The sequence below is a fragment of the Chiloscyllium punctatum genome, chromosome 12, assembly GCF_047496795.1.
Source record: "Chiloscyllium punctatum isolate Juve2018m chromosome 12, sChiPun1.3, whole genome shotgun sequence".
Taxonomy (NCBI): Eukaryota; Metazoa; Chordata; class Chondrichthyes; order Orectolobiformes; family Hemiscylliidae; genus Chiloscyllium; species Chiloscyllium punctatum.
The window spans coordinates 102,956,687-103,022,485 of NC_092750.1; the positions used below are offsets into that span (position 1 = coordinate 102,956,687).

The 65,799-nt window shown below is 43.3% G+C and overlaps 1 non-coding gene across 1 annotated transcript; it reads right to left on the bottom strand.

The window, feature by feature from the left end:
* Positions 1 to 53,748: 53,748 nt before the first annotated feature.
* Positions 53,749 to 53,830, bottom strand: trnas-gcu (transfer RNA serine (anticodon GCU)). Its single transcript has one exon. It is a non-coding gene; the product is annotated as a tRNA-Ser (tRNA).
* Positions 53,831 to 65,799: the final 11,969 nt, after the last annotated feature.

Below are 65,799 nucleotides of genomic sequence, written 5' to 3' on the forward strand. Positions count from 1 at the left end.
TGATAGGTCGGGGGTGAGGGTGGAATGGATAGGTGGAATAGATGATCGGCATGTAGGACAAGTCAGGACAAGTCATGGGGACAGTGCTAAGCTGGAAGTTTGGAAATGGGGTGTGGTGGGGAAGGGGAAATGAGGAAACTGTCGAAGTCCATATTGATGCCCTGGGGTTGAAGTGTTCCGAGGCAGAAGTTGAGGCGTTCTTCCTCCAGGTGTCTGGTAGTGAGGGAGCGGCGTTGAAGGAGGCCCAAGACCTCCATATCTTCGGCAGAGTGGGAGGGAGAGTTGAAATGTTGGGCCACAGGGCTGGGTGGTTGATTGGTGCGCGTGTCCCAGATATGTTCCCTAAAGCGCTCTGCTCGGTGGAGCCCAGTCTCCCCAATGTACAGGAGATCGCATCGGTAGCAACGGATACAATAAATGATATTGGTGGATGTGCAGGTAAGAAAAGCTGCACTGTCCCCGGAGTCTTTGATGTTTTGGAGAAATCTCTTTATCTCAGCCCTAAACACATTAATGATGAAATCAACACAGCCACTAGGGGAATCGATGTTAAACCGTCAAACCTTTCTGAGTTCCCAAATATATGCTACTGTTTCGCTTAGCACTGATATTGTGCATTTGGTGCTCTTCCTAACATTCCTTATGATACTATACGTATTGGGTGAGCTTGCTGTGTTCATCTGTGGGTTGCTGTAATTGTTTAGTGGTTAGCCTTCTGCGTTGTGGCCGCAGCCACCTCGGTTCGTATCCGAGTCACGGCAGTCATTGCTCTATGTGTCCCAGTCTTTTGTGAAACACAAAGGAATCAGTTGTTTTAAAGTTTTGATTTTCTCCAAGGTGATTTTTTTTTTCCTTGAAGTTCTTCTCGCTCACATCTCTGTGTTTCATATGTCAGAATTCAAACCCACCCGTTCTCAGAGATTTCTTCCCTCCTACGATCACTAACCGAACTTTCCATCCCATACCCCCATTTCATTAATTTGGAGATGCCGGTGTTGGACTATGGAGTACAAAGTTAAAAATGACCCAACAGCAGGTTATGGTCTTACAGGTTTAATTGAAGCACTAGCTTTCGGAGCGCTGCTCTTTCATCATGTGTTTGCGGAGTCATTTCCTATTTCACTAAGGCATTGCAGAATCTAATACAGACTCTCCCATTGATACCGATCAGTCGATGGCTGGGGTCACTGTTGCTGGGTGAATGTGCCCCAACCCCACTATCGGGACCTGTAGACCATTTGATCCATTTGGTTACCACTGTTGTGAGATCAATACTCTTGTAGTAGCTTTTACTGATATGGACCAGATATTATTGGAGGTGGGCGGGGGTGGGGGGGGGGGGGTCAGGGTCAGGAAAATGGCACAGGACAGTATCGGGGAAAAGCGACTTCATTGGATAAGATCAGATTCACTGCTTTTCTGCAATGCCCGAACACGATTCCCACTGAACACTGGTCTGTTTATTCAGACACCACGGACTGGGGTTTGATTCTGACCATGCTCGGTCGTCGAATTGGGATTCAATAAATATCTGGAATTAAGAATCTAATAACTCCTATAAATCCACAGCCAATTGTTGAAAACAACAAAACCATCTGACGTCATTTAAGGAATGTAACTGCCATTCTGAACTGTTTGGGCCTCCATGTGACTTCAGACTCACTACAATATGGTTGAGTTTCAAATGCCCACTCTGCCATTCGGGATACCAATCAATACTGCCGAGCCAGCGACGCCCTCATAATGTAACAGAAAAGAAAAAAAGTTCATTCGGCCCTAGCTAGATTACTGTGTCCAGTTCTGCAATTCAGAGTACTGCATGGATGTGATCGCACTGGGAACGTTGCAGTAGAGATTCACTGGGATATTGTCTGGGCTGAAGAGTTTCAGTTGTGAGGAGAGATTGGACAGACTGGGGTTGTTTGTCACCGAGCAGAGGAGATTAGAGAAGACATGACTGAGATGTGCTAAATACTGAGGGATATGGATAGGATAGACTGAAAGAAGCATTTCTTATTGATGGAGAGATCGAACACTGGGCCCAGGAGATTTCGGGAAAAGGCAGAAAAGTTTGAGTAGATTTGCGGAAAGGGTCAGAGAGGCGGAAATCATTCTAACCTGAAAAAAAATTGAGATGTTAATTTGTGATGCCAAAACATGTAAGATTATGGGCTAAACGATGGAATACTTGATTCAGATCGTTAAGCAGTTGTGTTTGACAAGCGCGGCCACAACAGGCTGAAGGGCCTCCTTCGATGTTGAAAGGGGAACAAATAAGAAGAGATCGGGTGCAATAGTTTATCCAGTGGGCTTGTCAATTTTAGTGTAATACTCCACACAAAGTTCTGATCAGTATTTTAAACAGTCAATTGAATTGGAACCGCAGAAAACTTTTCCAATGAAACGAACCTTTCATTCTTTCACAAACTTTTGCTGTGTGAATCATACCATAATCCATCATCCAGCGTGATCACCAAGTTGGCAACAATATTAGATCTACCAATTTTCTTTAGCAATCACAACATCTGCACATACCCATCTGCGGTGTGCCCAGTGCCATTTGTTGTCTCCAGGCCACAGCACATTTCTTGTTTATGAACTTATGAGCCTAGTTCCTGATCTGCCTGATCAGTTTGAAAACCTTTTCTATCACTTCATCCCATCCTTTCAGAATTCTAAAGATATCAATGAAATAAGGCGTTAGACCAAATGATGTAGGATTGGAAGTCGGCCATTCAGCCCCTCGAGTCTGCTCCACCATTCAACGAACTAATGGCTGATCTGATAATCCTCAACTCCATTCTTCAGCATTGCCTCGACAAAGCTTCATCGCCTTTCTGGTAAAATATCTATCTGGCACAGTTTGAAAATACACAACAACTCAGCCTCAAGAACAATTTCGGCAAGGAGTTCTACCGATTCATTAGCCCTTGAGCAAAGAAATTACCCTGCATTTCTGAATTAAATCGGCAATATCTAATTCTGAGTTCATGTCCTCTGGTGCTCTCCTCATACCAGAGGGTGAACCACCAGCCCGTAACTACCCTATCAATGAATATTGAACGTTTATAAATGTTATTATGTGATTATAGAGCTCCCCTCCCTCTCTTTGTTTCAAGGAGAATAGTCCCAGCCGAACCAATCATTCCAAGAAGATACATTTTCTCCAGTGTTGGTAACATGTCCGTAAATCTCTGCTGTCCCCTCTAGCGTCCTTACATATTATGAAGGCAGGTGGAGACATTTATGCGAGGAAACGGTTGAAATTTCAAGCACAGACGGGAATTGGATCTTGAAATCAGACAGCGACTGGAATCAGATTGGTCCACACAAGGACGAAATAGAGTAATGATCACTCTCACAAATGATAATTTAATCATATCGCATTGACATTCAATAACTTTACTGTAAACAAATTACCCCGTGTAATTGTCCACAGAGCTATTATTTCGGGGGAAAACGTATAGAATCTGGATACATAAACACTTTGACAACAACAACATGTTCTTGAGACATTCTTTTGACTATAACCTCAACTCATTGCTCCGTGAATCCTCCATCGTTGGCAAGGCACAAATGAGACGAGGAACATAACTCTCTCCATTTGCCTATATGGGTGTAACTTCAATAACACTTTAGGAACTGGACACCGTCCAGGACAATGCAGTCAATTGAGTGTGCCCTCTTCAACACCTGCAATATTCATTCCCTTCACCGTTAAGGCGCAATTGCAGCAGAGTGCACCAACTGCAAGATGCACTGCAGTAAGTCATTCGGGCATGTTTGACAAAACCTTCAAAGCACAACAGCTGTACTGACGACAAGGACAAGTTTGGATGATGCAATTAAATGCCATCATTTGCAAGTTCCCTCCAAGGCCCATAGCACTCTGACTTGGAAAGGAATCAGTGTTAAACTCATTGGTGAAACGGTCTTGATGGGCAAAGTTGCATACTTCAGCCTTCCATCTTTTATCTTACAATTTTAAGAAAAATGTTGATTTATGCGATGACCAGACTTGTGCTCAGTCATTTAGCTGTTCCCTAAACTGGTGGTTGCTAACGTTATGCTGTCATCCACAGCCTGTGGTCAACAGTGTAAAATATCCGAAAACCCTCTCAAGCAACTGACTCCCCTCAAGATTAGAGTAGTGTTGGAGAAGCACAGCAGGTCCGGCATTTGAGGAGAAGGAAAAATGGAGGTTGTAGTTAAAAACCCTTCATCAGGAATGAGACTGGGAGCATATGGGATGGAGAGATAAATGGGAAGGGTGTGGGGCTGGGGAGAAGGTAACTGAGAGTGCTGTAAGTGGATGCAGGCTGGGGGTGAACATGAAATGTCAAAGAAGAAGGTGGAGTGGATAGGTGGGAATGAAGATGCACAGGTGGGGCAAGTCAGGCGGATAGTGTTGAGCTGGAAGGCGGGAACTGGGGTAAGGTAGGGGGAGAGCAAATGAGGCAACGGGTGAAGTCCAAATTGATGCCATAGGGTTGAAAGGTCCCCAGGCGGATGATGAGGCTTTCTTCCTCCATGCATCGGGTCATGAGGCAGTGGCGATACAGGAAGCCAGGACCTGCATGTCCTCGGGAGATTGGAAGGGGAGTTGAATTGTTTGGTCATGGGGCACTGGGGTTGAATCTTGCGGGTATCCTGTAAATATTCGCTGAAGTGCTCTGTGAGAGCACATCTCCTCTCTCCAACTAAGAGGAGACCACACCGGGAGGAACGTATACAAGAACTGACATGTGTGGAAGTGCAGGAGAAACTTTGATGGATGTGGAAGCCTCCATTAGAGCCTTGGACAGATGTGGGGAGGTAGATGTGGGTGCAGGTCTTGCAATTGCTGCAGTGACAGGGGAAGTTGCCAAGCGGGAAGGGTAGGTCATTTGCTGGCGTGGAATTGACTAGGTAGTCACAGAGCGAATCGTCTTGGCGGAAAGGGGTGGGGAGGGGAACATATGTTGTGGTTCTGTTCACCAAGCTGGGAATTTGTCTTGCAAACGTTTCGTCCTCTGTCTAGGTGGCATCCTCAGTGCTTGGGAGCCCGCTGTGAAGCGCTTCTGTGCTGTTTCTTCCTGCATTTATAGTGGTCTGTCTCTGCCGCTTCCGGTTGTCAGTTCCAGCTGTCCACTGTAGTGGCCGGTATATTGGGTCCAGGTCGATGTGTTTGTTGATAGAGTCTGTGGATGAGTGCCATGCCTCGAGGAATTCCCTGGCTGTTCTCTGTTAGGCTTGCACTATAATGGTAGTGTTGTCCCAGTCGAATTCATGTTGCTTGTCGTCTGTGTGTGTGGCTACTTCAGATAGCTGGTCGTGTCGTTCCGTGGCTAGTTGGTGTTCATGACTACGGGTCGTTAACTGTCTTCCTGTTTGTCCTATGTAGTGTTTTGTGCAGTCCTTGCATGGGATTTTGTACACAACATTAGTTTTGCTCATGTTGGGTATCGGGTCCTTCGTTCTGGTGAGTTGTTGTCTGAGTGGCTGTTGGTTTGTGTGCTGTTATGAGTCCTCGTGGTCGCAGTAGTCTGGCTGTCAGTTCAGAAATGCTCCTGATGTATGGTAGTGTGGCTAGTACTTTGGGTTGCGGCTTGTCCACGTTCCGTTGTCTTTCCCTTAGGCATCTGTTGATGAAATTGTGACGGTATCCGTTTTTGGCGAATACCTTGTATGGGTGTTCCTCTTCCACTTTTTGCAGTTCTGGTGTGCTGCAGTGTGTTGTGGCCCTTTTGAATAGTGTCCTAATGCAACTTCGTTTGTGTGTGGTGGGGTGGTTGCATTCATAGTTTAGGAATTGGTCTGTGTGTGTGACTTTCGTGTAAACCTTTGTGGTGAATTATCCTTTCGTTGTTCTCTGTACCATCACGTCTCCGACCTATCACCTTTTAGCCCATCTCCATCCACCTCTTGCACTCTCAGCTAAATTCTTCCCAGACCCATCCTCCCGTTTATCTCTCCACCCTCGAGGCTCCCAGCTTTATTCCTGATGAAGGGCTTTTTCCTGAAACTTTTTTTTTTCTGCAACTCGGATGGTGCCTGACCTGCTGTGCTTCTTCAGCACCCCTCCAATCTAGATTCTGAGTTCCAGCACCTGCAGTACGCACTTCCGTCCAACTGGTTCCCCTATTCATTGATCTTGAATAGGCCATTGAATAGGCCTTTGCTAAAGTTTCCCTGCTTTTATATTCCCACCTGCGGTCAAGAACAGAAAGTATCTCCAACCCCTTGAGACCACTTGATCCCTTGTCCAATCATCTTCAAAGATTGTTGAATGTCTACTCCAATTTCTCTTTTATTACTTTAAACCACTCAGTATTCACACATTTATCATTGTTCCTCCCCAAATTCATTATCACCCACTTCCCTGGATTGAACTCCTTTCAGCACATTTTCTTGCCAATTGTTTCCAATTTCCCTGCAGTCTATGGCTTTCTTCCTCATGGTTAACGACATGACTAATTGTTACCTGATTTACAAACTGCGAAATTATGGCCACGACAAATAAGTATAAATCATTGACCTGTATGAGAAAACAATCGAACTCATAGAAGCCATGGTTCATAAGCTTGTAGAGGACACCAGAATTGGAGACTGTAAAGAAGGTGATCTAAGTTTCCAGAAGGATCTTAATCCAATGCGTCTTTGGGCTGAAATATTTTACATGGAGTTCAATCTGGATAAATGGAAGGTATTGCGTTTTGCCTCATCAAATAAGAGAAGGGTTTATACAATTAGTGCTAGGGCGTTGCATAATGTTGTGGAAAACGGAGGCCAGGGATGCAGTTAAATATTTCTTTTTAGTTTGCTTCACATATAGACAGAATGGTTAATAAAAAATTGTCATCCTGCCTGCGTTGCACAGTCCTTTGAGCGTCGGAGTTGGTACGTCATGTTGAATGGAATAGGGCATTGTGTGAGGCCTCTTCTGGAGTACTGTGCCCAGTTCTTATCGCCCAGTAATAGCAAGGACATTATTCAGCTGGAGTAGGTTTAGAAGACGTGTATCAGCATATTGGTAGTGGGGAAGGTTTGAGTTACAATGAAAGGCTGGATAGGCTGAGAATATTTTCACACGAGAACCGGAGTTTGAAAGGCGACCTGATAGAAATTTATAAATTATTGAGAGTTCGAATAGAATTAACTTTAACTGTCTTTTCTCCAAGCAGTGACACTTCAAGACGAGAGGGTAAATGTTTCAGATGAAAAGAGGGATATTTAAAATAAGACATGTGAGGCTGTTTTTAACAGAGGATGGTTTCTGTGTGCAATTCACTTCCTGAGGCAGTGATGAATGAAAGTACATTTACAATATTTACAGGATATTTGGATCGATAAATGCATTGGAAAGTTTCCGTGTGATTAGAAAAAAGCTATTCATTTATGCCTAGTCCATTATTTATTGCCCAGAGGGGAGTTCAGGATCAACCACGATATTATGAATCTGGAGCCAGAAACCAGACCAGATAAGTATGGCAGTTTCCTTCCCTATCAGGCATTAGTGAATCAGATTTACAACAACTGGTTCAACATCATTATTAGACTCTTCAACTCGAGGTATTTATTGTAATAAAATTCCAGCATTTGCCATGCCAGGATTTGAACCGGTGTCCATAGAAGTATATCTGGACATTCATATTAACAATGCAGTAATATTATTACAAGGGCATTATTAACACTCAGCAATTATAAGAGCCGTCAGTTGCGACTCGTTTAGTTTGGCATTATGTTCAGTATGAGCTGGTAGGAGTGAAAGGCCTGTTTTCATGCTGCGTGAGTCTATGACTTTGACGCTATGAAACCGGCAGCTGGTTGGAATTAACAGCAGCGTTGACAGTTTAATTGATCTCCTTCTGGGATATGTAATCTTGCTGGTTACTCTGGAGTTTTTATTGCTCATTGAGCCCTCCCAACACACGGGACTGTTGAACAGACTGTCCCCAGTTTGACTGAGTAAATGAGTTTCTACTGCAACAGGTAATTGAATCCCGCATTGCGCTGGTTTCTCTGTGATATCGGTGTCCTTGTATCTACCCAGGATGAATGATTGGCTCAAATCATGCCCACGCAGATGTAAGTCCCTTTGTCCATTTGTGAACGTGTTTTTATTCTTCCTGATATACCAACAGCGTGTGGATGTCGCTGGTCAGGACAGCATTTGTTGTTCATTCTGATTCGCTGCTGCCTCTCTGCACGAGAGACATGGATTCGATCCCAGTCTTGTGTGACTGTGTGCAGTTTGCACATTCTCTCTTTGATTGTGTGAGTTTCCTCCCACAGTCTGAAGGTGTGCAGGTTACTTGGATCAGCCATGGGAAATGAAGGGGAACGGAATCAGTATGGAGTGTGGGTCTGATAGGATGTGCTTCGAAGGGATGGTGTCGATTGGAATGGGCCGAATGTCCAGCCTACCTACAGCGTCGACATTCTCGGATTAAGGGTCAGCTATGTTGTTCTGCACCTGGAATCACAAGTAGGCAGGATTGGGTAAAGATGGTAGCACCCCTGCATACGGGTCATGCATGGATGGGATTGCAGGAAATTAAAGGCATGTTCTCTGTTCCTGAGGTGAGTCTTTCATTTCAGGTTCCGTGTGTGAGTCCCCAAGGATGACTCATTTATTATATAACCACAACACAACCTTCTCCAGGTTGCAGTATTTACTGGGAAGAAGAAACTGATCCTGAGCTGATGCAAGCATAAGCAGCTGCTACTGCCAATGTCAAGAACACTGATCCAAATAGGAAAATGAAATTTCGAACATTGTCACCCCAAAGTTAAATGTTCAACAAGCTTTAGATACACCAGTTGGTTGCGCCAACAACATGTACTGCTTATGGCTATAATATTATAAATGGGGTATTCCCTTCCACCTCGTTTTTGACCAGGAGCAGTCCCAACCTCGGAAATACACGCGCCACTCTCCCGTCATTCCATCCCAACTTCCAATTGGATCTTCATGCCTGCTTCAGTCGAGAACTGGAATGAAGTGTGATTGCGTGCAGCAGTTGGTATTGCCTTGTGTGGGCAAAGTGATGAAGTAGGCGATGTTAAACTATAATGCTATTGAAGCGTATCCTGTACTGTCCCATGAGTTTGGAGAGTTTCATAAATCCCATTCTCCAACACTCTCATTCATGGAATCTCCACAGACTCTGGGGACGTTAAAGTTAAAGACTCAGCCCATTCTGAGTTCCCACATGCCTGTCATTAAGTCCTGATATTGTATATTCTTCCTGACATTTCCTCTGCTACCATACTGGCTGCAGTTTACAAGCGTGGTCTGTGGAGTGCTGTAACCATTTAGTATTTTGTTTTCTGCGTTGTGGTTGCCGCGACTTCGTACCAAATCCACTTCATAGCGGTCAGTTCTCTCAAAATTTTACTTTTGCGGAAATACGGTAAGAAATAACTCCTTTTTGCATGATAATGATCTCCGAGGTGATGATTTGTTTTCCATCGAATTTCGTTCTCTGATAATTCAGTGTTTCATGTATCAGCATTTCAACCCAAAAGTTCTGGAAGATGTCTCTTCCTCCCACTCGCCCTAACTCTCTTTCCTGTCCCTCGTCCCATTTGACTGAGGCATTGCACAATCTAACATACACTTACACGTTGATACCGTCCAGTCTGTGGCGTTGCACTCACTGTTACTTGGTGACCACGCCTCAATCTTTTCATTGGCACCTTCAAATCATTCGATCCGTCTGGATATCGTGGCTGTGCAATCAATTCTCTTTTAGCAGCTTTTACTGACATGGACCAGAGATCATTGGAGCGTGAGGCTCAATAAGTGGACACAGAGAATAATAGGGGATAAGAGACTCTATTGGAAAAGATCAGCCATGACGGCTTTCTGCAATAGCCTACTGGTATTATCGCTGGATTGTTCACACAAAAGGCCAGGTCACGTTCTGGGGAGACGGGTTCGATTCTCACCACACCACGAGGACGATCGAATAAAAATGCAAGAAATACTTCCAATTAAGAATACGCTAAATCCGTTGTCCGAAAATCCCATCTGTTTCACTGAAGGCCTTGATGGAAGGAATCAACCGTCCTTAACTGCTCTGGACTCCATGTGACTCCAGACCGCTTGGCAATATATGCTGCAGAGACGCACCGCATGCTGGTGTAAAATGTTTAAAAAAAAAGTTCATTTGACTCTACCGAGACAATTGTCTGCAATTCGCATAAGTCCAGGGATGTGATCACACTGGGAAAGGTGCAGGAGATATTCACTTGGATAGTGTCGAGGCTGAAGAGATTCAGTCAGGAAGAGAGACAGGTAAGACCAGAGTTGTTTGTCACCGTGCAGGGGCATTTCAGAGAAGGCATAGTTCAGATATACAAAATAATGAGGGGTGTGGATCAGGTAGACTGAACGTAACGTTTCCCATCGACGGATAGATCGATCACAGGGGGGCACAAATGTAATGAGAAAGACTGAAAGTTTTAAGTAGATGTGTGGAAAAGCGTTATAGGCCGGCAGGTTTTGGAATTTGCAGCAATGTGTCTGTAAGGGTCACAGAGGCAGGGACCCTTTTAACCTGAAGTAATATTCAGATATGAATATGTTCTGCCAATACCTATAAGGCTATGAGCTAAACGATTCGAGTCGTTAAGCAGTTGATTTTGACAAATGGAGATACAACGGGCTGAAGGGTCTCCTTTGAAACTGTTGTCCTCGGTAATATAGTTGTTAGTGTCGCCGCATGTTATGCGGGAGATAGGAGCTCAATTTCTCGCTGGGGCAGTGCAAATGTTTTAAAACTGTCGCTACATTCCGAAGTGCGGGTTATTAATGCCTGTCCTTCCATTCGCCATGGGACATGTCACAGGAAGGACAGTGCTGTCTGAATCAGGGTGGGGAAGATCTGCAGCTCCCGCTGAGACAGAGTGTCAGTGAAAGCACAAACACGTGACTTCCGCAACCTGCAGCTTATATCTGTACTGGAACCTAAACCATTTAATAGAAAGAAAAAGGAAGCTGAAAAACACCAATTCAGATGTGAGCGCAGAAACATTTTCCGCAGCATCATGAGGAAAACTGACAAACGGCTCTGAGAAAGAGTTTGTCTTTCAGAACTGTTAGTTCACAGAGATGTTTTTGTTCCACTTAAGCCCTTAAGAAATTGAATAATAATTTAACTGAAGACTTGAATGTTTACAAGCCAGATGTTTGATGACTGATGATGAAGCTGAATGGCTGAAGGGTCATTCGCCATGTTTTAAAAAACTCAATGAGTGTCATTTTTCAACTGAACCAATAAGGTAAAAATAAAGTTACCAAGAAAATTTGCAAGCATTGCATCTGTCTTCCTTGTTGCGAAAGTGTTGAAATTCAGCTGTCTCACTGCTATTTCCCAATGTTTATTTCCAGTCAGGGAAAAAATATTTTTTGTTCCTTATGAAAGTCGGAAATTGAACATGGATTCCTGACATTACAAAACAGCAAAGTTATCAGTGCTGTCAGAGTCAGTGAGAATTTCATATCGGAGATGAATGCAAATGGGAATAAACGTTAAAAGCAGTTGCCTTTGCCTGCTTTGACTCAGTGCTACAAAAATGATCATTACTGAAACATTCAGTTCTTTTCAAGGATTAAATAAGTTGAATGCACAAAGGTTGGATCTGTGACCAGAGTGCCTCGGATTGAAAGACTTGGAGATGCAGGTTTTGCACTGGGGTGTGCAAATTTGAAAATAACACAACACCAGGTTATATTCCAACAGGCTAAATTGGAAATACTAGCTTTTGGACCACTGTTCATTCATCAGGTGGTTGTGGAGTACACAATTGTAAGACACAGATTTTATAGCACAAGTTTACAGTGTGATGTAACTGAAATTATATATTGAAAATTACCTTGAATGTTTGCTAAGTCTCCGATCTGTTAGAATGACCATTTTAGCTTCACTTCTTTCATATGTAAAGCGCAAAACTTTTTATTTTAAAGTTACATTCTCAGGTGAACTTTAACAATTGGTGTCAGCCCCCGTGTGCTGCTGTCTGTTCCATAATGTTTAGAATGATTCTAATTTTATAAAATGAGTTAACAGAGACTTACATGGATTCATGCAGTTTTTGAGCAAATTACGATGTAACTCTGCAAGTGCAAATTCACTCCACAAACATATATGCGTGTGTGTGTGTGTGTGTGTGTGTGTGTGTGTGTGTGTGTGTGTGTGTGTGTAGGAGGGTCTGTTTGTGTAGATAAGTAATGGGATCACCTGTACATTGACATGAGCCCAAGGTCCCTGTCGAGGCCATCACCATTGGTACCGAACTGAGCTATCAGCCTATGCTCAGGCACATTCAGCTGCTGCTTGCTCCGAAGTCCGCCTTGGAGGATGGTCACCCGAAGGTCCGAGGACGAATGTCCTGGACCACTGAAGTGCTCCCCAACTGCGAAGGGGCATACCTGCCTTTTGATTGATGTGCAGTCGCCATTCATCCGTTCTGTAGCCTCTGCTCGGTTTCACCAATGTATCATGCCTCAAAGCATCTTTGCCTGCAGCGTGTTGTTTTTTTTTAGGATTAGCGTCAGTCTAAACATTATGGCACGGACACAGCACACAGGGACTAACACCTTCAACATATTAGCTGGGTTGACATTAATTGTTAAAGTTCACCTGAGAATGTAACTATTAAAGGAAAGTTTTGCGATTTACATAAGAAAGAAGTGAACCGAACGTAGTCATTCTAACAAATGGAAGATTTAACAAACAATCAAGTTATTTTTCAATGTAAAATTTCAGTTACGTCGCACTGTAACCTTTTGCAATAAATTCTGTATCTTACAAGTGTGTAGTCCACAACCACCTGATGAAGGAGCAGCCCTCCAAATACTAATGCTTCCGATTAAACCTGTTGGACTATGACCTGGTGTTGTGCGATTTTTAACTTCTTGACTTCCTAAATCAGGACTTCTTGTTTCTGAGGCAGAGAAAGCAGCTCTACCAGGAATCTGTTTAATATCTTAGATTAGTCAATACCCCAGCCCTTGAAAGAATGGAAAAGTGTCTTCCCTCTCCCTGCACAGTCGGAAAGTTCATCATTCTCATCTGATTCCACTTCGAAAGAGTTTCAAAAAACTGTCAAAACTGAGTCTCAGCGATTGAGTGGGTTGGTTTCTGAAAACGAAACGTACCTATGAGCAATGTGTGGGGTTTTCCAGGATTGCCTTCTCTGACAGCGCTGCGACATGACTGATGTTCTCTGCGACATGGAATTGCCAGTGTTTGAGTTGGGGAGACAAAGTTAAAAAAAATACACAACATCAGGGCATTGTCCAGCAGGTTTGTTTGGAAACACTAGCTTTAGGAGAGCCGCTCCTTCATCAGCTGGGTGTCTTTTTTCAGAAAATTGATGTGTGTGTCAACATGCGCGATCTTTTGGAAGATCATCTGGACTTTAACCAACCGTTCGTGGTGTCGATGTTACCCATGACTTGGAGGTGTTGGTATTGGACTGGGGTGGACAAATTTATTAATCACACAAAGCCAGGTTAGAGTCCCACAGTTGACAACCACCTGATGAAGAAGCAGCGTATAGAATACTGGTGTTTCCAAATACACCTATTCGATACAATCTGGTGTTGTATAATCTTTAACTCTGATTGTTCTTGGTAATGTTTAACTGATCGAAGACAGTGAAATCATTTTCGTTCGTAGAGATGAAAATTTCAAATATACACCATCTCAGTGAAGCAAGAAAGATGAGTTTGGATGTGTGATGAATCTCCACAATGCGACGGCGCCAAGTAAAAGTCGAACCTACACCAACTGATAAGTAGCCAGCTTTACGAATGGTTGTACCACTGGCCCGCTGCACAGCTGAGATTTTACACGCTGCAGAGCTGTGGTGAAAACAAGGACATGAGCCAATAGCAGTAACATTCACAAGGTGAACAAAGAACAAAGAAAATCAACATCGTTGATTCACTTCAAATTGTCCTTAAAAAAAACTACCATTCACAATCTGATCAGCCAATTAGTGAGGTCACTGCTGATCGAGGAAATTACAACTGACTTTGCTCCGTTTCCACCATAATTAGAGGTAAACGCCAGCCTAATCACAATATTTTATATTCCCATTAATTTTCAGCTTTATATTACGTTAATGACCTTTCCCTATTTGCAGAAAACTGAATAACATGAAATGAGTGAAAAAGTAATTCCGGTGATGTTATCCAATGCAGAGTCGACCAGAAAAGAAGTCAAAAACTTGAAACATCATTCCCATTTCTCTCTGTAGCAATGTATTTTTCTGAGTTGAACATTTGCAGGACTTGTCTTTAATATCTACAAAATTAATTATTATCCCGGGACAGATTCTTCATAAATCAATTAACATCTGAGGTGTTGAAACCTATTTTACTTCAGATTAAAATAGTTGAATATCCTTTCCCCAGCCTAATGTCCCAATATTCCCTCCTCTTCCATGTAAATACAAGCTGCTCCAGGTTAGGTTGGAGATCCCGACCTGACGTTCCATTGCTCTTTGCTGCTCCATGTCAATAGAAGCTGCTCTAGGTGACGTTGTAGCTCCCAGTCTGGTGTCCCAAAGCTCCCTACCCCATGTCAATAGAAGCGGTCCAGTTGAGGTTGGATCTACCAGTCTGATATCCCAATGCTCCCTGATGCTTCATGTCAATAAAAACTAGTCCAGTTGTGCTTGGAACTCCCAGACTGATGTCACAAAGCTCCCTGGTCTATGTCAGCAGACGCTGCTCCAGATGAGGTGGGAGCTCTTATCTCTGGCAGCTCACACACCTCTACATCATCGTAGAAATACTGCCCACTGACCATTTCTACTACTGGAACCATTGGTGGAATATCCACATCATGAGAACCGAATCTTATTCTTAATCACCACCGAATTTTTATTTCCAAAAGACTTTCTTTCTTAAACGTTAGTTAGCATGTGCATACTGCAGTCAATCCGAAGTAAGATAATGGTGCTAATTGACGTATGTTCAATAAAAATTGCATCCTATTTTTCATGTTGAGTAACTGCTATTTAGCAAGGACAATGTTCGTAATGAAATCACACTTTTATTCCAGGTGAGGGAATGTGATTTGTATTATTTAAATTGAACTTGTTCACTGTGTGAAATTATCAAATAGATCTCAATTTCAAGACAAAATTGCTAGTGTTGTCATCCACCTTGAAACGTGGTGTCTTCTTCTTTCCACCACACAGGTATTAGAATGAAACATCTGTTAATGACATGCGTATAAAGACATTGAAATCATTTTTAAGTTTATGTTGCATTGATCTACGGTTATTGAAACACAGTTTAGGTTCATTCCCTGCAGTTAACATGCTGACTTCTCCAGTTGTTCATAGTTCAATGTGATGCATGCAGTGTGTGCATAACGAGAGGGACCTTGCTTACCACATATTGCCTTTATCTGTATCTTATGTCCATCATTCATCAATGCCACGACCAAGGGGAAAGGGCGAGACCAATGTTTAAGTCTGTCTATGCCCATGCACGGCACCCACAACGGCAATTCTCGACTGTGCATTTGCAGCCAGTTCTCTGTGCCCCTACACACATCCCCTGCCCTTTTTGAAATATCTCCATTATTTTGTGCTGTCTCACTGTGCTCTTCTCACCAAGATGATTCACTTCCACCCAACCTGCTCCAGATTTCATCGGACAAAACACTCATTAAGAATTGCATTGCATAAACATGCAGTTCGCATCTCTCGTTATTTCGTTTTCCTAAATTTCTTTCATATGATAAAAGTTCACAGCAACTTGACTTTGAAAAGAGAAACGCGTACCTTTTCATTATCCCAATTAAATTCACATTTCAATGCACTTTCGCCAAAAGGCTCAAATTATTCTTTGAGATTTTATAATGGCGTAATGCATAGAAACTGACCATTGGAGTTCCAATTTCAAAAAGTCAGTTGTGGTCATCCAAAAATGGCAACAACAAAAACCGTCGGTAATAGGGGGATTTGAACACCCTACTGTAGAACATAATGGGTTAGTAGTGCACCACCTTTACCTCGCCGTCACATCGTCAGACATGCTTAGTGGTATGTGACCCTATGAGTAATTGAGTTGCTTATATTATGCAGCGCGGCAGATATTTCTCCGTGGTGTTGGCGAAATGATAATTAGCGCAGTGCAGTTCCAAGTGTATGGACTGACCTCTGGGTTGTAGGGAAGCGCACTCCCACTGTGATACTCTGCTCGCAATGATTTGAGCATAATTGAAGAAATGACTATGTAACAAGGTCTGTTGAATTCTGTGGCGATTTGAAGTCAACAAGATGAAGAGCCCGTGACAGCAGAAGGTGTAAAATTGTCTGAGGAATTGTTTTCCAGACTGGAGGTGAGTGCATAGTGCTCAATGTCATTATTCGGAACACCTTACTTCCGTTCAGATATTTTTGACACGAACTTGTGTACAGAACTGACAATTTCAAAATCCGAAATAAGGCTAAACTGACAATTGAACTCAACAATGCAAAAACCTTGATGTGTATCATTTTCCTGGGCCGTGCGACACCAAGTCACTGTATGATCACAGCAACACAGTGAGCAAGTGTCTGAAGGAAAATGAGTGCAGTGCCAGAGCGTATATTGGGAGCAGCACGTGACACACGGGGAAGTGCATTTCCCAAAACAGGAACACATCCCAAACAGCGGACTGCGGTGGAAGAATTCAGAGGGAGTTTACACTTTGGAATTTGATGCCAGAGACACAATGGAAACCTGTCATTGAGTGTGTTTAAGATGAAGATTTTAAGATTTCTACATTTGAAAAACAAAATAAAAAGCTCATGGGTTAGTGAAGGCAAATGTTGAAGTTGTATATTTTATCAATCTACCCATCTTTGCAATAAGAAGCTCACCACTTGCCTCACTCGGGGTCAAAACCATTGGTGAAGATGATCGTGTAATCGCAGTTACCAGCCATGGAATCAGAGAAACTCGGTTTCCCAACCGTTAAGGTACAACCAGGAATGTGGAGGTAAGCATTAATGTGTTTCTCAAAGTGCTGCAGGTGACCAGTGCATGGTATCTCTGTGCCAGTATAGTGGGGTGTGCTGTGCCGAAGATTTAGGTCAGAGCCTCACATGGAGCAGCTTCAATTTGTCGTCGGGTCGAGGGGTAAGGATGGAAGGTGATATTGAGCAAAGCCAAGTTTATGGGAAACTACCAGTTTTTGTGGATTGAATAACGACCTTTTCTGGATAATGACTCCTTGATCAACAAACATACTGCAAATATTTAAAACGTTAAGAGACATGTGTGGAGAAAGAGCCAAAGGTGATTTTTCAGCAGATGGTGACGTTTCCAATGTGCACTGCGTTAAATTCCGGGAAAGTAGATGTTGAGCTGGTTTCATGTTATGCTGTTTGTTGCAAACTCGCAAAGGTCATTGTAATAATCAACAAAAAAAAAGATTGGTACCATAGGACCGTCTGAATATTGTATTCAATTTTAGTCTGAGCATCTTTCCGATGAAGTGGTGTGCTGTTGAAAAACACAAAAAAAGACAGAGTAATGTTTTTGGTGGAGATAAGAAAGCATGAAATACACCTGACATCATGTGAATGTGGTCAAATCTTTAAAGTAGGTGTTGCGTCTCCAAGTGACGATTCAATTGCTACACATTTGGATGTCACTTCTGTCTGCAGTTATTTTAGGACATCAGCCCCATTTTCAATGCTTCACCTTGAATAATACGCTGCACCTTTCAATCCATGAACTTTTTATACTCAATCTTATTCAGCTGTGCGTGTTCGTGAAATGCCTTTGTGTCTGAAAAAAAACAAATTCGATATTAATCCACACCCACACTTTTCCTTTCTTTCAATGGTAAATTCCCTCCTTGTATGTTAGTTCGTGCGTCTTTTAAAATACTCTGAAATCAGAAATCTACGTTTTATTTCCGGAAAGTCATCCAGGATTTCAATAACTTTATTGAATGGAAGAAACACTCATCCAATCATTCCTTAATCATTCACTAGTCGTTTTGAAGCCCTAACTGAATTGGTAGATTCACTCGAAAGAGGGAGCTTCCCCGATTTAGTCACTTCAATCCTCACATTATGTGAAAATCTCTTTTGTTTCCGTTTAAGCTTGCGTGTTTCTGATGCAGCAATTCCACATCTCGTGAATAAACTCCTTCATTCTCTATCATACCGATGAAACCATTTATATCCTTGCTGATGATTTTATGTCTCAGTAAACCCCGTCCCTGGGATTCCTAATATCTTGCTATCCAGGAAGCAGCGTTTGTGCCCTTTATAAACTCTTCACATGTCTTTGGTGGAGAATGAAGTCAAGGATTACACTGAGGGTGACTGATTTCACAGTTACACGATGAACTCTTTGCTTTTTAAATATGATTTCACTCAATCTCCATGACCGGAGTGAGTCTCAGCTAATTCTAAAGGTAACTGAAGTTCAAATACATCATAGTAGGGTTATAGATATTCCAGTGCAGACTAGTCCTTGACAGTAAATATCATTATCAAAGGCCACCGCGGATCTGAATTCAATACTTTTCACACAGTAATTATCGTAGCTACTGTGTATCGTATTTATGTGTTCTTGCCCACTTTGTCCATCACTACATGTGTCCTTGTATTGGGTTCTACTGAATGATTAATTTGTGAATGGAGACTTTCCCTTCAACTCGTTTTCGAAACTCCATGGATCATTTAATAATTGTACTCATATGCTTGCAGAGGATAGTCCTACCATTACAGGGATGAATCAGTGAACTTTCCCCCGTATCCTCGAAGGCAAGGATTTCCTTCTACAGTTTAGGAGATCATTACAGCACTGAATCCCATGTGTGTGTTCATTAAAACTAAAACAGTTGCAGAAAGACTAAGATTTTCAGACTAAGGTTTTGCAATCTGCTTGCATTGCTTGTACCAAAAGTTACATTCCACATTGAGCTTTGTTTGTGAATGATAGCATTTCCTGAATCCTCAGCAATGATATTTAAATTTTGTCAGAACACTATCATTCACTGTTCTCTCTTTCCCTTCCGGTTCCCCATTTAATATCCTGTATTTTCTCAGTTTATCTTACTTTTTCAACAATTCAAACAATCTCGCTCCTGATTACCAATCCAAAAGAGTACTATAAATTTGTCAATTTATATGCAATGCAGATGTAGGGCGCGGTGACCAAGTGGAAAGGCATTGGTCACATGAACTAAGTAGCAGTAGCGGGTTGGTGGTGTTTATCCCATCCCCGCGGACTGAGCTGTCTCCATTGGTAGATTATCACACATTAACAGTGAAGATCGTTTGATGTCATCCTCGAAGGTACATGCTACAAAAAGCTGAAGACTGCGGGATAATGATGTGGTCAGCGCTAACTCAGAGGCCCAGCGGGAGACTGGTGGGCCCATAAACCAGAAATTAATGGATTAAAAGATTATTCTTCTTAGAAGATTCCGATTGAGACCATCATCTTAACACTTTCTGAGGAGAAAATGGACGTGGGTGAGCGGAGAGTCTCAACTGGTTCCAGCATTTACAATCTTGGTCCGTGTGACAACAAATTCAGAAACCTGAAATTGTTTATCTTGCTTCTGAAAAACAGGTGAGTAAATATTTAAGAGCTTAGATATTTCTTCCTGGTGTTCATGAAATGAGCAAGAGCAGAGTACGGTTCCCTGAGTATGGTCTGGTTTTGGGTTATGGGCCCAGAGCCCTCCACTGTGATATTCTGATCACATGATCTGAAAACACACAAATAAATGACTCAGTGAAAAGATCTGCTGAATCGGATTCGGTGAAGAACAGAAGTCGATTGAATGAAAAGAGCCATAAGAGTGGGAATGGAGCAAATTATTTTCCAGACTCGTGGAGAGTGCATCGTGCTGTTTCCAGGTGTCAATATCTGTACTAGTAGACTGAATCAGCCTTGGGTGTTATTGTACTGCATCTTTTGTATAATTTTGCAAAAGCACGAAACTTTTATATAGGGGGACAACTTCAAAATGCTCAATGAGGCAAAACACACAAATGAGGTAAACAACAGAGTAACCACACAAACTGGTTTACATCACGTGGTAAGCTTTCCTGCTCAAATTTCGCTCAAAATCGAATTCCTGAGTATCAGATTCGAACAGTGAATGGTGTATGTCAATACAAACTGCTCTGATCTCACAACTTCAGCATTTCACACGCCCCCTTATGTACGTCTGCCAATTGTAATTGATCACTCACTGTGTTACTTCTACACATGTAGAGAAGAAATAATTATAAGAACAACAGCCATGTAAGTGACTGGGATTTGACACCTGCGACTCCACTTTCAAGGAGCTAAGTACCTGGACCTTACCATTAAGTGTATAAGTCCTGCTAAGGTTTGCTTTCTCAAAATGCAGCACCTCGCATTAATCTGAATTTAACTCCATCACTTTTCTTTAATCATGTTTAGTTAGCTTATCAGAATGCCCAACTGTGTTGGTCAGAATTACCTCACTCCAACTATACAATAAACCAATGGTGTTCGTTCCCGTTGTTGTTCTACTTCTGTCACAATGTTTTTTATCTAATTCTACTTAATATTATTCTACTGTCACTATTAGGAATTCTACTGCCACCTGTGCTACAATGATCTTCCATCCCAGACTAACCGGTCATGATTAGTTATTCAGCTACCCTATCTGTCACAATGTTTTCCTGTCCAAAGCTGACTCAACTAACCGCTGATTATGTATATAATGTCATATCCTGCTACAAGCGTCTCAAGCAGGCTGACTCTACTATCAATTAATTATTTAAAGTCATACCCTTCCTATTTATTGTCACGACTTGTCCCAACCTACCATGAGGATATTTAGTAGGGAGTCTGACTTGACTAATTGTTATATCTCAGCCTGCCATTGTAACCTTTCAGCCTCAGTCTGACTCTGGGAATTGGTGTAGGAGCATTCCACTGTTCTTATCCCATCCTGCCACAGCGGCCCCATCCTGCCCCAATGACCTTTTGACGCGTGTAGCATTCCTCAGACCACTTGTAACAGATTGCACGTAGTTTCCATGCCTTTACACTTCCCATGCTTTCATGCTCTGTATTTTCTGTGCGGTGTTCGGATCTTTCATCAGACATCTGTTTATCTTCACCCGATTTTCCAGTACTGGTCCTTATCCATATGTGCTCTAGTTTCTCAACTATTCGGCTAAATACTCCTGAAATATTTTGATGACTCATAGCTTTACCACACGTTCAAACAGTGAGTTCCAATTATACAATACTCTCAGAGTGAAAACGTTCTTCCTAAATCTCCTCTGAACATCCTGTCACTTGCGTTTAACGGAGATCCCTGGTTGTTAACTCTTCCCATAAGAAGTTCATTCCTATCACACATACCGATCCCCTTAATGTGCCCCTTAATCACTTCCTCACTCAGCCTTCTCCGCTCTCAGATACAGAGCCTGAGCTGAGCCCTCATGATGATAGTGTCGTGCTGGAAAAGTACCGCAGGTCAGGCAGCATCCGAGCAGCGGGAGAATCGACGGTTCTGGCATAAGTCTTTAATCAGGAATGAGTCTTGTGGGTGGGGACTGAGAGATAAATGGGAGGGGGTTGGGGTTGGGTGCAAGGTAGCTGGGAAAGCGAATGGTGGATGGAGACGGGAGAAGGTGATAAGTCAGAGGGGGAGAGATGAAGTTGGCAGAGTAGTGAACAAAGAAGAACAAAGAACACAGAAAATTTACAGCGCAGGAACAGGCCCTTCGGACATCGAAGCGTGAGCTGATCGAAATCCACTGTCTAAACCTATCACCCAATTGCTCAGCATCAGTATCCTTCTGCATCCCACTTACTCATGCATCTGTCCAGACGCATCTGAAATGAATCTACTGTGCTAGCCTCTACCACCTCTGCTGGCAACACGTTCCAGGCACCTACCACCCTCGGTGTAAAATACTTCCAACGTCTATCTCTCTAAAGCTTTTCACCTTTCACCTAGAACGCGTGACCTCTGAGCATTGAATCCCTCAACTTGGGAGAAAGCTTACCTCTATCCACCCTGGCTCTACCCTTCATGATTCTGTAGACGTTGATCAGGTCCCCCTCAATCTCTTTTTTTTAATGAAAACAAACGTAACCAACTCAACCTCTCTTCAGAGTTAGCATCGTCCATACCAGGCAACATCCTCATAAACCTTTTCTGCACCCTCTCCTAAACGTTCATATCGTTTTGGTAATTTGGCGACAAGAACTGTACACAGCATTCTAAATGCGGTTGAACCAAAATCTTGTATTTTTTCACATGACCTGTCAGCTCTTACAATCAATGCCCCGTCCGGTGAAAGCAAACAGGCCATATGCCTTCTTGTCCACTCGATCCAGCTGTGCAGCCACCTTCAGGGTACAAAGAACCTGAACTCCCAGATCTCTCTGCTCATCAACTTTACCCAAGGCTCTTCCGTTTACAGTATCCTTGTCTCTCAAATTAGACTTCCCAAAATGCATAACCTCACATTTGCCTGGATTCAACTCCATCTACCAATTCTCCGCTCAACTCTCTTGTCTATCTATATTCTTCTTCATTCTTTGACAGTCCCTACGCTTCCTGCTACTCCACCAAATCTTCCTGTCATCTGCAAATGTAATGACGATATTTGGGCCTGCAACCCTTGGAGACTGGAGCATTGCAGCTGGTAGTAATTAGATTTGATGAATGAAATCTGGAATATAAACCCGCTCAAAGGAAGAGTGACAAAAAGTTTTAATTTGCTGAAAACCCATTCATTCATGTCCCTTCAAATGGGAAATCTGCCTTCCTTAAAGAGACCTGCCAACATATAACTCCAGACCCACAATAGTACGGTTCACCCATACATTCCCTCTGACTCAGTTCAAGGAGAGTTAAGGATGAACAACAAATGCTGTTCAGACTATGATGGCCACAGTCCTGGGGAGTATAAGGAAGGATAAAAAAGATACATGGATGACGGGGAAAATTGGGAGTCGTCTCAGCATGGTCTCAAATTCAGCTGATTATCCAAACTAAATAGTCACAAGGATACCCACGCCTCCATGAAGTCAGGTCCATGGGGGCGGGGTCTGTAGGAAGGGATTCAATTACCCGCTGAAATGTAAACTCACTTCTTCAGTCACAATGTGGGCAGTTCATTCACCACTCCCACATGTGAGAAGGAATCAGTCAGGAGTCCAACCTGCAGAGTCACCATCAGGTTTACAAATGGTAGCAAGGGTCTGATTCTGCTGTTATTGCACGTGTTCATCCCATCCAGCAATGAACCATGCTTGGATGCCTGATTCCAGTGGAGTACCACTGTTTCCTGATGTAGATCAATAATTCAAACTTAGTTGTAGGAGTCATGTTTAGAAGTTTACACACGATGCAACAATTGGTCGTGTAGGTGACTGTGCTGAATAATACCAGGGACCGCAGGGATGTTTCAATCAGGTGGAAAGGAAAAAAGAAATTGAGAATGGAATTGAATCCAGACCAGTAAGTGCAATGAATTCGTGGAGTTGAAACAATAACAGTGAGGATTCTGAGTGGTGAACAGGAACAAAGAGATCTTGGAGTAGATATTCACTGATCTCTGAAGATTGTTGGACAGGGAGATCAGTTGTTCGAGAGGCTTTTTGGATATTTTCTATTGTTGACCACAGTCTGAGAATGATATTCGATCTTTAGCAACCGCCAGTTTAGGAAACACCCAAAGGAATGAGCACAAGTCTGGTCATTGCAATAATCAATATATTTTAAAATTGTAATATAAAAGGTGGAGGGCTCAAGTATAACTCTTTGGCCATCACGACCGCTTCACCACTCAATTAATTTACCACTGCTTCCTCTCCAAGTCCTGCTGGTACGTGCCTTGGAGGGTAATTCATAAATGGTGACGTTTCAGTGCATCTTCAACCTTGTCCTTATGGTCGGTACAGTCTTTGAGCTTTGAAGGTTCTGTCAACAAAGCCTGGTTGACTTACTTCAGTGAATTTTCTAAATGGCGTACTCTGCTGCAATTGTGCCTCAGCAGTTAAGGGAATAAATATTCAGGCGTTTTACAATGTACAGTTAAGTGACTATTGTCGTGGAGGGTGTCCTGGTCCTTCAGTGATATTGCAGCGGCACGCACCGAGGCAAATGGAGAGAGTCCTGTTAAACATCTAACGTGTGCGTTGCGGACGATGTAGGCTTCACGGAGACATGAGTTGAGTTAATAATCAAACAAAAACGACTGACAGACATGTTTTTGTCATCAATTTCTTTATATGGGTGGTCAGGTTCCAATTCTCCTCAATACTGGCTCTCAGGACGATTACACGTAGGAATTCAGTTACAATGAAGCCATTGAATGTCAATCGAATATGATTAGATTATCATTTGTCAGAGTTATCATTGCTGCATTTGGTCCTTCTGTGGATCAATCCGATTCCAATCACTTTCTGATTTCAAGTTCCAATTCCCGTCTGCACCTGATATTTCAACCCGTTTCCTCACATAAATTTCTCCACCTGCCTTCATTATATGTAAGGACGCTGCAGAGGACAGCAGAGGTTTACGAGGATGTTGCCAAATCTGTATAAAATGGAGCTTTGTGAAATGGTTGGTTAGGCTGGGATTATTCTCCTCGAAACAAAGGAGGTGAAGAGGAGCTCTATAATCGTATAACACCAATCATAAACGTTCAATATTCATGGAATCTTGACAGGGTAGATACGGGCAGGTGGTTTGCCCTAGGCTGTGAGGAGAGCACCAGAGGACATAATTTCAGAATTACATAATGCCCATTTAATTCAGAATTGAGGAGTAATTTCTTTGCTCAGGGGCCAAACAATATGTGCCACCTGTGCTGTTGGGTATTTCCAAACTGTGCTAGATAGTTAATCAGAAAGATGATGAAAATTTGTCGAGTTAAGTGAGCAGAAAGGAGTTACAGATTATTGGGGCAGCACGGTGGTTCAATGGTTAGCACTGCTGCCTCACAGCACCAGGGTCCCAGGTTTAACTCTAGCCTCGGGCAGCTGTCACTGTGGAGTTTGCACATCATTCCCGCGTTTCCGTGGGTTTCCTCCTACAGTCCAAAGATGCGCGTTCATGTGAATTGGCCGTGTTAAATTGCCCGTAGTCAGAGGGGAATGGGTCTGGGTGGGTTTCTCTTCTAAGGGTTGGTGTGGACTTGTTGGGCCGAAGGGCCTGTTTCCATGCTGTAGCGAATCTAATCTAGATCAATCATGAGTTCGTTGAATGGTGGGGCAGACTCCATGGGCTGAATGGCAAACTTCCACTTGTTTAACATTTGGTCGAACGCCTTATTTTATTCATAAGTTCAGAATTGTGGGGGGATGGGATGAAGTGATAGAAAAGGTTTATTAAACAGATGAGACAGATCAGGAACAAGATTCATAAACTCAGGAAGACGAAATGTGCTGTGACGTGGGGATAACAAATGACACTGGGCACAGCACAGGTGGCTGTTTACAGAAGCTGTGAATACTAAAGAAAGTTGGTAGAGCTTAGACAGTTGGCAAGTCAGTGATCACGCTGGATGATGGATCGTTGTATGATTCACACACAGCAGAAATTTGTGAAAGAATGAAAGGTTCATTTTAGTGGAGAAGTTTTCTGCGGTTCCAATTCCGAGTGACTGTTTTAAATACTGATCAGATCTTTGTGTGAAGTGTCAGGTTAAAATACTCATGAACAACCCCACTGGATAAACTTGTGCTCCCAATCTCTTGTTATTTGTTTCTCTTTCTTTCGATGCAAATTCATAGAAAGACAAGATGGAATGTGGGGCAGAAAGAAAAATGCGTTCCTTCTCATTACACGAATTTAATGTACAATTGAATAGAATGACTGCTCTAACTCTTCATTTTGACTTTAATGTGGTGTCGATTATTCCTGAATCTCCCGTGCAGTCAAGGGCAAAAACAAGATTCTCAATCCAGTGTATACCAGAGGTGTGAGGTGCAAAGAAAATCTGCTGGAGCGGTTTGTGAAGTTAGCAACCAGAGTATGACTCGAACTCGTGAATGTGGAGCACAGCGGTATAATAACACAACACCATAATCGTTCAGTCTCCTCTGCACATTTTGTAGAGGGGTGACATGTGACCTCATCAGGGTACATGTGGTGAAAGTAAAGGATGAGAAATTTGCAGAGCGGAATCAAATCCACACCATTGTGTTTCTGCTTGCATCAGAATTATAAAAACAGCAAATTCCAATAAATAGCCATGTTCGTCACAATGAATACCTGTCATTGATACATTCTGATCAGAACTGTGTCAGGATGAATCAGAGAACAAGAATTTTCCGTCATATTAACACCTACATTTGACGCATAATTTCTTCAGTCACTTTCTCTCTCACGTGAAGAAGGAGCCATGGAGAGGGAAATAAAGGCGATGTTGTTGCTCAATGGCCTTTCTGATATGGCTGAACCTGAAATTGGATTAAACTGCAAGAAACGCTGTTTTGTTCGTTTCATTTTAACTTTGCTGCAACCTCACAATGTTCATTGTAATAATCGGAATGGAATTAGATTTATCTCATTGGAACGATTGATGTTGTATTCAAACTTGCTCCGACTTTATTTCAGCTTAAGGAAAATACTGCTTAGAAAATCAGAGTGTTAAAATGCAAAATAAAACCCACCAGTTATGTTGCTCGTTGCTTTGGCAGTATTCACCGAGTATAAAATGAACCAAACATCACGGTGTTTGTCCTCACAGCTTTAACGCAAGTGATTAAAGCAGGACGTCGATCTCAACTTGTCACTTCTTATTCATTATGTAATATCATTCCTTCACAATAAGAAAAATCCACTCAGTTCCATTTACAATGCTTCAGGCAGAATATTATGCTAAATCTTTGAAAATCCAGAGTTTTTGGAACCGAATCTTATTCAGCTGCACACGTTCACAAAATTTCTTTACATTTAAAGTCAACCCACTTAGACATTGTTTCCCCGAAACTTCTGACCGACTACGCCCCACCCCTACACCTTTACCGAGACACACGTTGTCGCCCTCTTGTGAAATGTATTCCTTGTATGTCAACAAATGTGCCTTTCCAAATATTTTGGAAAACAGATTCTCGGAGTGACAGCGATTCTGCTCTCATCTTTTCTTTGTCCTTCAAAGGTTTTATCAAAGGGTTTGAATGTCTGACGTCTAGATGTTTACTCACTTGAAATAGGGAATTTTCCACCTATTTACTCTGTCCAAACTTTTCATAACATGAAAACCCCCAATTAGGTCTTTCTTGGTTCAGGGATAACTGTTCTAAATTTTCGAAGACAACAAGTGAATAAAATCTCATCCTCAGTAAACCCCGTCAGCATCGACTCTAGTGGCTTTACCCCCAGTAAACACCGTCATTACCCTGTCCGATAGAATCACAGAATCCTACAGTGCAGAAAGGGCATTTCAGTCAATCGAGCCGGTGTCGACTCTCTGAAAAGCATCTCACCAAGACCTAGTTCTCCTCCCTATTCCCGTATATTTCACCAGAAGAAGGGGCAACCCTCCCCATTATGATGTCAAATAAACCTGTGGGACTATAACCTGGCGTCCTGTGACTTCTGACCTTGTCTCCGCTTTACTCAATTCACTTAATTTACTGAAATCATTTCCTGGATACGACAGGGCAACTTAACTTGACCAATCAACATAGCCCTCAGACCGAACAGCAGTGCGAATTACTGAGCCAATGTTCCATTATAGTGAGCAAAACCTGAATCATTTTTAATGCTTTTATACACTGGTAACTCAGCCACATCAAAGCAAATCAACCCAATTTCAACACTTCAATCCGGAACAAGTCTACCAAATGTTTTTTCCTTTCCAACACTGTAACAAGGTGCATTTTGCCGAAGTCACATGTTTGCATTTTCACTGACACTCTGCCTCCCTGAGAGCAGCAGCCCGTTCCCACACTGATTCAGGCAGCACTGTCCGTCCTTTGACATGCCCCATCGAGAATGGAAGGACAGGTATCAATACCCGCACTTGGGAATGGAGCGACAGTTTTAAAATATTTACACTGTCCCCAGTGGAGACTTGAGCCCTGTGACAGACGGGGACACGAACCACTATACTACCGAGACCAAGAGACTCAAAGGAGGCCCTTCAACCAATTGTGATGACAGTTGTCAAAAACAACTGCCTAATGAACTGAATCCCATTTCACAATACTTATCCCACAGCCTTATATGTCATGGCATCACAAGTTCACATCTGAATGTTTATTCAGGTTCTAAGGGTTTCTGCCATTCTGAACAATGCAGACAGTGTATTCCAAATTCCAACCACTCACTGGCTTATAAAGCACTTTTGCACATCTTCTCAAACCATTCTGACTTTCTTCTTAAATCTCTGACCCCTGCTAATCCTCCATTAATGGGAAACTCGTTCAGTCAACCCTGTCCATACCTAACCCAATCATGTCTCCTCTACATCTCCTTTACACTGCGACAAACACTCCACTCTGTCCTGTCTTTCTTCACAACTGAAACTCTTCATCCCAAACAATATCCCGGTAAATATCTCCTACGATTTTCTGAGTGTGATCACATCCCTGCGACTTGCAAAACTGCAATCAACACTCTTGCTTGAGCCTAATGAGCATTTGCTTTAAACTTTCTGGATTAGTGTGAGGGCGATTCTGGCGAAGCCGAATTTATTACCCATTCTGAATAACTCAGAGGGAAATTGAGACTCAACCATATTGTTCTGAGTCTGAAGTCACATGCAGGCCAGACCAAGTAAGGACAGCAGATTCCTTCCTGAAATGACATCAGTGAACCAAATGGTTTTTTATTCAACAATTGTCAATGGATCTATAGTAACCAGTCGATTCTTCATTGCAGATATTTGCTGAATCCAAATTTTACAATCTGGCATGGGGGGATTCAAGCCCGAGTACCCAGACTATTACCTGGATTAGTATGAGGGCGATTCTAGCTAAGCAGAATTTATTACCCATTCCGAATTGCCCAGAGGGCAGTTGAGCCTCAACCATATTGTTATGAGTCTGAAGTCACATGCAGCCGAGACCAAGTAAGGATTGCAAATTCCATCCCGAAATGACATCAGTGGAACAGATTTTTTTTCAACAATTGTCAATGGATCTATAGTTGTCATTAGATTCTTCCTTGCAGATATTTTTTGAATCTAAATTTGACAATCATGACATAGTGTGATTCAAGCCCGAGTACCCAGACTATGACCTCGGTCTCTAGATTATCAGTCCTATGAAATTACCACAAGACCAACACAGAAAACCACAAAAGCTGATCTTTTCCAACAAAACGTCTTTTCACCGAAACTGCCCTGGGTATTTTCCATGAGCCTGAAGCTCCAATTGTCTCTAGCCTTTGTCAGTAAAAACTGCTACATGGGGATTGATTTCACAACCGCGGTATCCAAATGGATCGATTTGTTTGAAGGTCCCGATGATGGGATTGGGGCACGTTCACCCAACAACAGTAACCGCAGCAGCAGCACAGACAGAACAGTATGAATGTGAAAGAGATTGATAGATTGGGCATTGCCTCAGAGAAATGGGGGGAGGGACGGAAAGGAGGTTTAATGATCGTGGGAAGGAGAGAAACCTCCGACAACGGGTGTGTTTCAATCCTGATATATGACACGCAGAGATGTAAGAGAGCGGAATTTGAAGGTAAAATAATTAATTTCTTAGCTTGTGTCACAAAAAGGACAACGGAGAGAACTCTTAGTGCCGTGATTTGGTTTCAAATCGTGGTTGCTGTGGTCACAATGCAAAATACCGACAACCACGATCACAGTAACCACAGAACAGGATGCTTGCAAGCAGCAATAAGTATACTAGCAGAGGAAATGTTCGGAAGAACAGCAAATGTACAATATCCGTACTCAGCAAACAGTGACAGACATGTGGGAACTGAGAATGAGCTGAATCTTTCATATCGATGTCCTCAGAGGCTGTAGAGATCACTTGAATAAGAACGTTGAAAGATGGGATTGATCGATTTCGACAAAACATCAAAGACTCGGGGGACAGGACAGTATATTGTTGAAATGCATGCTTCAATAGCATTTTAGCTTAACATCGGCACAGCTGCCCAGGTCCAACCGGAAATAGGGATGGGAATCAGTGCGCAGAGTTACCAGTGATGCAATAGGTGAGCGTGTGATGGGACAGAGGCTCAAGAAATTCCTCGGTTGAATGTGCTCCTGCTCAAAGGAATGGTTGTCCCCGTTTATACGATCATAGCGATTTCCGGTGCATCTTTCTAAGACAGCTGAGTGGCACAAGTGGTGCGTGTTGAGCCCTTAACTTTGCAATGGTGGGTTTAAAAGATGATTTTGCTGTTTGGATCTGTGTTTCCGACACTGGCGGTGGCAGCTACATTTGCTTGCATCAGCTCAGTATCAGTTTCTTCCACACAGTCAAGCCTTCAACCAGGAGAAGTTGGTGTTGGATGATATTTTAAACTAGTCATCCTTGGGGGTTGGGACACGGAAACGGTGATGTTTACGTTCGACTAATAAAACTTGAAATACAAGCCTGACCTCAGGAACAGAGATCATGACTTTAAGCCATACTCTTTATGTTGTACCAAAATGCAATACCTTCCATTTATCCAGATTGAACTCCATGTTACATTTTTCAGTACAACGACTCATTGGATTAAGATCCTTTTGAAACTTAGATAATCTTCATCACTGTCTACAATTCTGGTGTCGCCTGCAAACCTATGAAGCATGCCAGCTGTGAGTTCCAGTGTTTTCTCATATAGATCAATGATTCCTATTTACTTGTAGTGGCCGTGATTTAGCAGTGTGCAGATCATACAACAGTTCGTCATGCAATTAACCATGAGGAAGAAAGCTGCAGACTACAGGGAGATACCAAACAATTGGAAATAAAAATGGTGAAAGCAATTCATTCCAGGGAAGTGGGTGATAGTAAAGCAAAATTAAACTTCAAACCAGCTGCCCCCGCTCCAGTTGCAGCACTCAGCTGTCTCAGCAAGATGCACTGTAGATTGCTGTTATTATAAACGGGAACAGATTTTTCCTTCTGCCCCGCCTTTGACCAGAAGCACTCCCAACCTCGGAATTGCTTGCGCCGATAAACCATCATAGAAACCGTGCATTCTCCGTTGATTCACTTGAACCATCGAGTATCTGTGCGACCTCATTCCCATCTCGATTTCAAGTTGCATCTTCGCGACTGCGCCACTCAGTTCCTCTGATTCTGGGGCTGGGATCTGGGACTATGTGGCAGCAGTGGTTACTGCCTTGTGTGGGGAAACTCGAGAAGTAACCGATGTTAAACTGCATTGCTATTGAAATATGCCTTTCATCAAAAGCTTGGTATAAACAATGACTGCAGATGCTGGAAACCAAATTCTGGATTAGTGGTGCTGGAAGAGCACAGCAGTTCAGGCAGCATCCGAGGAACAGTAAAATTGACGTTTCGGGCAAAAGCTCTTCATCAGGAATACAGGCAGAGAGCCTGAAGGGTGGAGAGATAAGTGAGAGGAGGTTGGGGGTGGGGAGAAAGTAGCATAGAGTACAATCGGTAAATGTGGGAGGGGATGAAGGTGATAGGTCTGGTGGGAGGGTGGAATGGGTTGGTGGAATAGATGATAGGCAGGTAGGACAACACAGGAGAAGTCATGGGGACAGTGCTGAGCTGGAAGTTTGGAAGTATGGTGAGGTAGGGGAAGGGGAAATGAGGAAACTGTTGAAGTCCACATTGATAACCTGGGTTGAAGTGTTCCGAGGTGGAAGATGAGGCATTCTTCCTCCAGGTTTCTGTTGGTGAGGGAGCGGCGGTGAAGGAGGCCCAGGGCCTCCATGTCTTCGGCAGAGTGGGAGGGAGATGTGAAATGTTGCGCCACAGGGCTGTGTGGTTCATTGGTGCGGGTGTCCCAGAGATGTTCCCTAAAGTGCTCTGCTAGGAGGCGCCCAGTCCCCAAATGTACAGGAGACTGCAACGGGAGCAACAGATACAATAAATGATATTGGTGGATGTGCAGGTAACAAAAGCTGCACTGTCCCCGGAGTCCTTGTTGTTTTGGAGAAATATATTTATCTCAGCCCTCAACACATTAATGATGGAATTAACACAGCCACTGGGGAACCGATGTGAAACAGTAGGACCATTCTGAGTTCCCACAGATCTGCTACTGTTCGCGAAGCACTGATAGTATGCATTTGGTGCTCTGCCTAACATTCCTTATAATACTGTACTTAGAGCATGCACTCCTTGTGTTCGTCTGTGGTGTGCTGTGATCGTATAGTGGTTAGTACTCTGCGTTGTGGCCGCAGCAACCTCGGCTCGAATCCGAGTCACGGCACTAATAGCTCTGTGTGCCCCTGCCTTTTGTGAAATACAAAGGAATCAGTTGTTTCAAAGTTTTGATTTTCTCCAAGGTGATTTTTTTCTTCCAAGTCCTGCTCGCTCACATCTCTGTGTTTCATATGTCAGAATTCAAATCCACCCGTTCTCAGAGATTTCTTCCCTCCTACGATCACTAACCGAACTTTCCATCCCATACCCCCATTTCATTAATTTGGAGATGCCGGTGTTGGACTATGGAGTACAAAGTTAAAAATGACCCAACACCAGTTTATGGTCTTACAGGTTTAATTGAAGCACTAGCTTTCAGAGCGCTGCTCTTTCCTCATGTGTTTGCGGAGTCATTTCCTATTTCATTGAGGCATTGCAGAATCTAATACAGACTCTCCCATTGATACCGATCAGTCTGTGTGGCTGGGGTCACTGTTGCTGGGTGAACGTGCTCCAAACCCACCATCGGGACCTGCAGACCATTTGATCCATTTAGTTACCACTGTTGTGAGATCAATACTCATGTAGCAGCTTTTACTGATACGGACCAGATATTATTGGGGTTTGGGGTGTGGGGTGGGGGGTGGGGGGTGGGGGGGGGCAAGCTCAGGAAAATGGCACAGAACAGTATCGGGGAAAAGCGACTTCATTGGATAAAATCAGTTTCACTGCTTTTCTGCAATGGCCGAGTGCTATTACCACTGAACACTGAACTGTTAATTCAGACACCAGGTACCTGGGTTTCACTCCGACCATGCTAGGTGGTAGAATTGGGATTCAATAAATATCTGGAATTAAGAATCTAATAACTCCTATATATCCATGTTCAATTGATGAAAAAAAAACAAAACTATCTGACGTCATTTAAGGAATGTAACAGCCATTCTTACCTGCTGGGGCCTCCATGTGACTCCAGAATCACGACAATACGGTTGAGTCTCAACTACCCGCTGTGCAATTTGGTATAGCAATCAATACTGCCGAGCCAGCGACGTCCTCATACTGTAACAGAATAGATAAAAAAGTTCATTAGGCCCCAGCTAGATTACTGTGTGCAGTTCTGCAATTCAGAGTACTGCAGGGATGTGATCGCACTGGGAACGTTGCAGTAGAGATTCACTGGGATATTGTCTGGGCTGAAGAGTTTCAGTTGTAAGGAGAGATTGGACAGACTGGGGTTGTTTGTCTCCGAGCAGAGGAGATTGGAGAAGACATGACTGAGATGTACTAAATACTGAGGGATATGGATAGGATAGACTGAAAGAAGCGTTTCTTATTGATGGAGAGATCGAACACTGGGGCCAAGAGATTTCGGGAAAAGGCAGAAAGGTTTGAGTAGATTTGCGGAAAGGGTCAGAGAGGCGGAAATCATTCTAACCTTAATAAAAAAACTTGAGATGTTGATTTGCGATGCCAAAACATGTAAGATCATGGGCTCAACGATGGAAAACTTGATTCAGGTCGTTAAGCAGTTGTGTTTGACAAGTGCGGCCACAACAGGCTGAAGGGCCTCCTTCGACGTTGTTGTCCTCCACAGTATTGTGGTTAGTGTTCCCACCTGTCACAGGGCTCAATAATCCGCTGGGGGCATCGTAAAGGTTTTAAACCTGTCGCTCTGTTCCCCAGTGAAGGTTATTCATGGCTGGCCTTGCATTCTCGATGGGACATGTCTCAGGAAGGACAGTGCTGTCTGAATCATTTGGGGAAGTACTGCAGCTCCTGGGGAGACAGAGTTTCAGTGAAAGTGCAAACACGTACCTTCAGCAAACTGCACATTGTGTTTGTGTTGCAATCAAAACCATTATATAGAGTTGTTCCTGACTGATGTGTTTCATTTAAAGCAGGAATCTGAGGAAGAAAACAGAATGAACCCATTCAGATCTGAGTGCAGAAACATTTCCAGCAGAACTACTGAGGTTGTACAGCGTAGAACCGCCTTTGGATGTATTGAATTCGGGTTGATGGGCGCAGCTTGCTTTCACTAGGCGGAGTTGCCAGTGTGTAAAGCCATTACACATGATCCAGATAGTGTTCAATGTGATGTTACATTTGATCAGTGGTTCGCACTGCTCTGAAGTCTGTAGGTTAGGTGGATTGGTCATGTAAATGGCGCTCATCTGTCCAGGGAGTGAACTCAGTAAATTCAGTGAATTAGCCAGGGGTAACGCAGTGATAAGGTCAGCAGTCACAAGTTGCCAGGTTTTATTCCACCAGGTTTATTTGAAATCACAAGCCAGAGGTCTGCGGGGATAGAGACGGGAGCTAGGTCTGGTTGAGATGCTGTTCATAGTCTCCCGACAGACCCGATTGACTCAACTGTACTTTCTGCAATGTAGGGAATCGGTGATTCAATTAGAGAGGACACTTCCAGCGTTTACTGTGCTGCTGAGACATTGGAGACGATGCTGACAGCATTTAGTGGGGATAGAGTTTTATTTATTTGTGTTTTGGAAAATTTGAAACTAAACCAAGGAAAACCGAATGGAAGTTTTCCAGAGTATTTGAGGTTTGGAGAGAGTAAATATGTGGCAAATTCACTTTTTCAAGTTCATAAATTTCTGAAAGTCAAGATTTCAAAACCATCGATGTAGGACAAAGAAATAATGGGGGCAGAATTTCTGTCACTCAGACAATCTGTTTCCAAAATATTTGGAAAGGCACATTGAGAGACACACAAGCAGTGAGTTTCAACAGGAGAGAGACAGCCTGTGGCCAGGTAAAAGTGTAAAGGAGGATGGAGGGCGTAGAAGGTGCGAGGAAACAATATCTAATTTGGATGACTTCAGATGCAAAGAAATATCGGAAATGTCTGCAGCTGAGTAAGATTCAGCAAAAAAACTCCGTGTTTTTTAAAAGATTTCTATTAATATTCCACATGAAGCATAATAAATGGAACTGAGCTGATTTGGTATATTGTCAAGGAAAGCTATTCCATAATGAATAGGAAGTGACCCGTCTCTTGGAGATCGATTTCCTGTTTTAATCCCATGCCTTAAAGATGGGAGGAGGAACGCCATGATTTTGGGTTCATTTGATACTCATTGAAATCTGCCAATGTAACTGAGCATCAAAACTGCCATCTTGTTTTGTAGTTCAACCTTCTGTTTTTCTCATCAGTATTTTCGTTCAGCTGAAATAAATTCGGAGCAAAATTGAATTCAACATTGAACGTGGACGATCTTGCTCTTGCCCTTCATTGCACCGGAGATTTGTGAGAAATCGGTACCTCATCAAAGTCGAAGTAAAGCAATTTGATACTGTTGTAAGTTACATTGGGATAATGAAATGGAGTGCAAATGTTTCTTTTCTCCTTTCATTCCATCTTGACCTTCTATGAATTTACGTCGAATGAAAGGGGAACAAATAAGGAAAGATCGAGTGCAATAGTTTATCCAGTGGGATTGTGAATTTTAATGTAATACTCCACACAAAGTTCTGATCAGTATTTTAAACAGTCAATTGAATTGGAACCGCAGGAAACTTTTCCAATGAAATGAATCTTTCAGTCTTTCACAACCTTTTGCTGTGTGAATCATACCGCGATCCATCTTACAGCGTGATCACCAAGTTGGCAACAATATTAGATCCACCAATTTTCTTTCGCAATCACAACATCTGCACATACCCATCTGCGGTGTGCCCAGTGCCATTTGTTGTATCCAGGCCCCAACACATTTCCTGTTCATGAACTTATGAGCATACTTCCTGATCTGTCTGATCAGTTTGAGAAACCTTTTCTATCACTTCATCCCCTCCCCTCAGAATTCTAAAGGTATCAATTAAATAAGGCGTTAGACCAAATGATGTAGGATTGGAAGTCGGCCATTCAGCCCATCGAGTCTGCTCCACCATTCAACGAACTCATGGCTGATCTGATAATCCTCAACTCCATTCTCCAGCATTGCCTCGACAAAGCTTTATCATCTTTCTGGTTAAATATCTGTGTGGCACAGTTTGAAAATACACAACAATTCAGCTTCAACAACAATTTCGGCAAGGAGTTCCATCGATTTACTGGCCCCTGAGCAAAGAAAATACCCCATAGCCGTGTGCGGCCCTGTGGCAAATTGGTTAGCGCTGCTGCCTTACAGCGCCAGAGACCCGCGTTCTATTCCTGCCTCAGGCGACTAGCTGTGTGGAGTTTGCACGTTCTGCGTGGGTTTGCTCCGATTTCCTCCCACAGTCCACAAATGTGCAGTTTAGATGAATTGGCCATACTAAATTGCCTGCCGTGCGAGTTGTAGGTGGGTCGGTGCAGACTTGTTGGGCTGAAGGGCCTGTTTCCACACTAATCTAATTTCTGAACTGAACAGGCGATATCTAATTCTGCTTTCCTCCTACCAGAGGGTGAACCAGCAGTCCGTAACTACCCTGAATATTGAACGTTTATAAATGTGATTATAGAGCTCCCCTCCGTCTTCTTTGTTTCAAGGAGAATAATCCCAGCCTTTCATTCCACGAAGCTCCATTTTCTCCAGTGTTGACAACATGCTCATTAATCTCTGCTGTCCCTGCAGCGTCCTTACATATTATTACGGCAGGCGGAGACATTTATGCGAAGAAACGGTTGGAATTTCAAGCACAGACGGGAATTGGAACTTGAAATCAGGCAGCGACTGGAATCAGATTTTCCACACAAGGACGAAATAGAGTAATGAATTCTCCGACAAATGAGAATCTAATCATATTTCATTGACATTCAATAACTTTACTGTAAACAAATCACCCCGTGCAGTCGTCCACAGAGCTATTATTTCGGGGGAAGAAAACTTAGACAAACTGGCGACATAAACACTTTGACAACAACAACATGTTTTTGAGACATTTTTTGATTATAAACTCAACTCATTGTTCTGTGAATCCTACATCTTTTGCAAGGCACAAATGAGACGTTAATATAACTCTGTCCATTTGCCTAGATGGGTGTAACTTCAATAACAATTAAGGAACTGGACACCGTCTACGACAATGCAGTCACTTGTGTGTACCCTCTTCAACACCTGCAATATTCATTCCCTTCACCGCTAAGGCGCAATTGCAGCAGAGTGCACCAACTATAAGATGCACTGGAGTAAGTCATTCGGGCATTTTTGCCAACCTTCAAAGCTCAACAGCTGTACTAACGATAAGGACAAGGTTGGAAGATGCAACGAAACGCCACCATTTTCAACTTACCCTCCAAGGCCCATAGCATCCTGAGGTGGAAAGGAATCAGTGAGAAAATCATTGCTGAAACGGTCTTGATGGGCAAAGTTGCATACTACAGCCTTCCATCTTTTGTCTTACAATTTTAAGAAAAATGTTGATGTATGCGGTGACCAGACTTGTGCTCAGTCCTTTAGCTGTTCCCTAAACTGGTGGTTGCTAAAGTTCTGATATCATCCACAGCCTGTGGTCAACAATAGAAAATATCTGAAAATCCTCTCAATCAACTGACTCCCGTCAAGATTAGAGTGGTGTTGGAGAAGCACAGCAGGTCCGGCAGCATCTGAGGAGCAGGAAAAATGGACGTTTCAGGCAAAGGTTTCAGGAATGAGACTGGGAGCACATGGGAGGGAGAGAGAAATGGGAAGTGTGTGGGGCTGGGGAGAAGGTAGCTGAGAGTGCTGTAAGTGGATGCGGGTGTGGGGTGAACATGATATGTCAGAGAAGTAGGTGGAGTGGATAGGTGGGAATGAAGATGCACAGGTGGGACAGGTCAGGCGGACGGTGTTGAGCTGGAAGGTGAGAACTGGGGTAAGGTAGGGGGAGGGGAAATGAGGCAACGGGTGAAGTCCAAATTGATGCCATGGGATTGAAGGGTCCCGAGGCAGATGATGAGGTTTTCTTCCTCCAGGCATCGGGTTGTGAGGCAGTGGCAATACAGGAGGCCCAGGACCTGCATGTCCTCGGGAGAGTGGGAGGAGGAGTTGAAATGTTTAGCAATGTGGCACTGGGGTTGATTCTTGCGGGTATCCTGGAGATATTCTCTGAAGTGTTGTGTGAGAACACATCTCTTCTCTCCAAGTTAGAGGAGACCGCATCGGGCGGAACGTATACAAGAAATGGCATGTGTGGAAGTGCAGGAGAAACTTTGATGGACGTGGAAGCCTCCATTGGAGCCTTGGATAGAGGTGAGGAGGTAGATGTGGGTGCAGGTTTTTGAATTCCTGCAGTGACAGGGAAATTTATATTTCCCTCCCCACCCCTATCCACTTTTCAAAAAGACTCTTTCCTCCACGACTACCTAGTCAACTCGACGCCCTCCAAAAACCCACCCTCCCCTCACGGCACCTTACCCTGCCACCACAGGAATTGCAAAACCTGCACCCACATCTTCCCTCTCATATCCTTCCAAGGCTCCAATGAGCCTTCCACATCCATCAAATGTCCGTGTGCACTTCCACACATGTCGTTTATTGCATCTGTTGCTCGCGATGCGGTCTCCTCTACATTGGGGCCAACAGACACATTCTCGGAGAGCGCTTCAGAGAACATTTCCAGGGAACCCGCAACATTCAACTCCAACGCTCCATGACCAAAAACATCAATTACCACGTCCCCCGACTCTCCCAAGGACATGCAGTTCCTGGGTCTTCTCCACCGCCATTCCCTCACCACCAGACGCCAGATCTTCCACCTCGGGACCCTCAACCCCAGGGCATCAACGTGGTCTTCACCAGTTTCCTCATCTCTCCACGGTCACCTTATCCAAGTTGCAACTTTCTAACTTGCCACCATCCTACTGACCTGTCCCACTTGTCTATCTTCCTTTCCACCTATCCGCTCCACCCTCTTCTCCGACCTATCACCTTTAACCCATCTCTATCCACCTCTTGCACTCTCAGCTAAATTCTTCCCAGACCTAGTCCTCCCATTTATCTCTCCACCCACGAGGCTCCCACCTTTTTTCCTGATGAAGGGCGTTTGCCGAAACGTTAGTTTTTTTCTGCAACTCGGATGCTGCCTGACCTGCTGTGCTTCTTCAGCACCACTCTAATCTTGATTCTGATTTCCAGCACCTGCAGTACGCACTTCCGTCCATTTGATTCCCTTGTCCATTGATCTTGAATAGGCCGTTGCTGAAGTTCCAGCATCATTTCCCTGCTCTTATATTCCCACCTGCGGTCAAGAACAGAAGGTATCTCCAACCCATCGAGATCACATGATACCTTGTCCAATCACCTTCAAACATTCGTGAATGTCTACTCCAATTTCTCTTTTATTACTTTAAACCACTCAGTATTCACACTTTACTCATTGTGCGTCCTCAAATTCATTATCACCCACTTCACTGGATTGAATTCCTTTCAGCACATTTTCTTGCCAATTGTTTCCAATCTCCCTGCAGTCTATGGCTTTCTTCCTCATGGTTAACGACATGACTAATTGTTACCTGATTTGCAAACAGCTAAATGACGGCCACGACAAATAATTAAAAATCGTTGACCTATATGAGTAAACAATAGAACTCATAGAAGCCATGGTTCATAAGCTTGCAGAGGACAGCAGAATTGGAGACTGTAAAGAAGGTGATCTAAGATTCCAGAAGGATCTTAATCCATTGCGTCTTTGGTTTGACAAATGTCACATGAAGTTCAATCTGGATACATGGAAGGTATTGCATTTTGCTACATTAATGATCGGGCGTCGCATCGTGCTTTGGAACACACAGGCCAGGAATGCAAGTACATAATTAATTTTAGTTTGCTTCATATATAGACAGAATGGTTAAAAAATGTCATCTCGCCTTCGTTGCGCAGTCCTTTGAGCGGAGGAGTTGGTACGTTATGTTGAAGTTGAATAGGACATTGGGTGATGCGTCTTCTGGAATACTGTGTCCAGTTCTTGCCGCCCAGTAAAAGCAAGGAAATTATTCAGCTGGAGTAGGTTTAGAACAGGTATACCTGCGTATGGCTAGTGGGGAAGGTTTGTGTGATAACGAAAGGTTGGATAGGCTGAGAATATTTTCTCTCTAGCACTGGAGGTTGAAAGGCGACGTGATAGAAATGTAAAAATTATTGAGAGTTCGGCTCAAGTTAACTGTAACTGTCTTTTCTCCAAGGAGGGGGGACTTCAATACGAGAGGGAAAATGTTTAAATTGAAATGAGGGATTTAAAATTAGACATGAGAGGCTTTTTTAACAGAGGATGGTTTATGTGTGCAATTCACTTCCTGAGGCAGTGATGAATGAAAGTACATTTGCAATATTTACAGGCTATTTGGATCGATAAATGAATTGGAAAGTATCAGTGGGATTAACAAAAGCTATTCATTCATGCCTAGTACATAATTTATTGCCCAGAGGGAAGATCAGAATCAACCACGATATTATGGATCTGGAGTCACATACCAGCCAGACACAGACGACAAGCAACATGAATTCGACTGGGACAACACTACCATTATAGGGCAAGCCAAACAGAGAACAGCCAGGGAATTCCTAGAGGCATGGCACTCATCCACAGACTCTATCAACAAACACATCGACCTGGACCCAGTATACCGGCCACTACAGCGGACAGCTCGAACTGACAACCAGAAGCAGCAGAGACAGGCCACTACAAATGCCGGAGGAAACAGCACAGAAGCGCTTCACAGGAGGCTCCCAAGCACTGAAGATGTCACCGAGACAGAGGACGAAACGTTTGCAAGACAAATTCCCAGGTCGGCGAACAAAACCACAACAACGAGCACCCGAGCTACAAATCTTCTCCCAAACTTTGAGTTTCCTTCCCTATGAGGCATTAGTGAATCAGATCTACAACAACTGATTCAACATCATCATTAGACTCCAGGAATTTATTGAAATAAAATTCCAGCATCTGCCTTGCCAGGGTTTGAACCCGTGTCCACAGAATTATATCTGTACATTCATATTAACAATGCAGTAATAATATCACAAAGGCATTGTTAACCCTCAGCAGTTGCAAGAGCCATCAGATGCGACTCGTCTAGTTTGGCATTATGTTCAGTATGAGCTGGTAGGACAGAAAGGCCTGTTTTCATGTTGTGTAAGTCTATGACTTTGACGCTATGAAACTGGCAGCTGGTTGGGATTAACAGCAGCATTGACAGTTTAATTGATCTCCTTCTGGGATATGTAATCTTGTTGGTTACTGTGGAGGTTCTTCTGCTCATTGAGCCCTTCCCACACACGGGACTGTTGAATAGCCTGTCCCCAGTTTGACTGAGTAGTTGAGATTCCACTTCAGCAGGTAATTGAATCCGGCATTGCGCTGGTTTCTCTGTGATATCGTTGTCTTTGTATCTACCCAGGATGAACGATTGGTTCAAATCATGTCCATGCAGACGCAAGTACCGTTGTCCATGTTGTGAATGTGTTTTTATTCTTCCTGATATATTCACAGGGTGTGGATGTCGCTGGTCAGGATAGCATTTGTTGTTCTTCCTGATTCGCTGCTGCCTCTCTGCACAAAAGATATGGATTCGATCCCAGTGTCGTGTGACTGTGTTCAGTTTGCACATTCTCTTCTTGCTTGTGTGAGTTTCCTCCCACAGTCTGAAGGTGTGTAGTTTACTGGGATCAGCCATGGGAAATGAAGGGACTGAACAGGTATGGAGTGTGGGTCTGAAAAGGATGTGCTTCAGAGGGATAGTGTCCCACACGGTCGTCATTCTCGGATTAAGGGTCAGCTATTTGCTTCAGGTCCTGGAGACACAAGTAGGCAGGATTGGGTAAAGATGGTAGCATCCCCTATATAAGTGACATGCATGAATGGGATTGCAAGAAATTCAAGTCATGTTCTCTGTTCCTGAGGTCAGGCTTCCATTCCAGGTTTTATTCATCAAACTTTAACATTACCAGTTCCGTGTGTGAGTCCCCAGGGATGAGTAGTTTATTATATAACCACAACACCACCTTCTCCTGGTTGCAGTATTTATTGGGAACAAGAAGCTGATTCTGAGCTGATGCGAACAAAAGCAGATGCCAATGTCAAAACCACTGATCCAAATAGGAAAATGAAATTTCGAACCTTGCCACCCCAAAGTTAAAGTCTCCACACGCTTTAGATGCGCCAATCGGCTGTCTCAGCAACATGTGCTGTTTATAGTCATAATATTATAAATGGGGGCAAGTATTCCCTTCCACCCCGCTTTTGAGCAGGAGCTGTCCCAACCTCGGAAATACATGCGCCTCTCTCCTGTCATTCCATCCCAGTTTCCAATTGGATCTTCGTGCATGCTTCATACAGTTTCTCTGATTCCGGTTCTGGAACTAGGATTATGTGTGATTTCATGCAGCAATTGGTCCTGCCTTGTGTGGGCAAAGTGATGAAGTAGCCGAAGTTCATATATAATGATATTGAAGCATAGGTTTCAACAATATTCTACAATCTCCCAAGAGTTTGGAGAGTTTCATTAATCCCATTCTCCTGTACGCTCATTCATGGAATCTCCACAGTCTCTGGGGACGCTAAAGTTAAAGATTCGGTTCATTCTGCTTTCCCACATGCCTGTCGCTATGTCCTGATATTGTACATTCTTCCTGACATTTCCTCTGCTACCATAAAGGTTGCAGTTTGCAAGCGTGCTATGTGGAATGCTGTAACCGTTTAGTAGTTCGAATTTTATGTTGCGATTGCAGCGACCTCGGCTAGAATCCACATCATGGCAGTCAGTTCTCTCAAAGTTTTACTTTTGGTGAAACACGGTCAGAAATTAATCGTTTTTACAAGATAATATTCTCCGAGGTGATGATCGGTTTTCCATCGAATTTTGTTCTCTGATATTTCTACGTTTCATGTATCAGGATTTTAACCCAAAAGTTCTCGAAGATGTCTCTCCCTCGCACTCTCCCTAACTCTCTTTTCCGTCTCGCGTCCCATTTGACTGAGGCATTGCACAATCTAACATACACTTTCACGTTGATCCCATCCAGTCTGTTGCATTCACTGTTGCCCCAATCTCTTCATTGGCACCTTCAAATCATTCCATCCGTTGGGATAGCTTGGCTGTGACATCAATTCACTTTTAGCAGCTTTTACTGACATGGACAAGAAATTATTGGAGTGTGAGGCTCAATAAAAGGGCATAAGGAATAATTGGGGAAAAGAGACTCTATTGGAAAAGATCCCCCGTGAGGGATTTCTGCGATAGCCTAGTGGTATTATCGCTGGATTGTTAACACATCAAAGCCAGGTAATATTCTGGGGAGAAGGGTTGGATTCTCACCACGCCACGACGATGATAGTTTGTGAATGCAATAAATGCCTAGAATTAAGAATACGTTGTATGAAAAACCCATGTGTTTCACTGACGTCCTTGAGGGAAGGAAACTACCGTCCTTATCTGGTCTGGCGTCCACGTGACTCCAAACTGGAAGGCAATAAATGCTGCAGCGCCACCCCCGATGCTGTTACAGAATAGAAATATGTTCATTCGGCTCATTGGTAGAATTGTCCAGGGATGAGTCGCACTGGGAGAGTTGCAGGAGAGATTCACTCGGATAGTGTCGTAACTGAAATTGTGCATTGAAAAATACCTTGATTGTTTGCTAAGTCTCCGATCTGTTAGAATGACCATGTGAGCTTCACTTCTTTCATATGTAAAGTGCAAAGCTTTTTTATTTTAAAGTTTCATTCTCAGGTGATGTTTAACAACTGGTGTCTGCCCCCCTGTGCTGCTGTCTGTTCCATAATATTTAGACTGATTCTAATTTATAAAAATGAATTACCAGAGACTTACATGGAGTCATGCAGTTTTTGAGCAACGTACAATGTAACTCTGTAAGTACAAATTCACCCCACAGACGTGTGTGTGTGTGTGTGTGTGTGTGTGTGCGCGCGCACGCGTGCGCACTCGTGTAGGAGGGTCTTTGTTTGTAGATAGGGCAATAGGATCACCTGTACTGTGACATGAACCCAATGACCATGGGTACCAGTCTGCGGGGGCACTTTTAGCTGCTGCCTGTTCCGAAGACCGCCTTGTAGGGTTGTCACCCGAAGATCCGAGTTCGAATGTCCTGGATCACTGAAGTGCTCTCCAACTGGGAAGGTGACACTGTCTGTTGATTGATGTGCAGCGCCGATTCCGTTGTTGTAGCCTCTGCTCAGCTTCACCAATGTACCATGTCTTAAGGCATTCTTGCCTGTAGAGTGTTGGTTTTTGTTTAGATGAGCGTCAGTCTAAACATTATGGCATGGACGCAGCACACAGGGACTAGCACCTTCAACATATTATCTGTGCTGACACTAATTGGTAAAGCCCACCTGAGAATGTAACTGTGAAAAGAAAGTTTTTCGATTTACATAAGAAAGAAATGACCCTAACATAGTTATTCTAACAAATGGAAGACTTAACAAGCAATCAAGGTATTTTTCCAATGTATAATTTCAGTGACATTACACTGTAACCGTTCGCTATACATTCTGTACCTTACCACTGTGTACTCCACAACCACCTGATGAAGGAGCAGCTCTCCAAACGCTATTGCTTCCATTAAACTTGTTGGACTATGACCTGGTGTTGTGCGATTTTTAACTTTGTATTAGAATGCGGATCTCACAATTAAAATAGAGACGAAGAAGCATTTATTATCTCAGACAGTTCTGGATCAGTGGACTTTCTTGGAGCAGAAGGCTGTTGAGGAAGTGTCATTAGGTGTAATGAGGCTGAGATCGGTAGATCTTCAAACAGCAAAGACATCAAGCATTATGGCAAAAGGCAAGAAAGTGCAGTTCAAGGTTAACAGATCAGATATGAAACCATTCAATAGTGGAACAGACTTGGTGGTCTGAATGGTGAGTATTTGTTCCTAAAATTGTTGGCCTTAATATGAAGCTGCAAAACAGACCTGAGTAAAACGTGCCAAATTTTAAAAAAGCGTGGTCCCCCGGAGCACTGAACCGAGGTGAAATGTACAAAGAACAGCACACAAAGGGCAGACAATATTGGGTAATTGATCCGAAGTGATCAGTATACCAAGTTAAACAGGAAAACCGATATTCAGTATCTACATTGAACCTGGCTCCACGAGGCATGTAGTTAACTTTCACAAACCACTATTCCCCTTCCGTTTTCCTGACGCCCCCTCCGTTCTTGTTTTAAACTGATTGAACGTCAGGCAATTGCCAATGACATTGCTGATTTGGAACTGTAGCATATAGAACATAGAACATGAGAGTGCAGTACAGGCCCTTCGGCCATCGATGTTGTGCAGCCCTGTCATACTAATCTGAAGCCCATCCCATTACACTATTCCCTGTACGTCCATATGCCTCTCCAATGACGACTTAAATGCACTTAATCTTGGCGAATCGACCACCGTTACAGGCAAAGCATTTCATGTCCTAACTACTCTCTGAGTAAAGAAACTACCTCTGACATCTGTCTTATACCTTTCTCCCCTCACTTTAAAGTTGTGACCCTCGTGTTTGCCGTCCCCAAACTTGGAAAAAAACTCTCCCTGTCCACCCTATCTAAACCTCTGATTATCTTGTATGTCTCTATTAAGTCACCTCTCAGTCATCTCTCCAACGAGGACAGCCTCAAGGCCCTCAGTCTTCCCTCATAATACATTCCTTCCATACCAGGCAACAGGCTAGAAAATCCCCTCTGCACTCTTTCCAAAGCGACAACATCCTTCTTATAATGCGGAACCAGAACTGTTGACAATACTTCAAATGTGGCCGTACCAGATCTTTGTACAGCTGCAGCATAACCTTCTGATTCCAGAACTCAATCCCTCTATTAGTAAAGGCCAAAACACTGTTTTCCTTCTTAACAACCCTGTCAATCTGAGTGGCAACTTTCAGGGATGTGTGTACATGGACACCGAGATCTCTCTGCTCATCTGCACTCCCAAGAATCTTACCATTAGCCCAGTACTTTGCATTCCGATTACTCCGTCCAAAGTGTATCACCTCACACTTGTCCACATTAAACTCAATTTGCCACCTCTCAGCCCAGCTCTGCATCCTATCTATGTCTCTCTGCAACCTACTACATCCTTCGTCACGATCCACAACTCCACCAACCATAGTGTTGCCCGCAAATTTACTAACCCAACCTTCTAAGCCCTCATCCAGGTCATTTATAAAAATGACTAATAGCCCTGGACCCAACATCGACCCTTGCGGAATGCCGCTAGTAACTGGACACCAAGATGAACATGTTGCATCAACTACAACACTCTGTTTTCTTTGAGTGAGCCAATTACTGATTCAAACTGCTATGTCTCCCACAATCCCATTCCTCCACATTTTGTATAATAGCCTACTGTGGAAATCTTATCGAACACCTTGCTGAAATCCATATACAGAACATCAACCTGCTTACTCTCATCTACCTGTTTGGTCACTTTGTCAAAAAACTCATAAGATTCGTTAGGCACGACCTTGACAAAACCATGCTGACTGTCCCTGACCAGATTATTCTTTTCTAGATGATTATAAATCCTATCTCTTATAATCTTTTCCAACGCTTTACCAACAACTGAAGTGAGACTCACTGGTCTGTAATTACCAGGGTTGTCTCTAAAACCCTTCTTGAACAAGGGAACCACATTTGCAATCCACCAGTCCTATTCCTGTAGATAATGATGATTTCTGGATCAATGGCACTGGCTCGGCAATCTCTTCCTTTGCTTCCCAGAGGATTCTAGGATAGATCCCATCTGGCCCAGAGGACTTGTCAATTTTTACACTCTACAGTATTTCTAATACCTCTTCCCTGTGAACCTCAATCTCTTCGAGTCGAGATGCAAGTATCTCTGTATCTTCCTCGCCAACATTTTCATTTTATATAGTGAACACTGTGGAAAAATATTTATTTAGTGTTTCCCATGTCTCCTCTGACTCCACACACAACTTTCCACTATTATTCTTGATTGGCCCTAATATAACTCTCGTCATTCTTTTCTTCCTGACATACCAATGGAAAGCCTTCGGGTTAACCCTGATCCTATCCTCCAACAACTTCTCATGTCTCCTCCTGGCTCTCATGTCTCCTCCTGGCTCTTCTGAGCTCTCTTATTAGGTCATGCAGGGAAACGATTCCTTCTGATGCACAACATCATTCTGCTTCAAAATATCAGGCAGTATTTCATGTTGATTACTGTAAACGTTAACCTTTAACAAGTCATGACAGTGAAATCACTGAATCCTCATCACTATACCACCAGGGAAGATTTCTGTTAAAATCACCCTGGACACCAAGAAATTCGCCATTCTATTCTCCCATCCTTCTGTGCGTGATCCCCTCGGCCCAATTCCGGTCTTGTTGGTTGGTTTACAATACTGAGGCTATCCAATCATCTTTGCCTTTCAGTTTCTAAAGGATGAGACCTTCTCTCTGAGCTGGCAATGTGCTTGCTCAGTGGTGATAAAACTGTCCTTGTAAACTAGAAAAGTGCTTGAAATAGGCGATTCCTGTTTTTCATTCCAAGAACTTGAGGCAAACCGTTTGGCAGGACAGGAAATAGCGGGCGTGAGCAGTGATCAAGTTTGGCAGCAAGAACGAGGTGAGGCAGTATAAACTACAGAGTAATGGGGAAACAATGGGCAAAGAACACTGGGACGGGAGGGGCTGAATGCTTCCTTTCTTTGCTGTAACCAGACATTGGTGTTGATCTCTGAAACGGGACAACATCAGACCAGTCGATGAAATCTTACTTTCTCCTTGTTTTCTCCCGAGGCCTGTGTCACACTTGGGGAAATGTGTCTGCGTGCTTCAGTCTATGGGTAAAAATGGGGTCCAGTTCCCATCTCAATCTTTAATCCCACTTATTGCGTTTTACGAGATTAAAACGTACCAGAGACATTAGTATTCAGGTGAAACGTCAGAGTTTACAAGGTTACAGACCAAGTGCTGGGAAATGAGATGAAGGGACCCAGATCTGTGCTGTAAACACTCGATAATTCAATCGTTTTTGAGGGGAAACATATCTGCAGTGACATAATTCCAAAAACTGAGTTATGAAGAAACGGTGCAACTGCTTCTGCCCTCATCCCTGGTGGTCTAGTGGTTAGTATTCAGCGCTTTAACTGAGTGCCCTGGGTTTCATGACCGTTCAGGAAATCAGGACTTCTTGTTCCTGATGCAGAGAGCGCAGCTCTACCAGGAATCTGTTCCATGCCTTAGATCAGTCAATACCCCAGCTCATCAAAGAAGGGAAAAGTGCCTTCCCTCTCTCTGCATAGTCAGACAGTTAATCCTTCATTTTCCTCTGATTCCACTTTCCAAAGAATTTCAAAATAATGTCAAAACTGAGTCTCAGCTATTTTTTTTCTGTGCTTTTCATCCATCGGAGCTGCAGCAACTAAGTGCTTTGGTTTCTGAAAACGAAACGTACCCATGAGCAATGTATTGGGATATTCCAGGATTGCCTTCTCTGACAACAGTGGGACATGACTGGTGTTGTCTATGATATGGAAGTGCCAGTGTTTGAGTTGAGTAGACAAAGTTAAAAATTACACAATATCAGGGCAGAGTCCAGCAGGTTTATTTGGAAGCACTAGCTTTAGGAGAGCCGCTCCTTCATCAAGTGGGTGTTTTTCTGCAGAAACTTGGGGTGTGTCAATATGCGCGAAGTTTTGGAAGATCATTTGGACTTTAACCGATCCGTTCGTGGTGTCGACGGTACCCATGACTTGGAGGTGTTGGTGTTGGACTGGGGTGGATACATTTAATAATCACACAAAGCCATTTTAGATTCCAACAGTTGACAAACACCTGATGACGAAGCAGTGCATGGAACACTGGTGCTTCCAAATAACTCTGTTCGATACAATCTGGTGCTGTGTGATTTTTACTCTGATAGCTCTTGGTAATGTTTAACTGATCGAAGACAGTGAAAGAACTTTCATTCGTGGAGATGAAAATTTCAAATATTATCCACAACAGCATAACAAAAGTGATTAGGTTGGATTTGTGATGAATCTCCACAATGCGCTTGTGCAAAGTAAAAGTCGAACTTACAACTGTCTGATCCGGAGCCAGCTCTTCGAATGGTTGCACCAATGGCCAGATGCACAGCCGAGATTTTACACGCTGCAGAGCTCTGGTGTTAACAAGGACATGAGCAATAACAGTAACAGTCACAAGGTGAACAAAGAGCAAAGATAATCACCATCATGATTCACTTCAATTTGGCCTCAAAACAACGAGCATTCACAATCTGATCAGCCAATCAATGAGGTCACTGCGATCTTAGAAATTGCAACTGACTTTGATGCGTTTTCACCATAATTTGAGGTAAACTCCAGCCTAATCATAACATCGCATATTCCCATTAATTTTTATATTTAGATATCGTTAATGACCTGTCCGAATTTGCAGGAAATGAGTGAAAACGTCCTTCCGATGATGTAATCCAGCGCAGAGTCGGCCAGAAATGAAAAGACAAAGACATGAAGCATCACTCCCATTTCTCTCTGTACCAATGCGTTTTCCTGAGTTGAATATTTGCAGGACTTGTCTTTACTATCTAAAGAATTAATTATTTTCCCGGGAAAGATTCTTCATAAATCAATTAACACATGAGGTGTCGAAACATATTTTACTTTAGATTAAAATAGTTGAATATCCTTTCCCCCAGCCTAATATCCCAATGCTCCCTCCTCTTCCATGTAAATACAAGCTTCTCCAGGTGATGTTGGAGCTCCCAACATGACGTTACAATGCTCCTTGCTGTTCCATGTCAATAGAAGCTGCTTTACTTGAAGTTGGACCTCCCAGTTTGATGTCCCAATGCTCCCTGTTCCATGTCATTACAAGTGGTGCAGTTGAGTTTAGACCTACCACTCTGATGTCCCAATGCTCCCAGCTGTTACATGTCACTAAAAGCTGGTCCTTGTGTGGTTGGAGCTCCCAGTCTGATGTCCCAATGCTCCTTGCTCCATGTTAGTAGAAGTGGTGCAGCTCAGGCTAGACCTACCACTCTGATGTCCCAATGCTCCCAGCTGCTATATGTCATTATTCGCTGATCCTTGTGAGGTTGGAGCTCCCAGTCTGATGTCCCAATGTTCCCTCCTCCATATCAATAGAAGCAGTCTAGTTGAGGTTGGATGTATCACTCTGATGTCCCAATGCTCCCTGCTGCTACATGTCATTAAAAGCTGCTCCAGGTGAGAGTGGAACTCCCAGACGGATCTCGCAAAGCTCCTTGCTCCATGTCAACTGAAGCTGCTCGAAATATGGTTAGATCTTGCATTCGGATGTTCCAATGCTCCCTGCTGCTCCATGTCAACTGAAGCTGCTCCAGGAGTGGTTGGAACTCCCAGACTGATGTCACAACGCTCTCTGGTCCACGTCAAAAGACGCTGCTCCAAATGAAGTGGGAGATCCCATCCCTGGCAGCTCACATACTTCTATACCATCATAGAAATACTGCCCACTGAACATCCCCACCACTGGACCAATGGTGGAATAACCACATCATGAGAACCGAATATTATTTTTAGTCACCACCAAATCATTATTTCCAAAAGTCATTCTTTCTTAAACCTTATTTCGCATGTGCATACTGCAGTCCATCCGAAGTAAGATAATGGTGCTAATTGATGTATGCTTAATAAAAATTACATCCTATTTTTCATGTTGATTAACTGCGAGTTAACAAGAACAATGTTTGTATTCAAAACACACTTTTATTCCAGGTGAGAGAATGTAGTTTGCATTATTTAAAATGAACTTGTTCACTGCGTAAAATGATCAAAAAGATTTCAATTTCAAAACAACATTGGTAACGTTGTCATCCATCTTGAAATGTGGTGTCTTCTTCTTTCAACCAGACGGGTATTATATCAAAAAGTCTATTACTGATATGCGTATAGACACTTTAAATCGCAAGGATTGTGAAGGTTTGTAACTCAGGTTGAGGTTTAAGGTGTAGGTTTGCTCGCTGAGCTGTAGGTATGATATCCAGACGTTTCATGACCTGGCTAGGTAACACCATCAGTGGCGACCTCCATGTGAAGGGAAGCTGTTGTCTCTTGCTTTCTATTTATATCTTTCTCCTGGATGGGGTTCCTGCGGTTTGTGGTGATGTCATTTCCGGTTTGTTTTCTGCGGGGTTGATAGATGGCATGTAGATCTATGTGCTTGTTTATGGCGTTGTGGTTGGAGTGCCAGGCCTTTGGGAATTTTCTGGCATGTCTTTGCTTAGACTGTCCCAGGATCAAGGTGTTTCCCAAGTCGAATCGGACTACCAAGAATCCATAAGCCAGGAGGCCCCCCTCAGACCCATAGTCTCATTACCCGGAACACCAACTTACATACGGGCCAAAGGACTACACGCAAGACTGAATGCCTCATAGAAGAGTCACAGCACTCCATCCACTCCACCCAGGAGTTCCGAAAAATCATCAAAAACACCAAAATAGAGGAAGAAGAAGCAACGACCTCATTCGACATAACAGCACTGTTCACCTTCATCAACATCGACCTGGCAAAGGAAACATTCACCACACTTTTAGAAGAGACCATCACAGACGCACCAACAACCATCAATCACATAACCAACGAAAACATCATGAAGCTAGTGGACCTGTGCCTCACCACCCACTTCACTTTCAACAACATATCTACAAACAAACCAACAGCACACCCATGAGATCTCCGCTATCAGGATTCATAGCAGAGGCGGTTATGCAAAGTCTAGAACAAACAGCCCTACCAACAATCAAACCAAAAATCTGGGTCCGCTACGTAGATGACACCTTTGTCATCACAAAACAAAACAAGATAGAAGAGACATTTGACATCATCAACAACACCTTCACAGGCATAAAGTTCACCAAGGAGGAAGAAACCGACAACAAACTCGCATTCCTGAACGTCACAGGAGAAAGAAAGGACAACGGAGAACTACAAACCTATGTATACAGAAAACCAACAAACACTGACCAAATACTTAACTACACCAGCAACCATCCCAACACACACAAACGAAGCTGTATCAGAACACTATTCCAACGAGCCACCACACACTGCAGCACAGACGAACTTCGGAAAACAGAGGAGAACCACCAATTCAACGTATTCGAGAAGAACAGATACTCAAAAATGCAGTTCGCTGATTCCTCAAGAACAAACCACGACAAGCAGACCAAACACAGCCAGAACCCCTAACCACCTTACCATACATCGAAGAAGTTTCAGAAATTACAGCCAGACTATTCAGACCCCTCGGAATCCTAGTAGTACACAAACCCACCAACACTCTCAAACAAAAACCAACTTAAAAGACCCAGTACAACCCAAGGACAAAACCAACGTCATCTACAAAGTTCCATGCAATGACTGCCACCAACACTATGTAAGACAAACAGGAAGAAAGTTAGCCACCAGGATATACGAACACCAGCTAGCCACAAAAAGCCACAACCTTCTCTCCTTCGTAGCCCTACATACGGGTTAAAAATACCACTATTTCGACTGGGACAACACATCTATCCTGGAACAGGCTAAGCAAAGACATGCCAGAGAATTCCTAGAGGCCTGGCACGTCAACCACAATGCCATAAACAAACACTTAGATCTAGATGCCATCTATCAACCCCTCAGAAAACGAACAGGAAATGACATCACCACAAACCCCAGGAACCCCATCGAGGAGAAAAATATAAATAGAAAGCAGGAGACAACAGCTTTGCTTCAATTGGAGGTCGCCACTGATGATGATGTTACCTAGCCAAGTAATGAAACGTCTGGATATCAAAGTTACAGCTTAGTGAGCAACCCTACACCCTATATTTTAAATCATTTTTCATGTTTATGTTGCATGAATCTTACGGTTATTGATCCACACTTTAGTTTCACTCCCTATAGGTAACATGCTGATTTCTCCAGTTGTTCATGGTTCAATGTGATGCATCCAGTGTGTGCATAACGAGAAGGAGCTTGCTTCCCACATCTTGTGTTTATCTGTGCCTTATGTCCAGCATTCATCAATGGCGAGAGCATGGAGCGAGGGCGAGACCAATGTGTAAGTCTCTCCGTGCGCATGCACGGCACCCACAGCGGCAATTCTCCACTGTGCATTTACACCCAGTTCTCAGTGCCCCTAAACCCACACCCTGCCCCTTTGAAATATCTCCATTATTTTGTGCTGTTTCGCTGTGCTCTTCTCACCAGGATGAATTACTTCGACTCAACCTCCTCCAGATTTCATCTGACAAAACATTCATTAAGAATCCCTTTGCATAAACATGCACTTCGCAGCTCTCGGTATTTGATTTTCCTGGATGTCTTTCATACGAAAAAACGTTCACAGCAGCTTGTAATGAAAAAAAAAATCGCGTTTCGTTTCATTATTCCAAAGCAACCTCCATTTCAATGCAGTTTCGTCAAACGGCACAAACTATTCCTTGCGATTTTGTAATAGCGACAAAGCATATAAACTGACCGTTGGAGCTCCAGTTTTAATGCAACAGCTGAAAACAGCACCATTGAAAGCTGTTAATGACAGCGACGAGAGTGGGATTCGAACCCACGCGTGCAGAGCACAAAGGATTAGCAGTCCATCGCCTTAACCTCTCGGCCACCTCGTCACAGACGCTCGAAAAGCTATGACCTTATGAATAATTGAATTTCGTAAATTATGCAGAGCAGCAGATGTTTCTCCCTGGTGTTGGTGAAATGAGAAACAACACAGTCCAAGACGATGGTCTGACCCCTGGGTTGTGGGGCAAGTGCACTCCCACTGTCACACTGTGCACACATTTTTCTGAACAAAAATGAGGAAATGACTATGTAACAAGGTCAGTTGAATTCTGTGAAATTTGAAGTCAACGGAATGAAGAACCCGAGACAGCAGGAGGTGTTCTTACAATAAAGAGTTGGATAGAGCTCTTAACGATAGTGGAATCAAGGGTTATGGGAATAAGGCAGGAACAGGATACAGATTGAGGATGTTCAGCCATGATCATAATGAATGGTGGTGCTGGCTCGAAGGGCAGAATGGCCTACTCCTGCACCTGCTGTCTATTGTCTATTCAACTGCCTGTGAGGAATTGTTTTCCAGACTGGAGGAGAGTGCATAGTGCTCAATGTCATTATTCCGAAGACCTAACTTCCGCTCAGATGTTTTTGACACGAACTTGTGTACAGAACAGACAATTTCAAAATCCAAAATATGGCTAAACTGACAATTGAACTCAACAATGCAAAAACCTTGATGTGTATCATTTTCCTGGGCCGTGTGACACCAAGTCACTGTATGATCACAGCAACACAGTGAGCAAGTGTCAGAAGGGATATGAGTGCAGCGCCAGAGCGCATACTGGGAGCAGCAGGTGACACACGGGGAAGTGCATTTCCCACAACAGGAACACTTCCCAAACAGCGGAATGCGGTGGAAGAATTCAGAGGGAGTTTGCACTATGAAATTTGCTGCCAGAGACACAATGAAGAACTGTCATTGAGTCTGTTCAAGATGAAGATTTTAAGATTTCTACAGATGCAAAACAAAATAAAAAGCTCATGAGTTAATGAAGGCAAAAGATGAAATTGTACATTTCATCAATCTACCCATCTTTACAATGAGTAACTCACCACTTTCCTCACTCGGTGACAGAACCACTGGTGAAGATGATCATATAATCCCCGTTACTAGCCATGGAATCAGAGAAACTCGGTTTCCCAAACGTTAAAGTAAAACCAGGAATGTGGAGGTAAGCATTAATGTGTTGCTCCTGTGCTGAAGGTGACCAGTGCACGGTATCTCTGTTCCAGTATAGTGAGCTGTGCTGTGCCGAAGTTTTAATTTTGAGCCTCACATGGAGCAGCTTTAATTTGTCGTCGTGTTGAGGGGTACGGACAGAAGGTGATATTGAGCAAAGCCAAGTTTATGGGAAAATACCCGTGTTTGTGGATTGAGAAACTACCTCTTCTGGATAATGACTCCTTGATCAACAAAGATACTGCAAGTATCTAAAACGTGAAGAAACATATGTGGAGAGAGAGCCGAAGGTGATTTTTCACCAGATGGATAACGTTTCCAATGTGCACTGCTTTAAATTCTGGGAAAATAGATGTTGAACTGATTTCATGTTACACAGTTTGTTACAAACTCACAAAGGTTGTTGCAATAATAAAAAAAGAAATCACATAGGACAGTTTGAATATTGTATTGAACTGAATTTTGGTGTGAGCATATTTTATCTTAACTGGCGTGCTGCAGAGAAGTACAGAGGGATAACAATACAAAAGGACCCATTCTCCTTGGTGGATTTCTTGGGTGGAGTTAAGAATGTACGAAATGTACATAACATCATGTGAATGTGGTCAAATCTTTAAAGTAGGTGTTGCATCTCCAAGTGACGATTCAATTCCTAGTCATTAGGATATAACTTCTGTATGCAGTTATTTTAGGACATCAGCTCCATTTACCGAGTTTCACCTTGAATAATACGCCACACCTTACCAATCCATGAACTTGTTATACTCAGTCTTATTCAGTTGTACGTGTTCATGAAATATCTTTGTGTCTCAAGTCAACAAATTCGAAATTGTTACGCAACCATACTGACTTTCACTCAATGGTAAATTCTCTCCTTGTTCGTTTGTTCGTGTACCTTTTAAACCACTCTGAAGTCAGCTTCTACGTTTTACTTCTGTAAAGTCGTTCACGATTTAAATAACTCTATTGAGTGGAAGAAACTCTCATCCAAACTTTTCTTAATCATTCCCTAATGGTTTTCAAGCTCAAAGGACAGTTATTGCTTCACTCGAAAGAGGGACTTTCCCCGATTTACTCATTCAAACCTCGTGTTATGTGAAAATCTCATTTGTTGACATCAAACTTGCGTGTTTTTGCTCCAGCATTTCCAAATCTCGTGTATAAACTCCGTCATTCTTTCTATCATCCCGATGAAACCGGTTGTGTCTTTTCTGATATTCTTATGTCTTAGTAAACAACGTCACTTGGCTTTCTAATATCTTGCTATCCAGGAAACAGCGTCTGTGCCCTTTCTCACTTCTTTACATGCTTTTGGTGGAGAATGAGGATAAGGATTACACACAATGCTTCCACTGAGTGTGACCTAAAGATTTTACAGTTACACTATGAACTCTTTGCTTTTTCAATACGACGTCTCTATTTATAAACTCCAATAAGGTTAATTACTATCTATCCAGTTCATGAACATCGTCTCCATGGAGACGAAAATTATCTATCACTTCCTTTATTCTTCCACGGAATGTCTGAAAGGTTTGTAAGGCCAACATCTCCATATCCCCGTGTCCGGAGTCAGTCTCAGCTATTTCTAAAGGTGACTGAAGTTCAAATACTTCATAGTGTGTCTCCCGTCATTCCAGTGCAGACTGGTTCTGGACAGTAAATGCCATCACCAAAGGCCACCGTGGATCTGAAATCAACAGTTTTCATATAGTAATAGTCGTACCTATTGGGTATCGTATGTCCATGTTCTTATTCAATTTGTTCATCATTTCTTCGGTCCCTATACTGAATTCTACTGAATGATTAATTTGTGAATGGAGACATTCCCTTCACCGCTCATTCGAAGCTCCATGGAACATTAAAAGATTTTACTCATACGCTTCCAGACGACAGTCCTGCCATTATTGGGATGAATCAGTGAACATTCCCCATGTATCCTGGAAGGCAAGGATTTCCTTTTCCATTTTAGGAGATCATTACAGCACTGAATCCCATGTGTGCGTTCATTATAACCGAAACAGTTGCAGCAAGACTTTAAAACTAAGATTTTGCTAAGATCTACTTGCATTGGTTGTCCCAAAAATTACATTCCATATTATGGTATGTTTGTGAATGAAAGCACTTTCTGATTCTTGAGCAATTATATTTTAGTTTTGTCAAAAATTATCATTCGCCGTTCTCTCTTTGCCTTTCATTTTCCCGTTTTATATCCCGTATTTTATCTGATTATCTTAAGTTTTCAATAATTTCAATCAATCTCGCTCCTGATTACCAATCCGAGAGAATGCCACAATTTTGTCAATTTAAATGCAGTGCAGCTGTAGGGCGCGGTGACCAAGTAGAAAGGCATTGGTCACGTGAACCAAATAAAAGGAGCCGGCTGGTGGATCTGGCCATTCCATCGTAGTCATATTTAAAACATTTAATATAATCTTTAGCCAAATCATATTTGGCAGAAAACAAGAAAACAAAAACGAAAAAATGGCTGATGTTGAAAATCAAACAAAAACAGACGTTGCTGGAATATTTCAGGATGTCTGGCAGCATCTGTGGAGAGACGGACCCAATGGATGTGAAACGTTAACTGTGATTCATCTGCACAGATGCTGCCAGCTCACCTGTGATTTTACAGCAATTTCTGTTTTTGTTTCAGATTGGCAGATTTTGTCGCAGTCCATGAGAACAGTGCTCATTAGAATCAAACAGAGAGCGTGGACCTGGTAGTGTGAAATGAGACAGTAATAATGAATGAGTGGAGAGTATTGTACTGGAAAAGGACAGCAGGTCAGGCAACATCCGAGGAGCAGGAGAATGGACGATTTCGGTATAAGCCATTCATCAGGAATTAGGCTTGTGAGTCGGGCAGAGGAACAAAGCTGAAGCCAGGTGCCAACTCGCAGGCTCCTCCTCCTACAGACCACGATCACAAACTCTCCTCCCCTCACCAAACCATCATCTCCCAGACCATCCACAATCTTATCACCTTTGGGCACCTCCCAGCCACAACCTTCAACCTCATTGTCCGGGAACTGCGCACTCCACAATTCTACCTCCTTCCTAAGATTCAAAAACCTGACTGCCCCAGTCGACCTATTGTCTTATCCTGCACCTGTACCATCCGAATCATCTCTTTCTACCTCGACACAATCCTCTCTCCCCAGTTCAGGAAATGCCCACTTACATTCGTGACACCCCTATGCACTTCACCTCCTTCAGGAATTTCATTTCCCTGGCCCTCAACACGCGATATTCACCATGGTCATCCAGTCCCTGTACAAATCCATCTGCAATGACAGAAGTCTGCAAGCCTTCCATTTCTTAATCTCACACCATCCCAACAGGTCCCCTTCCACCAACATCCTCACCCACTTGACTGAACTGGTCCTCACAATCAACAACTTCACTTTCCAAATCTCCCACTTCCTCCATCGACACTGGTAGTCATGGGCACCCACATAGGACCTAGCTATGTCTGCGTGTTTGTCAGATAAGCAGAACTGTCCATCTTTCACAGTTACACAGGCACCATCCTACACCTATTCCTACGTTACATTGATGAATGTATTGGCGCCACTTGGTGGTGCAACGAAGAGGTTCAATAGCTCACCAGCTTTACCAAAACCTTCCACACCAACCTCAAATTTATCCGGATCATCTTGGCAACTTCCTTCGCCTTCCTCGACCTCTCCATCACCGTCTCTGGCGACTGACTAATTAAAGACATATACTGCAAGCCCACCGACTCCCAAAGGTATCTAGACTACATCTCCTCCAACTCTATCTCGTGTAAAAACGACATTCCTTATTCCCAATTCTTCCGCTTACACCACATCTGTTCCGCCGGATGACCAATTGCACCTCAGAAAGACCCAGTTGGTCTCCTTCCTCCACGGTCACAAATTGCCTTTCCACGTTAGTTGACAATGCCCTCCAGTGCATCACCTCCACTTCACGCACCACCACCCTTGAACCCCATGCCTGTCAACGCAACAAGAAAAGAACTTCCTGGTGCTCACCTTCCACCCCACCAACCTCCGCATAAAACGCATCATATTCTGCCACTGATGCCACCTCCAAACAGACGCCACCACCCGAGATATATTTCGCTACCCAGCTCTGCCAGCACTCCAGAAAGACCACTCCCTCCACGACCCCCTCTTGAGGAAGACACTTCCCCCCACCAGCACATAAACTTCTCCTGGCACCTTTGACTGCCACCAAAGTGAGGGTGAAACTAGCACCCACACAACTCTCATCTCCAACCAACTCCCGAAGGGACCGTTCCACATCCGTTGGAAATTCACCTGTACAAATACCAATGTAATCTACTGCATCCGTTGCACCCAGTGTGTTCTCCTCTACATCAGGGAGACAGGATACCTTCTTGCAGATCATTTCAGAGAACATCTCTGGGACACCCGCACCCACCAACTTCAGCGTCCCGTGGCTGAACACTTCAACTCCCCCTCCTCCCCAATCAAAGGCTCGCAGGTACTGGACCTCCGCCACGGATAAACCGTTACCCACCCAACGCCTGGAGGAGGAATGCCACACATTCCGGCTTGGGACCCTTACACCACGCGGGATAAATGTGAATTCGAACAGTTTCCTCATTTCCCCCAAGCATAAGCCTTCAACTCGCCACCGCACACTCGACCCATTCCATCACTGCCACTTCTGACCTCTTATATTCTCCGTTCTATTCATCCATCTATTGCTTTCCAGCTATTTCCCCTCAACCACACACCACTTCCATTTATCTCTCAGCCCCGACTCACAAGCCTTATTCCTGATGAAGGGCTTAAGCCTGAAACTTGAATTCTCCTGCTCCTCGGATGCTACCTGATCTGCTGTGCTTTTCCAGCATCACACTGATCTCCAGCATCAACTCTGATCTCCAGCATCTGCAGCCCTAACTTTATCCTTGGAATTATCAATGACCTTGGAATGAGGATATCCTTCGATATCAGTGATCACACTGTAACTGATTTTTCCATTTATTTTGGGTGAGGGCAGGCTGGATCTGGGATGAGCACTTAACACCTAAACAACTGGAATAGTATCAGATAGCGAAGTTAGGGCGGGCTGAAATGAAGTGGAAAATTCTGCCAGAAAATGGGTCAGTACAACTGCATCACATCACCCAGATTGTAAAAGACTCGCACAAGGAGAAAATCAACTTCAGTGTAGGCACAATGACAGGTAAAGTGGAAAGGAGACAATACAACACACTGAGGTGCAGTGGAATTATTTATGTGAAAGGATTCGATATATAAGCTCCACCTTTACATATGGACAGCCCTCACATTGGAAAAAGGAATTCCCTGCAGTGTAACGGCGTCTTTTGCCTGTGACATCACAATGTTGAGAGACACTGACATAGTTTCTTCTGTAGCAGCATGGCCGAGTAAAAGCATGATCGTCCCATTAACCAGAACTCAATACTTCAAAGCTCTCCACTGCGCTATCCAACTTATTTGCTGCTCCTTTAGTCAGATCTCAATCGCTTCACTGTGTATCTTCTTCTGCTTCCAGCTTCACGGAAACACTTGAAACGTGAACAAATCCACTTTCCACTTTCACCAATCTTTTGCAACTCCCGAGATGGCACAGGTACGAGTGACCGATTGGCCTTCTCGAGCGCTCTCACTCTGGTATGATCTGAATAATAAAGTGGACTGTGTCTGATCGGCAGAATGTCCCCACCGAGACGGTGCTGTGTATGCCATCCTCGGGGACTGAGCTGTCTCTAATGGCAGAGTATTCAGCCATTTCCCTCCACTTGCAGGCATTATGAGGGGATGTAAAACGGATATGCTCTGAAGCTTCCTCTTACGGGCACAGCCAGGTGCAAGAGGGCCGCTGGAACCTAGCAACTTTGATTGCGACCTTTTTCCAAATGTCATTTATTTGAGAGAGAGAGAAAGGTGCTGAGCTGGAGGGAAAGACAGAAATGGGCTGTGGACTCTCTTCCCTCAGTAAAATTCAAATCAGTGCATTTTTGTGCTGCCCATTTGATGTTCAGAATCAATCTTCACAGAACAATCCAGCAGAAAGGCTTTTGTTTCAGAGGCGTCGGTTTCTTTGCTGCAATCGGGCATCAGTTAACATCTGAGTCCCAACTGTCCCAGATGAAGTGACTCCGAATGAAACCCTCACTCACTGAGAACCATCCCCACAACCAGGAGCTGCAGGGCTGCAGACAGTCCAAAGCAGAAGGGAGGATTAAAAGCGAGCCATTATTTCACCCTCAGCCACTCTGTCAGAGCCAGACAGAGGGACGGCAGAGACGTGTGACGCCATTCACGTGCCGACAGAAGCCGTTCAGCCCATCGAGTCCACGGCAAATCTCTATCGCTTGCTTCTCTCTGAGGTTATTCATCATCAGTGATGCTTGTTCTAATAATAGGGAACTGTGTCTGTCTGGAAATGCTGTCTCCAACATACTGAACCACATGTCATTCACGGCTGTTCATTTCACCGGAGAACCCTGCTGTGTGACACAGCGTGGGGAAGAACTGCAAGGCGTCAGGGGCACGGTCCACAGCACAACTGATTTCCCTCAACTTCGCCAGTGTATTCCCAGCTCAGGCAAGTGACTTTGCAAATCAGGTCATAACAGACCGACGGAGAACAGCAAAAAAATCTTTCATAACTTCAAACGTGTGTTTCCTTAAATGTATAAATGTGGCGGGTCTGTCTATTTCAGATACCATTCAGTATAAGGACGCAAAAGGCACATCAATATGTAATACGAAGAACGGAGCACTGTTATAGCAAAATACTGGCAGTGGCAGTACACACACTGAAAGCTGGAATTGTAATCGAGCAGAGGATGCTTTTCATTCATTAATTTCTGGATTATGCGCCCACCACGATCCCTCTGGGCCGCTCTGTTATCGCTGACCACAGCAGTTTCACGCAGTCTTCAGGTTTTTGTAGCATGTCCCTTCGAGGATGACGTCAAAAGATCTTCACTGTTATTGTCTGATACGTTGTTTCACAGATGTGTCCCGGCTGCGTCAATATAACTACTGTGTAACTTCGCCAATGCTGCTGTTTTAATTGTAATTTCAATCAGGATCACAAAATGTGCCACACTGCAGACAGAGTCCATGCAGCCCACCTTCGCTCTGCTGGCTCCACGCAATGAGGAAATGACTGTGTTTTGATTGATTGATTGTCACATGTACCTAAGTACAGTGGAAAGCGTTGTTTGCGAAAGGTAAAGGCGGATCAGAGTAATCAAGGACATGCAGATCACAGCGTGAGAAAAGCAAAATTTGACCAGACTCGGGAATTCAGGTTACTATGTATAATACGTGCGCTCAGCAAAATCCAAATTGGCAAGATCAGCATTACTTCAAGTTAGACAATTCATTTCTCAGAGCAGCACCGGCCGAGAAGAAACGGTTTTTGAACTTGCTTGTGTATGGTTTCAAGCTTTGGAATCTTAATCTGAACTCGATCTCATCGAAATCATATCTTCTCAGTCAAAAATGAAGTAGTGTGCAAAATTCCAAGGCTCATCTGCAAGGTGAACCCGAGACCTCTCACACCTATGTCACCTGACTGAGGCAATATCACACCCGAGACAAACAAGCGAGAACGGCGCCAGACGTGGTAATCATAAACCAGGTGAGTTTTTTGCTATTTCTGCTGTTTCAGAGTGAAAGAAGCACCGAGTTTTCATCACAGCTCCTTTCCATTCTGACTCGCTTCTCCCAGGAGGCTGTGCTAGCTGCTTTCGCGGAACAGGGCGGTCTTCATTGAGAACTGGACGAACTCATCTGCCATTGTCATGTAGTGTTGGTGGAGAGCAGCTTGAACGCGGTCTTCACCTCCCTCATTAAACACGGGTTTGTCCAGCGGAGTAGGGGTCAGCTGGGAGTGGGAAGTATGGAAATTCTGGAAAGGTGTAGAAAAGTGAGATCGTGCATGCACAAGAAATCATCTTCTTTTGGGAATCCTTGTCCAAATAATGCGATCTGAGACAGATAGAAAATGCAGAACTGTGAGCAAAGAGTGAATCTCTCCCCATTATTCAGGAACAGTGTCTGTGCTTCTCGAAGTCACGGGGAGGCTTCTGCTGTCTGAATTAGCATGGGATATTAATGCACCAAATCCTGTCGCTCACGCAGCTGATGTGATTTCCACGTTGCCTCCAGTTCAGATCATAGATTTCACAGCTCACATCATCCCAGAGTGACAGGAAAGAGAAGGACGCGATTTAGATCATCATCTTAACACAACCTGGGGATAAATTGGATGTGGGAGAGCGGACAGCCTCGACTGATTCCAGCATATACAATCCCACTGTTCACAAGATCTGACCACATGGAAAGAAATGACACAGTGACAAGATGTATTGAATCCGATTCCAAGCAAAACAGAAGCCGATGGAATGAAAAGAGCCATGAGAGCGGGAATGTAACATTATCTGTGAGGAAGTTGTTTTCCAGACTCGAGGAGAGTGCACAGTCCTGTTTCCAGGGGTCAATATTTGGATAAGTAGACTGAATCAGCATCGGAATTAGTGGTGCTGGAAGAGCACAGCAGTTCAGGCAGCATCCAAGTAGCTTCGAAATCGACGTTTCGGGCAAAAGCCCTTCATTCCTTTATTCCTGATGAAGGACTTTTGCCCGAAATGTCGATTTCGAAGCTACTTGGATGTTGCCTGAACTGCTGTGTTCTTCCAGCACCACTAATCCAGAATCTGGTTTCCAGCATCTGCAGTCATTGTTTTTACCTCGTTGAATCAGCATCGGCTATTCTTGTACTGCATCTTTTGTACAATATTGCAAAAGTACGGGCCTTTTGTATAGAGGGGACAACTTCAAAATCCTCAATGATGCAAAACACACAAATGAGGTGAACAACAAAGCAACCGCAGAAACTCGTGTTACGTCATGGGGTAAACACCCGGCTGAACTTTTGCTCAAATTCGCTCTCTGTCAAATTCCTGAGCCTGAGATTCGAATGGTCTATGTTAATAAAAACTGTTCGCATCTCACAGCTTCAGTATTTAATAGGCCACTACATGTATGTCTGACAACAGTAATTGATCCCTCACTGTGTTACTCAGCACACGTAGAGAAGAAATAAATATAAGAACAACAGTCATGTATCTGACTGGGATTTGACCCGATGCTGCTGCAGCCAATCGATTCAGCTGTAACTGAAATTACTTCCACCTTTCCTGTGACGGTAATAAGATTGCACAGCTTAGTGGTGAGTTTTCATGCTTTGAATTGGACCCAGCATCCTTTCTCAGGTTGAAATTTACTGGGATATAAAGGCATGGTGAAAGACACGGTAGAGTTTACTGGAATATAAAAACGTTAGGAATGACACGGTCAGTGTTCACTTGATACAAAGTCGATAAAAAAGACAGACATGACGGTTTCTTTGAGATAACACCACTAGAAAAGGAAAGAGCAGATTTAATGGGAAGGTGGGACAGATAAAGAACCATGCGGGAGAAATCAGGAAAGACTTCGTTGTGTCTGAAGGGAGGTGATCCAGCTAATGTGACGTTGGTAAGAGTAAATCTGAGGGAACTTCCTTCGTTTAAGTGAGTGGAAACTAAAGGGTGGAGTTTCAAAACCAACGGGGAATGATGAAGATGGTTGGAGCAGATTTTTCTTTTTTATTCTGAGAATTATTGAAATCGGAGATGAATTTTCAGAAATAAAAACATTTTAGGAGCTGATTTCATTATAGTTCAAAGGTCGTGTGCAGACACACAAGGAGTGAATTTAACAACGATAGGGATTCTGGGCTGCCTGGATGGCGAGGCAAAAGGGACATACTCTCGAAGTGGATAACATTCATCGGAAAGAAATTGCATAATACCTGCACTTGAAAATGCTACGTATAAGAAGAGCTGCTGGCGTTGATAGGTGTTGCAGTTTATTCTACATGAAATATTATATATTGTAAATACACTGAGCTGTTTGGTTTATCTCTGCATTGAATGGAAGTCTGTTAGCTCAGTCCACTGACTAACTAGTTATGTGAAAAGTGAGACCAACAGCTTGGGAGTAATTCTCTCACTGTCTCAGGTTTGCATAAGGATCATCATCTACTCTGCTCTCCTGATCTGTAATACTATGGTGCCTCTAGTGAGTAAGATTTGGCCTGTAGATGGAAAACATCATTATCATTGCCATTTGTTGCCTTGAACATTTGGTCACAATCACTCAAAAGGAGAGTGAGTCCATTTAATACTCACTTATCTCCGCTTAAAGACCCCGGTGACAAGACTCGACCTTATTCAAGTTTGCACCCTCAGCTTCTCCCAACAGCAAAACTACTTGTTATGCCTTTGTCAGAGTTACTGACAACATTCAAACTCCCCAAAGAGATAAATCTAATACTTTCGATTGGATAATGAACTGTGCGTGTTTGCAGGAAATGGAATGATATGAAATGAGTTAAATAGACTTTCCCAGAATGTAATTCAGTGCAGGGTGAGCGATTTGAGAAAAGTCATTAAGCTAAACTTTCACCTCTGTTTCCCTATCCACAGATGGATATTCAACTGGGGAATATTTGTAGCTTTGCAGATAATAATTGACAGAAATGTGAAACTGGAGTTTTCAAATAAATGCTACTTTACTCAATATTGATTTCAACTGCGTATGATGCCCTAATAATCCCTTGTCAATGTCAGTAACAGCATCTTTAGATAAGCATTCAACTCACAACCGTTGCATTTTACGCACCTTTAAGTAGCAGGCGCTAAACAATTGCGTGACTGTAGCCGCAGACAAGCCAGCTGGTCACATGTCCTACTCATATCCTTAGGAACTTTAACTCAACTGCCCTACTTTTGCT